This window comes from Acomys russatus, chromosome X (genome assembly GCF_903995435.1).
Source record: "Acomys russatus chromosome X, mAcoRus1.1, whole genome shotgun sequence".
NCBI classification, from domain to species: domain Eukaryota; kingdom Metazoa; phylum Chordata; class Mammalia; order Rodentia; family Muridae; genus Acomys; species Acomys russatus.
In genome coordinates this window covers 122,977,350-123,043,380 of record NC_067169.1, presented here as the reverse complement: position 1 = coordinate 123,043,380, position 66,031 = coordinate 122,977,350, and the positions used below count along the sequence as shown (strand labels likewise).

The window sequence follows — 66,031 nt, the reverse complement described above, 5'->3', positions numbered from 1 at the left end:
AGCTACTGAGGAGTTGCTTACCCTGTCTGGGCGAAGTTTGGATGTCAACTCTGCCTGCATCCAAACTTGCCCATTTTTAGGCAGAATTCTGTCTGTGGCAGAAAAGAGGACGTTTTGCCCAGTGGCTGCCACATTTGAAGCCATCTCCATAAGGAGGATCTTTGATGCTCATCATCCTCTTTGAGGTAGGCTGGGTGTTGCCGGGAGTTAACCTGTCTTATTGTCAAAGAATCCTTAAAACAGTAAAAACATCATTAAATGCCATATTCTGTAAGTATCTGAGATTTTTGAAGACCTTATCCAACTATTTTGCTTTATCTATCTATAGATTCGTATCTATCAGTTAAACCTAGGATGTATATTCTTCTGATAAAAATAGACTAGTAATTGACGTGACCATGATTTGATCAACTAGCAATTAGCTTGTATAACTTACTTATACTAAACAACCTGCAATAGCACTTTCAAAATATTGGAAGTAAACCTTGTATTAGAAATAAGTTGTATGGGTGCAAAATTCTATACCAGTGTGTATTGGATATAAACATGTTTTTGTTTTGACTCCAAGTGTGGGATGGGGAACAGACTTGTGAGAGATCAGGTGATGTTTATCCATTAGAAGATGATCCATCTCACAAGGGGGCTTGGGTTTTGCCAGCTGAAAGACATCTTAGTACAGACTCTGAGAGGAGATTATATATATGAGCCCACAACAGGCGACTGGGGCTTTTTGGGTCTTGGTATTGTTTGGCTGTTCATTGCTCCACTTTGAGACCCTCCTAGAGAGAACTGCTCCAGAGAACACTTCAGGGCCCTGGGCTCCGGCTGCTGTTCCAGGTTCCCACAATGCTGGTCTGCTGAAATCCTTCTGACTATGCCAGAAGAATCCCTCCCAGGAACTGAGTCCAACAAGGTCTACTTCCCCTGTTCCCATTAACCTCTTTTCTCTCCTATCTAGGGTAGGTGGGTTGGAAGGGAGGTGTAAACATTAAAGAACCCCAAATAAAGTAGGATTGAAAAAGGCCAAAGCCTACACCAGTGAATTGAAAATAACCTTGTGCGTAACAATTAAGGCATTAAGTTGAGGAGTAGATCTACTAATCTACTTTTTGTCCTATCATCCGTCCCTATATATTTCTATATTCCCCCTTCTCTCTTTTCCTTTCTTTCTCCAAACCTAAGAATGAAAGATAAAGGAAAAGAGAGACATCCCTGAGTCCAACCTTGTTTTCTCTCTAAATAGGACCAATTATAACTTATAACCAATTCCCAATGAAAATAAACATCTATAGCCCAAGACCTACCCAACTCCACTTAAGGGAAATGGGGTGTTGTTCTCTTAAGGCTTCTTCCGGCTGGTTTGTGATGAATAATACCTTTGTAGGGGCCCAAATAAAATTGGGGAAAATGGTTAAACAAACGAGGAATAGCATTTGTGGTCCAGTTTCTAAATGTTCAGAAATTCCAGGCTTAGAGTCCTGTGTGGGCCAGGCATGGTGGTGCACACCTGTAATCCCAGCACTCGGGAGGCAGAGATTGGCGGATTGCTGCAAGTTTGAGACCAGCCTGGTCTACAGAGTGAGTCCAGGACAACCAAGGCTACACAGAGAAACCCTGTCTCAAAAAACAACAAATGAACAAACAAACAAAAAGAGTCCTGTGTGGGCCAGTCTGAAATGCTGGACCAATTGGGATTGGAAGCTTTCTTTGAAGGTGTCCTGGGAGCTGTTCTGTTCTGATGAGGAACAGCAACTGAAACACTTGGTGCTGGACCATGAAGGATGCAGGATGTCAGCATCCAGTACGCTGAGAGGAATGAACCCTGTCAGGTCTCATCCAGTGTCAGTGTCCTGTTCTTTTGTTCTGAAAACATACAATTTCTCATAAGCATTTTACAGTTCTAAAATTAGAAATGTATGAGGTGTGTGAGATGCACAGAACCACTAAGGCTGGTTCTTTGCTCTTTGTATGAGCAGAAAAAAAAAAGACATCTGTAAATCTTCATTCATACCATATGAAGAATGGCATCCAATAATTAGTCACAGGGATTCTGTAGCCAACAAGAAGCCTTGTCTATGCATAGACATTCATGTCTCAGCCAGTCTCAGAGCTATTCCCATGTAGTGGGGTTAGCAGTATAAGCTACCTGCTTGTTCTGCAGTTTGAATTTTTCACTCACATCCTGATTGTAGACCTCTCCTTATTGCTTCCCAATCCCCCTCCCTCCCTCCCCTAGTCCTCAGAAAGGGGAGCCCTCCTCCCCTAACACCTGACCTCAGCCTATCAAGTCTCATCTGTACTGCCTGTGTCCTCTTCCTCTGTGGCCTGGCAAGGCTGCCCTGCCATGGGGAAGTGATCAAAGTTGAGGGGCCAGAGTCCATGTCAGAAGTAGTCCCTACTCCCCATATTGTGGGACCCACAAGGAGACTGTGCTGCCTGTCTGCTACATCTGAGCAGAGGGTCTAGGTCCACATCACACATGGTCCTTGGTTAGTGCATCAGTCTCTGTATTGTAGTGTGGTTATCCTGTAGTAAGTGGCTAATATCCACTTATGAGTGAGTACATACTATGTGTGTCTTTCTGGGTCTGGGTTACCTCATTCAAGATGACCTTTTCTAGTTCCATCCATTTGCCTACACATTTCAAGAATTCCTTGTTTTTAATAGCTGAGTGGTATTCCATAGTGTAAATGTACCACAGTTTCTTTATCCATTCTTTGGTTGAGGGACATCTAGGTTGTTTCCAGGTTCTGGCTATTATGAATAAGGCTGCTATGAACATAGTGGAGCAAATGTCCTTGTTGTATGGTGGAGCATCTTTCCGGTATATGGCCACGAGTGGTATAGCTGGGTCTCGAGGTAGAATTATTTCCAATTTCTTGAGAAAGTACCAGATTTATTTCCAAAGTGGTTGTACAAGTTTGCACTCCCACCAGCAATGGAGGAGTGTTCCCCTTTCTCCACATCCTTGCCAGCATGTGCTGTCACTTGAGGTTTTATTGTTTTGGTTTTTCCAGACAGGGTTTGTCTATGTAACAGTTCTAGCTGTCCTGGACTCACTTTGTAGACCAGGCTGGCTTCTAACTCACAGTGATCCACTTGCCTCTGCCTCCTGAGTGCCAGGATTAAAGGCGTGCACCACCCTGTCCAGCTGTCACTTGAGTTTTTTATCTTAACCATTCTGATAGGTGTAAGATGGAATTTCAGAGTTGTTTTTTGCTTTTTGTTTTTGGTTTTTCGAGACAGGGTTTCTCTGTGTAGCCTTGGCTGTCCTGGACTTGCTTTGTAGACCAGGCTGGCCTCAAACTCACAGCGATTCTCCTGCCTCTGCCTCCCGAGTGCTGAGATTACAGGCGTGCGCCATCATCACCTGGCTTCAGAGTCATTTTGAGTTGCATTTCCCTGATAACTAGGGATGTTGAGCATTTCTTTAAGTGTTTCTCAGCCACTGAGAATTCTCTGTTTAGTTCTGTATCCCATTTTTAATTGGGTTATTTGGTTTGTTGAGTTAACTTCTTGAGTTCTTTATATATTTTGGATATTAGCCCTTTGCCAGATGTAGGGTTGGTGAAGATGTTTTCCCAGTCTGTAGGCTGTCGTTTTGTTCTGTTGACAGTGTCCTTTGCCTTCCAAAGGTCCTGAGTTCAATTCCCAGCAACCATATGGTGGCTCACAGCCATCTGTAATGTGATCTGATGACCTCTTCTGACCTGCAGGCATGCAGACAGGCAGAGCACTGTATACATAATAATAAATAAATAAATAAATCTTTTAAAAAATGTTAGGCTGGGCAGTGGTGGCTCACACCCTTAATCCCAGCACTCAGGAGGCAGAGGCAGGTGGATCTCTGTGAGTTCGAGGCCAGCCTGGTCTACAGAGTGAGTCCAGGACAGCTAGAGCTGTTACACAGAGAAACCCTGTCTCAAAAAACCAACCAACCAAACAAACAAACAAAAAAATGTTAAAGGTCACCTGGTAAGGTAGCACATACCTATAATACCAACACCTGGGAGGTACTGCTCCATGTAACCAGTTACCAGGACAAAAATAACTAAATAAATATTAAATTTCTATTTAACTTGTAACTCTCCATATTACACACACAGACACACACACACACACACACACACACACACACACACACACGAATTTATATAGGTCGAGCTGGTCTAGTCTCGAATTTCTGATCCTCTTGCTTCTATTTCACAATAACTGAGATTATAGGCATAAGATACTATTTCAAGCCCCCCTTTCCCCTCAGTGCTAAGGACTAAACATAAGGCCTCATGCCTAGATAGCAATGACACCATGAGTAGGCCATATCCTTAACACCTCAGGTCTTAAAAATAAACTTTCTTAGATGTACAGAGATAAAGTAGAGATTGAGGGAATGACCAACCAATGCCTGTCCCAACCTGAGACCCATCCCATGGGAGAGAGCCAACCCCTGACACCATTGACGATTATCTGCTATGCCTGCAGACAGGAGCTTAGCATAGCTGTCCTCTGAGAGGCTCCATCCAGCAGCTGACTGAATCAGATGCTGACACTCACAGTTAAGCATTACACTGAGCTCCGGGAGTCCTGTGGAAGAGTGGCGGGTGGGTGGGCGGGCAGATAGGGGTGGGGTGGGGAGGATGACCCAGAGAGGACAAGAATGCTGCAAGAGACCAATTGAGTCAATTAACATAGACCCATGGGGACTTACAGAGACAGAAGCACCAACCAAAGAGCAGGCATGGACTGGACCTAGGCCCCTGCACAGGTGTAGCAGGTGGGCAATTTGACCTTCATGGGGGAACCCTAGTAAGGGGAGCAGGTGCTGTCTATGACATGGACTCTGTTGCCTGCTTTCCTTGATCACTTCACCCTAACAGGGCTGCCTTATTGGAGGCCTCAGTGGACAAGGGGTTCAGTCCTGATGCAACTTGATGTGCTGGGGTGGGTTGGTGTATGTGGGGGCTCTCCTTTTCTGGGGGCAAGGGGAGGGGAGATGGTAGGGGGAAGAGGGGAGGAGGGAGGGATGGTGGGGAGAGATAGTTATGATCAGGATGTAAAGTGAATATATAAATCAAAAACAAATTTAAAGAATTTAAAAAATAAATAAACTTTCTTGGGGCTGGAGAAATGTGTCGGTGGTTAAGAACACTTGCTGCTCTTGAAGAGAGTTTACAACAGGAAGCTCACAACCTCTTTGACTCCAAGCCCTTCTGGGGAGTCTGATGCCTCTGGCCTCCTCAGGAACCAGCATTCATTTGCAGACACACAGACGCAATACAGACACAGACATACACACATTTACACAATTGAGAATAAAATAAAGCTGGAGAGATGGCTCAGCAGCTTAGAGCACTGTCTGTTCTTCCAGAGGTCCTGAGTTCAATTCCCAACAACTGCATGGTGGCTCACAGCCATATATAATGAGATCTGGTGCCCTCTTCTGGTGTGCAGGCATACATGCAGGCAGAACAATGTATACATAATAAATAAATAAATAAACCTTAAAAATCAACATTAGACAACTTATTTTAAAAGAATAATATAAATTTGAGACTGGAGAGATGCCTCAGCAGTAACTGGCTGCTCTTCCAGGGACCTGAGTTCTATTCCTAGCCTCGACATGTTAGCTCATAACCATCTGTAACTCCAGTCCTAGGGGGAATCCAAGGGCACCAGGTGGTACATAGACACATACACAAAATACATACACACATATAATAAAATTTAATAAAATATTGTTTAAAAATACTTCCTTTTCTAGTAGTTTTAGGGCTGCAGCAAAAATGAGAGGAAGGGGCAGAAATTTCCCACTGATCTCTTGAACCCAGTGTGTTATTTCTATGAGCAACTTCTGGCACATTTGTTAGCATCCATGAAGTTAACATTGGTACATCATTACCGCCAAGACTCCATCATTCACCTTAGTGGTCAGTCTTGGTGTAGTAAAGTCTATAAATTTAGATACATGGATAGTCACACATCTACCATTCCAGCACCCTGAAAGTCTTCTGTACTCTATCCATTTCTCCCTTCCAAATTCTTTTTTTTTTTTCAAGACAGGGTCTCTCTGTGTAGCCCTGGCTGTCCCGGACTCACTTTGTAGACCAGGCTAGCCTCAAACTCACAGTGATCTGCCTGCTGGGATTAAAGGGGTGCACCACCATGCCTGGCCTTCCTTCCAAATTCTTCACAAGCACTGCTTTGTTTTTATTTTTTTACTATTACATAGCTTTTTTTCCCCTAGAAGGTCATTTATTTAGAATCACATAGTCCATAGCATTTTCAGATAGCTTTTTAAATGTAGTATTATGCATTGCAGTTCCCTGCACGTATTTTCTTTTTATTTATTTAGGTTTTTAGAGACAGGGTCTCTCTGTGTGGCCTTGGCTGTTCTAGACTCGCTTTGTAGACCAGGCTGGCCTCGAACTCACAGAGATCTGCCTGCCTCCTAAATGCTGGGATTAAAGGTGTGTGCCACCACACTGGGCTCCCTGCATGTGTTTTCATGGATAATTTACTTTTGTACTGGTCCAGTGGGAAAATGAGGGTTCTTGAGAATAGTTAGGCAAAAACTTGGTGGGCTAGGGTCCTGGAAAATCAGTACTTACCAAAGCCATGCGGGTCAGTGGTTTCTAGGTCTGTTGTGGTGGGAACTGGTAGAATGATGTTCATGGGTAAAAGGAAGTTAAGTTTTCAGAAGAAGTTCATTGTAGCATTAGAGGTGAGAAATTGAGACAGGAAGCGAGCAGAGCTTCGGTATGGCAATGGTGGGTCTCCCCTTCCAGATGAGCCACACTGGGCATCTAACAACCTCCAGCTTTAAGGGGATCCAATGCCTCTGGCCTCCTTGGGCATCTGCAGTCACTGCAAGTCATTGTCTAGGGGTTAAAATAAGGCATTTTTTTTTCAGGTTTAGGCATGAGGGATTGCTTTGGTTACTGGTGGGGTTCTGTGGCGGTTTGAATATCAATGGCCCCCGTGGGTTCATATATTGAAATGCTTGGTCATCAGGGAACAGCACTACTTGAGAGGGTTTAGGGGGTGTGGCCTTGTTAGAGAAAGTGTGTCACTGTGGAGGTGGGGCTTTAAGGTCTCAGCTGCTCATGAGGTCTTAAATGTGCAAGCCACACCCAATGTGAAACAAATCCAGCCCTCCCTGCTGCCTGTGGATCCAGAAGTAGAAGATCTCTCAGCTCCTTCTCCAGCACCATGTCTGCCTGCGTGCTGCCGTGCTTCCCGCCATCATGATAATGGACTAAACCTCTGAAACTGTGAGCCAGCTGCAATTAAATGTTTTCCTTTATAAGAGTTACTGCAATCATGGTGTCTCTTTGCAACAATAGAAACCCCAGCTAAGACAGTTGTTTTTGTTTTTGTCAACTTGACACAAACTATAGTTATATGTGAAGGAACCACAATTGAGAAAATGCCTCCAAGCCAGCTGGGTGAGTTGGCACACACCTTTAATCCCAGCACTCGGGAGGCAGAGGCAGGTGGATCACTGTGAGTTGGAGGTCAGCCTGGTCTATAAAGTGAGTCCAGGAAAGCCAGGGCTACACAGAGAAACCTTGTCTCAAAAAACCAATAAATACCAAGAAGAGACTTGATACCCTATGAGCATATACAGGGGGAGGAGGTCCCCCTCAGGAACAGTCATAGGGGAGGGGAATAAGGGGAAAATGGGAGGGAGGGAGGAATGGGAGGAAACAAGGGATGGGATAACCATTGAGATGTAATATGAATAAGTTAGTTAAATAAAATTAAAAATGAAAAAACCCAATAAATAAATAAATAAATCATTGAAAGGAAGGAAGGAAGGAAGAAAGATGGCTCCATAATATTGGGCTGTAGGCAAGCCTGTATGTCCTTTTCTTAATCTGGTGATTGATATGGGAGGGCCCAGCCCACTGTGAGTGGTGTCATCCCTAGGCAGGTGGTCCTGGGGTACATGAGGAAACAGGCTGAACAAATCAGGAGCAGCAAGCCCATAAGTAGCACCATCCATGGCTTCTGCATCAGTTCCTGACTCCAGGTTCCTGCCCTGATATCCTTGAGGATGAAGTACAAACTGTAAGATTAAATAAATCTTTTCTGCCGGGTGTGGAGGCACATGCCTTTAATCCCAGCACTCAGGAGGCAGAGGCAGGCATATCTGTGAGTTCGAGGCTAGCCTGGTCTACAAAGTGAGTCCAGAACAGGCAAGGCTACACAGAGAAACCCTATCTCCAAAAGACAATAAATAAATAAATAAATAAATAAATAAATAAATAAATAAATAAATAGATAAATCTTTTTCTCCCCAAGTTGTTTTTGGTCATGGTGGGGTTTTGTTGTTGTTAGTTTTTGATTGTTTGCTGTTTTATTTCACTTTGTTTTTATTTTTTTCCAAACAGGGTTTCTTTGTGTAGTCCTATCTGTCTTGGAACTCACTATGTAGACCAGGCTGGCCTCAAACTCACAGAGATCCCCCTGCATCTGCCTCCAGAGTGTTGGGACTAAAGGCATGCACCACCACCCCTTGGCTTTGACCCGGCTTGCCAGGATTTGACTAACGCTCGGGAGGAGAATTTTTCTGTATAGGGACAGAACACAAGACAAGAAGAAATGGGGGCAAGTCTGAATTCTGATCAAGCCCCGTTTATTGAAAAATTTCACAGAGTTTTTATAGGCACAGAGGCATAGGTATTTGCATAAGCAAGGGTTGCTATGGATACCTAACTCTGGAATGCTCCAGCAGGTGTCTACTTTTACAGCTGCTATAATTGCAGAAGAGAGAAAGTCCAGAGAGAAAGAGAAGTTGTGAAAGATCTGATTAGTCAGGAAAAAGTTCCCAGAATTGCTGCTCGTGGGCAGCTGGCCTTTAATCTGATCTTACCAGTAGTCTTACTGGAAAAGCTAGTTTATAGCCAGAAAGGAGTAGCTCGGGGGTCTAGAATGACCAGCCCCCACAATAAACCACAACAGGTGTCTAACTGCCGAACCATGACAGGGTCAGCTGGTTTCTGGTAAATGACAGACTGCTGGAGAAATAGGAACCTAGGCTCTGACAAGATGGCTGAACATTGGCCATATAGCCCGTCCCCTACATGGCTTGGTCATGGTGTTTTATTATAGCAATAGGAACCTCAAGTAAGACAGGAGGAACTTCTCAGTCCAGTTGGTCCACCTATGAAGTGCTCATCTTAGCACTTGGGTCTGGAGTGTCAGTTACACTTCATTTATAGCTTCCAGGCAACTGTATAAAAGGGGAGGAAAGATAACAAGACAGACCTCTAGAGCCCCCAAACATGTCTGACATTTCTGGCCTCTGGAAAGGATAGCGCCAAAGACATTTCCAGCCTTGACTGTCCTGGACTCACTTTGTAGACCAGGCTGGCCTTGAGCTCACAGTGATCCGTCTGCCTCTGCCTCCCAAGTGCTGGGATTACAGGCGTGTGCCACCACGCCCGGCCAGTTTATTTATCTGCTCATTCACTAAAGAATATCTTGGTCATTTTGGAAATTTATGAATGAAGCTGTTGTAAAATTTGGGTACAGGGTTGGTTCTGTTTTCCTTTTGTAGGATTGAACTCAGTATATCACACAGTGACCTGCATCTCTAGCATGGCCTAGGTTTCTTGTTATTTTTCTTTTGGTTTGTTTGAGACAGGCTTCACTACAGGGCCCTGGCTGGCTTGAACTTCCTATGTAGATCTGGTGGGTCTCAAATTCACAGAGATCCACCTTCCTCCTCTAGGGGGCCGAGATTCCAAGTGTGTGTCACCATGCTCTGCAGAGTGCAAGTGTGTGTCACCATGCTCTGCAGAGTGCAAGGCTTTCTGTACGCGCTTTTGCTTCCTTTGATTGCTGGGTCCTTGGTTGCGATCTTCACTTTTGTGAGCATGTTTGATAGCATGCTAGAGTCTAGACAGCAGCCCATCTAGAGGCTTGAATACTGCGGAGGCCCATTATGTGCCCTTCAACTGTGGAAGCTCTAAAGATAGAGAACTGACAAAGTTGCTATGGTGATTCTCACTGCAAACCTTATCACCAAAGTAGGGCTGCCGCCAGGACTGTGGTTCTCTTCTGGCATGCCCCCGCCTCCGGGCTGTCATGCATCTCAGGCTGCCTGAAACTTCCTATGTAAAAGAGAATGACTTTCAACCACTGATTCTGTAGCCTCCACCTCCCACAGCCCCATTTTCAAAGACTTTACAAAGGTCCTGGGATATAGTTCAGTGGCAGAATGTTCACGTAACATGTATGAGGTCCTGGATTGGACCCCCAGCACCATACACACACAAAATAAATAAATAATAAGGATGTTATTAAATCTACCCTTTTAACATCTCAATATAAAACAAAAATAAGTTACCAAACTATTAGCCAGGTGTGGTGGTGCATGCCTGCAATCCCAGAACTCAGGCAAGTAGAGACAGGCAGATCTCTGTGAGTTCGAGGCCAGCCTGGTCTACAAAGAGTTACAGCACAGCCAGGGCTACACAGAGAAACTCTGTCTCAAAAAACCAAACCAACAAAATACTTTATCTTCCTTATATCCAATGCTGGTTTCTTGAACCCTGCCTTAGCGGGAAGCAGGAATGAAAATCTTGATTTAATTAATTGTTTGCTTTAATTAATTTGACTATGGTTTGGGTTTGGTGGCCTTTCTCCTAACATTTGTGGGATTAACAGTGGCTGGAAATAGATTGTTATTCAGACAGGTTTAATTGGCTTTCATAAAACTGAATATTCATTTGGAAGACTGATACAAGGGAAAATGGTGGCCAGGCAGTGGTCGCATGAGTCCTAATCCCAGCACTTGGGAGGTAGAGGTAGGTAGATCTCTGTGAGTTCGAGGCCAGCCTGGTCTACAGAGTGAGTCCAGGACAGCCAGGGCTACACAGAGAAGTCCTGTCTTGAAACACACACACACACACACACAAAGAAAAGAAAAGAAAAAGAAATTTTCTTAGTTAAAAACACACGACCTGGGCTCGAGAGATGGCTCAGTGGTTAAGAATACTGGCTGCAGCCGGGCATGGTGGCGCACGCCTTTAATCCCAGCACTTGGGAGGCAGAGGCAGGCAGATCGCTGTGAGTTCGAGGCCAGCCTGGTCTACAAAGTGAGTCCAGGATGGTCAAGGCTACACAGAGAAACCCTGTCTCGAAAAACAAAAACAAAAACAACAACAACAACAACAAAAGAATACTGGCTGCTCTTCCAAAGGACCCGAGTTCAATTCCCAGCACTCACATGGCAGCTTACTGTCTATAACTCCAAAATTGGACACCCTCACACAGACATACATGCAGGCAAAACACCAATGCACATTAAAAAAACAAACAAACAAAAAACCAAACCAAAACAAAACAAAAAAACCCAAACATGCCCTTAATCCCAGCACTCAGAAGGTAGAGGTAGGCAGATCTCTGTGAGTTCAGGACAGCAAGGGTTATGTAGAGAGACTGTTTTAAAAACAGAACAAAACAAAACCCCAACCAACCAAACCCCTAAAATTATAAGACTTAAGAGTTAAGGTATCCCCAAGGTTTGGATTGGGGTAGATGTTGTAGGCGACGATGAAATAAACTCACACAGTAAACCATTAGCAGTCTCAAGCAATAAACATGTCACTGCAGCTAGTAAAGTTAATGTATGAGGAGGGAAAGTGCTTGCAGATTGCTTACTGAGAGGCTGACTTAGCCCTTCACAGGGGTGTGATGTGTTTAAATGTAGCTCTCCCATGGCAGGGGTTGCTCTGTGCAGAATTGAAAACTGAAATTGTCATCATTGCTTTGCTTGGATGTGTTACAGGCTGGTTGCAGAGCTAGGCATCTGCAACTTGTCCAGAAAAGGTAAGAACAACAATGGACATGATGAGATATTGTGTCTTCTATTTTGTAAAAACCCAGGATGGATATTGTTAAAGGCAAATGCAAATTCAAAACAAGAGGCTTAATGATTTTGATTGTAAGGAAGAGAAAGGCTGGCCTCCTTCCTTTCCCTTTCCTTGGTGAATTCCTTTCTCCATCCTTTTCAGTCTATGTAAATCATTTTTAATGGCTAAAGAGGCTCTGGGTAAGTTTCCTACTGAGGGAGAGTTCCTCTCCTTGAGGACCTGGAGCCAGCTCTTTGAAATGTAATCATGGCTTATTCTAGAAGGTGATGACTGGGAGGCAGACCTCCCACTTTCCTTTTCCTGATCCCAAATCACCAAGGGTTCCCAGCATTCTGGCTCCTGCTGCTTACTGGGAGAAAGGGGCCTGCTTACTCTGCCTCCTGTATTTGTGGAGAGGCTTTGGGAAGTGGGGAAGGGAGGGGTCTTCATAGCCACAAACAAAGCAACTTTTTTCTTTTCTTTTTTGTTTTCCGAGACAGGGTTTCTCTGTGTAACAGCCTGGGCTACAGCACACACTCTGTCCCAGTGAAAACCTCGTAAGTTAGGAAGGCACAGCCTTTTCAGGGAAGTGCTGGGAACCAAACTCAGGGTCTCAAACAATGCTCTCCCACTGGTGTTCATTTTTGCCAAAGATAATGGGTGGGGGGCTGGATGTTGAGAACCAAATAGGAAGATGCTGATAGGTGACAATTAACAGTTCAAGCAAGAGGTGGTGCATGCCAGCATAGCGGGGGTATCATTTTTGTTTGTTTTTCCAGTCAAGGTTTCTCTGTGTAGCCCTGGCTGCCAAGAACTAACGCTATAGATGAGGCTGGCCTCAAACTCACAGAGATCCACCTGCTGAATTAATCCTGAGTTCTGGGATTAAAGGACTGTGTCTGGTGCACAAGGGTATCTTTAGTTTATATTCTTGGTAGGTTCTTGAGAAAACCAATAGTCAAAGCAAATCTATAGGAAAAGACCAATGCTGGAGGTATTGCCACACCTGAATTCAAACTGTACTACACAGACAGACAGACAGACAGACAGACACCATCTGATACTGATAGAGTCTAGGGTTCTTGATCAGGTTCATTTTCACTGCCAGTCAAAGAACTAAAAGGCAACTGTTACCCTGGGGCGGTGGTGCACACCTTTAATCCCAGCACTCAGGCAGGCGGATCTCTGTGAGTTTGAGGCCAATCTGGTCTACAAAGTGAGTACAGGACAGCCAAGGCTACACAGAAACCCTGTCTCGAAAAACCAAATAAATAGATAGATGATAAATAGATAGGTAAACGAAGCCCCTGACAGTTTTGTTATTGTTCTGATTTGTTTTTTGGTTGAGACAGAGTCTCACTTATAGCTCAGACTAGCCTCAAAAATTGTATTAATCCTCCTGCCTCAGCCTCCCATGTGCTAGGGAGAAACTCTTACACATAGCCCAGTTTGTTTGCAACAGGGTCTCATGGAGTCTAAGCTGACCTTGAATTCACCATCTTAAACATCTAGTAGGAGACCATAAGCAAGGAGTTACGTAATAAAGGCAAAGAGAGATAAACTGGATCTGTAATGGGGATATAAACACTACTCAGAAAAAGCAGCCGCTGCCACAGTGTTCATTGAAAAATGATGACAGATCCCAGCCCTATTCAGCCACACCTGCAGTGGTTTTAACTGACAACCACAGTCTCAGTACAGGAACAAAAAAGCATTTTCCAGCCTGTCTGTCTCGGATGATATTGTTAAGAATAAAAATCTCTTGATCTTGAACTGGAGAGATGGCCCAGCAGTTAAGAGCACTGACTGCTCTTCCAGAGGACCCGAGTCCAATTCCCAGCAACTACACGGCGCCTCGCAACTGTAGTTCCACAGGCTCCAGTGCCCTCTTCTGGTGTTGCAGGCAAAACACTCACATACATGAAGTAAGTAAATAAATAAACAAATCCAAAACTAAAGCAAAACAAAAAATCCCTCAAAACTCCTGGGTTTGCCCTGTATGGTGGTGCACACATGTAATCTCAGCACTTGGGAGGCAGAGGCAGGCAGATCTCTGAGTTCTAGGCCAGCCTGGTCTATAGTGAGTTCTGGGACAGCCAAGACTACACAGAGAAACCCTGTCTCCAAAAAACAAACTAAAAACCCAAACTAAGCCAAAAAAAAAAAAAAAAAAAAAAAAAGATAATAACAAACGCAAGAGATTTGTGAACATGAAGCAGTTTAAAGTGTGCGTGCGTGCATGTGTGTGTGTGTGTGTGTGTGTGTATTTTATGAGTCTGGATTTTTAAAAAAATTTTATTTTATTCAGATTGCAACTCAATTGTTATCTCCTCACTTGTATCTTCTCATTCCCCCCTCCTTCTTTTATCCTATTCCCCTCCCCTAGGTCTGTGACAGAAGGCGACCTCCCTTCTCCCCCCCCCCCCCCCAACACACGATAAGATCAGACTATCAGGCCTCTTCCTGGTGGCCTGCTTCTCTTCCTGTGTCACCAGATCTCCCCACCAAGAGAAAGTGATCTAATAGGGGGCACCAGAGATCATGTCAGAGTCAGTCCCTGCTCTCCACACAACTGTGGAGAATGTGGTGTCCATTGACTAGATCTGAGTAGGGGTTCTAGGTTTACTGCATGCATTGTCCTTGAGTGGTACAGTAGTTTGAGCAGACACACCTGGGTACAGATCCTCCAGCCTTAATGGTCTTTTTGTAGGTTTCTAGGACCCTCTGGATCCTTCTATTTCCCCATTCTCCCTTACCTCTCTCACCTAGGAAGTCCCAGTATCTATCCCAATCTCTGGCGAGTCTGGATGTATTGCCTTCTTGTTTGTTTGTATGCCTTGCATATACCTGGTGTCCATGGTAGTCAGAGGAGGGTGTCAGATGCCCTGGAACTGGACTTCTAGATGCTTGTGAACCAGCTTGTCTGTACTGGAAGTTGAGGTCAGGCCTTCCACTAGAGTAACATGTGCTTTTAATTAACTAATCAATCAAGTAATTAAAAACAGGGTCTCTTGGGGCTGGAGAGATGGCTCAGAGGTTAAGAGCACTGTCTGCTCTTCCAGAGGTCCTGAGTTCAATTTCCAGTGACAACATGGTGGCTCACAACCATCTATAATGTGATCTGATGTCCTCTTCTGGCATGTGGGCAGAGCAATGTATACATAATAATACATACATATTTTAAAAAATAAAAACAGGGTCTCTCTACATAGCTATAGCTTTCCTGGAACTTACTCTGTAGACCAGACTGACCTTAAACTCAAGAGATCCACCTGCGAGCCGGGCGTGGTGGCGCACACCTCTAATCCCAGCACTCAGGAGGCAGAGGCAGGTGGATCGCTGTGAGTTCGAGGCCAGCCTGGTCTACAAAGTGAGTCCAGGATGGCCAAGGCTACACAGAGAAACCCTGTCTCGAAAAACCAAAAACCAAAAAAAAAAAAAAAAAAAAAAAAAAGAGATCCACCTGCCTCTGCCTCCCCAGTGCTGGGATTAAAGGTGTGTGCTGCCACCATCTGGCAAGAGAGTGGTTTTTTAAATCCCTTTACAGGCCAGGAGGTGGTGGCACATGCCTGTAATCCCAGCACTCAGGGTTAGGAAGAGACAGGCAGATCACTGTGAGTTTGAGGCCAGCCTGGTCTACAGAGTGAGTCCAAGGCTAACACAGAGAAACTCTGTCTTGAAAAACCAAAACAAAACAAAGCAAAAACAAAATAAAATCCCCTTACATGAGAAATTCAGGACTTGCCTCCTTCCCACCTTCCCCATCTCATTGATTTAGGACACAAAACTTTATCTAATGACTATTCTGGGCTTGAGACTGCCCCCTTTTCTGACCACAGGCTCAGTCTTATGCTGCCTGCAACTTCCCAACTGTCAGAATTCTGAAAACAGCAGGTGCCAGCCCACAACTAGGGGGAGGGGAGAGTCCTAGGGCCTCCTTCTCATCTGTAACTCTGAAAAACTCTAAAAGCACCTCATACTGAAAACAGACCACAACAATTTGTTTCTTGCAGTAATGAACTCTGGAGAAAGATTTCTTTTTCTTTATTTTTTGTTGTTGTTTGGATTGGGGGGCTTGTTTGTTTGTTTGTTTGTTTGTTTGAGACTGGATTTCTCTGTGTAACAGCCCTGGTTGTCCTGGAATTCACTCTGTAGACCAGGCTGGCCTCAAACTCAGAGATCCACTTGCCTCTGCCTCCTGAGTGCTGGGATTAAAGATGTGCGTCACAATGCCCACCTTAAAAAAATTTTTTTTTTCTTGTTTTCATTTTTGATACAGGGTTCCTCTACATAGCCGTGGCTGTCCTGGACTCACTCTGTAGGTCACGCTGGCCTGCAACTCAGAGATCTGTCTGCTTCTGCGTCCTGACTGCTGGCATTAAAGGCATCCACCACCATGCCTGGCTTGCAACTTCTTTTTCAAATAAAAAGGAAGCAAGCTTTGAGCAGACAAATACTAATGGTTAACAAATAATGTGACTCTAAAAAGACCAGAAAAACAAATCTTGTGTTCTTTCCATTGAGGGAACAAGGTATGCTCACATAGAAGAGCTCTGGGCTGGTGAGCCTGCGTGTGTGTGCGTGTGTGTAACATTTATTTATTTTTATGTGTATGGTTTTGTCTGCACAGATGTGTGTGTATGTACTATGTGTGCGCCTGATGCCTTTGGAGGCCAGGAGAGGAAGTTGGATCCTCTAGAAGTGGAGTCACAGGTTATTGTCAGCTATCATGTGGGTGCTTGGAACCAAACTCGGTCATCTGCAAGAACAAGCGCTCTTAACCACTGAACCTTCTCTCCAGCCTTGTATGTTATGTACTTTTGAGACAGGGTCGCACTGTGCAGTCTTGGTGGGTTTGGAATTTGCTATGTACTCAGGCTGGCCTTGAACTTGTAGAGATCCCTCCAACGCTGCCTTCTGAGTGCTAGGATTATAGTTGGATTTCATCATATCCAAAACATTTATTTTTTCTGAGACAGGGTCTCACTATGTAGTTTTGGCTGTCTTGTAACTTGTTTTGTAGATCAGGCTGGCCTCAAGGGTGCCATAGCTGTTAGGGTTTTCTTACTGCAAGAATAAATTATCTCTAATCTTAGCAAGAAAACAGATTTATCTGGTACAGTGCTGTACCAACCAAATTGGTTGGTGTCTGGTTATGCAACACTCAGGGATGACCAATTTTGAGTGTGGCCCAGAGTAAGAATGGGCCTCGAGGATGGTCCAGACTGGAATAACAGCTGCTGGCTGAGTAGAATAGGAAGACCTGGCCAACTTAAGGGGCCCAATGGTGTCTATCCATGTTATTAAGTTGGCTGTGTGAAGCCACTGGGCAGACAGAACTGTGTGGTGGCAGTAGCCATGGTGGCAGGGCTAGGGTCCATGTCCTCTCCCCAAGGCTGATCTAAACACAGTACCTCCTGTCCACAGACACTGGTATTGAGCTCTCAATAAGGGTATTCCTCAGGAAGATCTGCCGGTTATCTCCTAACAGGCTGCAGAGCAGTCCTTGTCTCAAGTTCTGCTTTCTGGGAGAAACACTTCATAAGCACTCACACCTTTTTTTCTAGATTTCAGGCTATTCCTATTTCTGTCTTGTGAAGCAGGGGGATGGGAAGGAAGGCCATTGAAGCAGCTTCCCCCAATACTGCTAATTAAACATCCTTCTGCTGCTGCGAATTCCCTCACTCGCAGCCTGGAGATGAAGCACCAGACAAATTTTACCAAGGGATCTTCTGCAGGCAAGCGGCCAGACACTGAGCAGCTCTCCCAGGCGGCCCCTGGGAGTCTAGCTTTCAATCGGTCGTTGTTTTCTAGGCAAACGCCCTCATTCTTCCTGGCTTATCCAAAGAGGGACAGGCTGTGGGAGGGAAGAGGTAGAAATGGAGAGGCTAAAAGAGAAGTGTGAGGAGAGAAGGTTGGTCAGAACCGAGAAACAGGTAGATAGCAGTTCCAGGGCAAGCAAGGCGGGTGCCCACGAGGGCCCCAAAGAATGAGGCTTCCCGGTTGTTCTCCTCACACCTCTTATGGCACTCCACGCTTTTCGTTAAACAAAGGTATCCATTTCAAAGACAGCAAGGGAATGGCAGGGAACCGGTCATTAAAGAGAGACAGAGGGAAGAGTAAAGCCATTGTGGCCGGTACATTCAGAACCTGGCAAAGGGGTGGGATAAGCCTCTCCTTACCAAGACCCCCAACTCTCTCCAGGAGTTCAGGGAGGCCCCTTCTTCAAACAGGACTAGACACGTCCGCTAAACACCTCGCCATTGGACATAGCCATCAACTGGTGCCAGAGGCTCCCCTGCTCGCTGCCACCCAGGCCAAGCCCCGCCCTCATGTTCCCGCGCCGACTCCCGCGGCCCCCTGCCGCTCCCGCCCGCACCCAGCCTCTGCTTCTCCCGCGCGCGTGCGCCCCGTCCCCGCACACCTCCCCCCCGCTGCCACTGCGGGCGCGCGCGCGTTCCCGGCGTCCCAGGCAGGAGCTGGAGACCAGCGGCCGGCTGCCCGCCAGGCTCTGAGAGGGCGCCACGAGGCCGAGAAGCGGGACCCTGCGAGGCCACCGCTGGTGCTGGCCTGGCCGCCCCTCTGTCGGCCGGCCGGGCCACGGCGCCAAGCCCGGAGGCTGGGCTCCCGGGGCTGAAGGCCATGGGCGGGAGCCGGAGACGGCAGCGGCAACGGCAGCGGCAGCGGCCGGCCCCGCGGGCGGGGAGGCGTGTGGCCCACGGCCCCTGACGGCCCCAGCGGCCAGGCGCGCTCCCGCGCCTCCTTGGGGGGCCGTAGCCAGGCAACGCCCGGCGCTCCCGCCCATCCCCCGCCGCCCTTTTTTCCCTGGCTGGGTGCGAGGGAGCATGCCTGTGTCTGGCCTTGGCCAGCAAAGAGTTAAGTCGAGGGGCGTGGAGCTGCCTTCCTCTTGGGGGCGTGCCCCCCTCCCCCGCTAGGCGGCTCAGCCCCCCGCGGTAGGGTATGGCCCCGGGCCTGGGCCCGGGACCTGTGGTCCCACGCACCGGCCAGTGAAAAACGCCTTCCTCTTCCCGCTCTCCTCTTTCCCTCGCCGACCACCACCATGGGATGTAATATGTGCGTGGTCCAGAAACCGGAGGAGCAGTACAAAGTGATGCTTCAGGTAGGGCGCCTGAGCTACTGGGTCGAGGGGCGCAGCCCGGCCAAGGAAAACCGTAAACCCCAAGGGAAGGGCCAGGTGGAGTCGGAAAGACAGGTGTGGAAGGGCGGGACGGCTCGAAGAGGAAAAGGTAGGGGGCCAATATCACCCTCAGATTATGGGTTGCTGGATGCTGGCGCCCTGTGGGAACCATCCAGGGATGGAAGGAAAGGGTGTTCGAGGCATGTCACCTGATACTCGGAGTACATAAGGACCACGAACCATGTGTCCAGATCAGCGGGTGGGAAGTTAGAATTCTGTCCCGGGACTGCGAGGTGCTCAAAGGCCCGCTCCGGATGGAGGTTGCATAGTAGTGGCCTGAGTTCCCGGCACTTGGTTCTCTGGTCGGACCCCGAACCAAAGAAGCTGTGGAGTGCCCTTGGGGCAGAGGGTGAATCCCGGTCATGGCAAGCTAGACTCAAAACGTTCACAACCGAGCTGGATTTGGGTACCCATTCTCACATCCACACTCTGATCTGACCCAGTCATGACTGTCGACTCCAGTGCCTCGGGCATCTTTGGTGACACCGGGATCAGTGGTCCCCACCACGCACTTTGCCTGTTTGCGTCCACTTTGGCCTGCTGGGCCTTTGGGACAAGGAGGGCATTGAGAGCAGCGCATGCAGAACGGGAGAAGACACCCTGCTGCATGCTCGCACCTTGAGCCAGCCCCTCAGCCACGAGTGGGGTTTCCTTGCCTGTGCGTGGCGTGACTACGTGAGTGCGTGCCTGTGCCCCGTCTGTGTGTGCGCGGAGGCTCGCCAGCCCTGCGCGTGTGTACTTTTTGTGTGCACCCTGCGAATTGTTTAGTGAAATGTGTCCCGGATGATATGCACTGTGACGCACTAGAGCTAAAAGAGATCAGAGAGAGTAGGGACCAAGAGCCGAAGTGGGCGCAGACAAGTGTGTTTAGTGACTTGTGCCTCAGCTATTGAGTGTTGTTTAGAACCAAGGAACAAGTGCGCACAGGTATTGGCTTGGGGAGAACCTGTAGGCTCTTGGATAATAGAAGAAACTCCTTTCTAGGAACGTGGGTGGAGTAGCAGGGGAGATGGTGTCAATTACAGTAGTGGGGTGGTATTGAGGTGGCTTCGGGAGTCCAGCCTTCTTCTCTATTAGCAATAATAGGAGGTAATGGGCAAGAGAGGGTGGGCATGGAGTGCCAAGTTGGGGGAGGTCTTGTCCGAGCCTGCTGGCATTTCTGGTTTCCTTTACTTGATTCTATGTGGCCCTCAGCCAAACCTGCCCTGTTGTTTCTCCTCTCTTGTTCCCACTCTTTGGAGCCTTCACCCGTCCGTTACCACTTCTAGTGGAATAAGAATCTGGAACTACCTAGCTTGGAACTGATAAAAGGAGTTCAGCAGACCTCATTGGATTTCAGAACCAAGGCTGCCTCCACTGAGGTGACCCTAGGTGGGAGAGTCCCTGCTGGACTTATTACTTAAAGAACTTACAGACTTACTTAAAGACCTCTTGCAGAAAGAACGTGCCCTCAGCTAGGTGGTTGGCTAGAAGAGAGGCCACTACAGAGCAACCTTCATCTTCTGTGTTCAGCTCCCATGAGGTGCTGCGTCTTCTTCTTTTTCTTCTTCTTCTTCTCCTCCTCCCCCTCCTTCTCCCCCTCCTTCTCCCCCTCCTTCCTTCTCCTTCCTCCTCCTCCTTTTCCAAGACGGGTTTCTTTGTGTAACAGCTCTGGCTGTCTGTCTTTTTGTAGACCAGGATGGCCTCGAACTCACAGTGATCCGCTTGCCTCTGCTGGGGTTAAAGACATGCACCACCACACCTGGCCAGGATGCTGCTTTAAAGTTTGAACACAAACTTTTATTTTGGGATTCTCCTTGGCACAATTAGTGACCAGATGGGTTTTAAAGGCAGAGCTATCCTTTCAAATTAAGTAAAAACAAAAAGAATGACTATAGAAACAATATATGGAAATCAGTGAGCGCTATTAGGTAGTTCAGGTGAGAATTTTATGCAAGAGGGAAGTTCAAGGCCTCAAGGAGTTTCCTAGCAGAGCAGAAGGCAGCTTTCGTCCCGAAAAACCCCGGCAGTTCTCAGTATCCCTTTTCTGCCTCCTGAGATCCTTAAACATGTGTGTTTCCCCCATATTGAGTGCCCTTCTTCCTGTCTCAAAGGGACTTCGTCCATGTTGACTCATGGCCTCCACAACTTGTCAGTACAGGCTTTCTCACCATGACACACTGGAACTTAAAGGAAAATTATAGCTTTATTGACATAAAATTCACAGGCTATACAATGTACCTTTTCAAAGAGTACCATTCAGTGCTTTTGGCTATTGTAGATAATACTACAATGAATACTGGTATACAAATGTCTGAATCCCTGCTTTCAATTCTTTTGAGTAATATCTAAAAATGGAGTTGCTGGTAATTTAAAGTAAAAGTGTACAGGGGTTCCAATTTCTCCACATGCTTGTCAACACTTTTAATTTCCTGGTGATAAAGTGGCATCTTTTGGGTTTTTTGTTTGCTCAGATATAGTGTTAGGGATAGAAGCCTGCTACATGCCAGGCAAGAGCTCTGCCATGGAGCCATATCCCCTTGCTCTCACTGTGGATTTGCTCATTTGCGTATCTGGTGGCTAAGTGCTGCCTAGCACCTTTTTTTGTGCTTATTGTCAATTTACATATCTGATTTGCAGAAGGGTCTGTCTTTTTTTTTTAAGAATTTATTTATTTATTACATATACAGTATTCTGCCGGCATGTACATCTTCAGACCAGAAGAGGGCACCAGATCTCACTATAGATGGTTGTGAGGTACCATGTGGTTGCTGGGAAGTGAACTCAGGACCTTTAGAAGAACAGCCAGTGCTCTTAACCTCTGAGCCATCTCTCCAGCCCCAGAAGGGTCTGTCTTAATGCTTTTATTATGATGGAACATTCTAGGAAGTCTTGAACTTAAGAAGCAGCTGGTCTTTCAACTTTATCTCTTTTTAAGATTGTTTGGTTCTATTGAGTCCCTTGTTTCCATGAGGAGTTTGGGATCATCTTATTTTCTGAAAATAAACTGGGATTTGATGGGGTGGCATTGAGTCCATAGCTCAGATTGTAGAGTACTGCCTGCTTATTTGGGCCAAGGCTTTATTTCAAATATTTCCTTTGTTAAATATATGTTAGTATTTTATTATTATTTTTAATTGTATATGAGTGTTCTGCCTGTATGAATGTATATACATTAGGTGGCCTGGTGTCCTAAAAGGCCTCAGAGGCTGTCAGAATCCCTGGGACTATAGGGACTCCTGGAACTGGCATTATACATATTTGTGAGCCATGTGGGTGCTAAGAACTGAAATTGGGTCCTCTGCAAGAGCAACCAATGCCCTTAACTGAAGAGCCATCTTTCCAGCCCAAGTCTTTTATTCTTTTTTATGCTATTGTAAGTGGATTTTAAAGGCAGCCTACCGGTATCCCTGGCTAGTCTAGAACTTATTATGTAACAGGCTGAGCTTGAACTCATAACAGTTCTGCTTCACCTTCTCAAGTCCATGAGCCAGTATGCCAGGCTTGGAATTGTTTTCTAAATTTCATTTTTATCTTTCTCATTGCCAAGACATAAAAATACTTGTTTTTTTTTTTTAAAGATGTATTTATTTATTATGTGTCAGTATTCTGCCTGCACACCAGAAGAGGGCACCAGGTCTCATTATAGATGGCTGTGAGCCACCATGTGGTTGCTGGGAATTGAACTCATGACCTTTGGAAGAGTAGTCAGTGCTCTTAACCTCTGAGCCATCTCTCCAGCCCTCTACTTGTTATTTTTTTAAGTGGCAGAGGTGGAGCCTACTATCTTTCACAAGGTACACTAGTCCTCCACCACTGAGCTAACAACCGCAGTCTCTCCCAATGATTTACCCTGTCTAGTGGAGTTTTAGGAATCGATATACTGTGATTATGTCCTTGGCAAATAGAAACAAACTTACTTATTCCCGATCTTCGTTCATTTTTCTACCAGTAAGGAGGAGGGTAGCGGGTTTTTAAAAGTAAGACTTTATTTTATGTGTGTGGGTGTTTTGCCTGAATGTCTGCATCATTCCCATTCCTGGCATTCCCCGGGCCATCTATCAGATTCCCTGGAACTAGCGTTATAGACAACTGTGAGTCACAGTGTGGGTGCTGAGACTCAAATATGGGTCCTATGTAAGAGCAGCAAGTGCTTTAAACTGCTGAGCTATTTCTCCAGCCCCTACTCTTACTTATTATTATTATTACACAGGGTCGTACCCTGGAGTAGAGGCCTCAACCTCTTGATATTCCTGCGTCAGAATGTTGGAGTCCGTAGGTGTGTACCACACACTGGGCTTAGCAGATTGAGGAAGCTCCCTCCCATCCCTGCTTTGGCAAAAATGTCTATAATGAGAGATTATAATTTTGTCAAATGCTTTTTCTGTTGATACCAAGATGTAATTTTGTAATCTGTTTGACTGATAAGATCTGTTACAGGCCCTTTACTGTAGTGTGCCAGAACTTCATGCCCATGTCTATTACTTTAGTTGTGTCCTTTCAGCACACTTAAGCAGGTTGAATGGGGTACAGGAGTGAGTATGCTTATGAAATACAAGACTTGCTTCTGACAAAAAGGGAAATCACTGGAGGGGATTAATGGAAAAGGGGCCACTGAATTTTAACAGGGTCAATCTGCTTTGTACTACTGTCCCAAGATTTTCTCTTTTATCATTTTTACACATATTTTTGTACTTACATGTGTGGGGATCAGAGAACAGCTTTTAGGAATTGGATTTTTTATCATATAGGTTCCTGAGATAGAAGGCAGATCCAGATCATCTCTTAGGCCCTCCCACCCTTCCCTCCCCTCCTCATGCAGCCTGGGATGGCCTTGAGCTCTGGATTTCCCCCTGACTTTCTTTCTTTTTTCTTTTTCTTTCTTTCTTTTTTTTTTGTTTTTTTGTTTTTGGTTTTTTTTTTTTTGTTTTTCGAGACAGGGTTTCTCTGTGTAGCCTCAGCTGTCCTGGACTCACTTTGTAGACCAGGCTGGCCTCGAACTCACAGCGATCTGCCTGCCTCTGCCTCCCGAGTGCTGTGATTAAAGGCGTGCGCCACCACGCCCGGCTTTCTTTCTTTTTAAGATAGGCCAACCTGTAACACAGGCTTGCCTCAGATGTGTATGTGAGACTCATGCATCAGTGTCAAAGAGCCAATTATTATAGCCTATATGGTTTTGGGGGCTAAACCTAGGGTCTTGTACATGCTAGGCAAATGCTCTCTACCACTGTCCTACATCCTTAACTTTTTGCCTGTTTATTCTGAAGACTATCAAATCTGTTGAAATAAATTGTGACACAAACAGGGCAGGGCAACTGGGGCAGTAGGGCCATCCAGACCCTTAGTTACGACACAAATTACCAGTGTGTCTGTTGCGGTGATTTTGCAGGTATGTAGACATAATATACAAAACTTGTTTTATGCCAGGTGTGTTTGGCACACGCCTTTAACCCCAGCACTCAGGGAGGCGGATGGCAGTGAGTTTGAGGAGCCTGGTCTACATACAAATTGAGTCCAGGACAGCCAAGGCTACACAGAGAAACTGTCTTAAAAACAATAACAAACAAACAGAAAGAAAGAAAAAGAAAAAAAGGAAAGAAAGATGAAAACCAACCTATTTCCCTTTACATACCAAATACAGACATCCCTCACTCAGTAAACTTCAAAACTCAGAACTTCATGTTTACACATGTACACCCCAGCTCCTTGAGTTATGGGGTATCTCCATGGTCTGTTTCTTAACTTTTCCTCCATCAGGTTGATGAGGTAGGTAGCAGGTGAGAGCAGTTGTGCCTGCAACCCTTCCCTGCATGGCTGTGTGCCCTAATTTCCCCACTTGCTATGTATGAGTGAATGAGCACTTGTTGCTGCAGCCCATTCAGGTGATCCCTAAGACATAGAATAGGGCCTGCTCAACATCTAGCGACAGAAGACCGTCTTACCTACCTTATTCTGAGAGTTTCTCTAATGTGAAAGAAAACGGAGCAGCATGAGTTAGGAGAAGGACAGGGATGACAGCAGAGGCCTAATTTGTCATCTCGCACAGAAGGAACAGGTTAAGAAGTTGCAGGACCAAATACCTTCCTTCGCATAATGCATTCTGTCTCATCTTCACTCTGTTTGGAGCAGATAACATCACTCTGCTTATGGCTAGCTATGGACCTTGCCTTTGCTCTGCCAGGCCAACAGGAGGTGGTGGGAGCTTTGGCTCTCGGCCACTAATATTTATTGGGCACAGGAAAACTGAACAAATACCCAAAGGACATGGTTTCGGGAAGTTGGCTATTGACCTAATAGGGCATTCCTTTTTCCTGTCGGCTTCTCTGGCAAGACTACAGAATTGTGGAGGGGCAACTAGCCTCTGGCACGGCAGTGGGGGAGGGGCAGGGGATGGGGGGGCGATCTCTGCCAACTCTGAGCCAGCATTACTCACACCGCTGCTTTGGAGAAGGCAGCTGCTGGAGGCTGGTCTGGTTTTTAAAGGAGTTTTTGTGATGGAGTCTTGTAATTCCCTTTCTCTCAATGCATGGCCCCTCCTTTACGCGAGGAGGAGCTTGTTCAGATGTAAATCCAGATTAAGAGACCTAGTGGGTGGGATGAGCGAGGTTGTTTGTTTCCGGAGTTTGCATTTCTTTCTCACAAGCTCGGAGCAAGGTTGCTTTCCTGATGAGGTGAGGGATTTCACATAGGAATTTGGGAGAAGGTCAATGAAAGAAGCCTCAAGTTATGTCAGTATCAGTGGGGAAGTCGAATGCTTTTACACATAAATGGTAAAGACCTCACCACAGACCTATTAATTTACAAAACCAAGACCAGCAGAGGGCATTGCCTAAATCAGGCCTTAAGAGGCACAGTCTGGGGCTGGAGAGATGGCTCAGAGGTTAAGAGCACTGACTGCTCTTCCAGAGGTCCTGAGTTCAATTCCCAGCAACCACATGGTGGCTCACAGCCATCTATAATGAGGTCTGATGCCCTCTTCTGGCCTGCATGCAGAGCACTGTATACATAATAATAAATAAATAAATCTTTAAAAAAAGAATCAACTTTATATATATAAAAAAAGGAGGCACAGTCTGTTCTCCTCTCCCATGTGCAGTTGACCCCTTCTTCACCACCCACATTCCGTTGGAACATAAAGGCAACCCTGAAACTACCCAGTTCCCTAGCTACTCAAAAAGGTCCCCCAGGGGCTGGAGAGATGGCTCAGAGGTTAAGAGCACTGTCTGCTCTCCCAGAGGACCTGAGTTCAATTCCCAGCAACCACATGGTGGTTCACAGACATCTGTAATGAGATCTGGTGCCCTCTTTAGGTGAGCAGGCCCATATGCAGGCAGAGCACTCACTATATACATAATAAATACATCTTTAAAAAAAAAAAAAGGGTCTCTTGCAGATGCAATTCCCCCTTTTCTGCCTTCCACCCCTGGAGAGATGGATAGAAAGAATGAGTACAGAGAGATTGGGAGTGGTGAACAGCCATACCCTTCCACAGATTGGCAGATGTGGGGGGAATGTGTGCTGTGTTCATGCTAGAAATTGAGGCGTTTCATAGCCACCAATGGAATAATTCACTTACACAAGAGTCAGCCCCCTGTTCCTGTGAATAAGAGAAAGTGCACTTTATGCCAAGCATAGTGGTACACACGTGTAGCCCCAAGATTGCAGAGGCAGAGGCTTCATGAGATGACTCTTGTCACAAACAAAGGGCACCTTATAAGGGAGCGGCCCGCAGCCACTACCTTGACTATGTGCTGAAGGTGGAGCGGATCTGTTGTCAAATACAGGTAAGGTGAGTGGAGTGATAGTTTGGGGGTTGCAACTGCTTCTGCAAACATGGGAGTAAGTGAGAGCAGGTATACGTTCTGGAAAGATCTAGATAAAGGAAACATGCAGGTATTTATCTTCTTGGAAGTTGACAATTTTTGAAACCCAGAGTTAGGAAAACATACATAGGAACTTCTGTTGGGGATAACCCAGAACGTTGAGGACCTGATGTGTTCCTTTGTTGTTTGTTTGTTTTTGTTTTTTTTCTCACTTTGTTGATCTGCTCACTTCGACATCCCAGTAACATCAGTGTGGGCTTGGGAAGCTACACCCAGGCTATTTCCTGTATACTCCAGAGAGCAGAACTGAGAACCAGCAGGTCGGTGGGAACTGGAGGCTAACTTCCGGTTTTCTTTTCTTCCCCAGCCTCAGACTCCTCATCTGAAAAGTGGGGTAAGCCACCTGTTTGTGCCACCTGGGTTCCTTAGAAATGATGTAGTTTCACCGGCTACCCCCTTTTTTTTTCCATGAGTGCAAAGGACCGTTTCTCAAGCCAAATAGGAAGTCTCAGGCCTTGCAGGATACCCCAAGGTAGGGCTCTTTTCTTTTGGCTCCACCTCTACCTTACATTTCTGAAGACCCAGGAAAGCAGGAAAGCTTCCCAGCCCAGAGCGCAGCGAGGTCAGGCTGAATAACACACAACACAAGAGATGGCGTCCTGTGGGGCCGCACTCACCGGCACCAGGAAGGCAGGTGAAGGGAAGGTGCTGGGGACCTCCGTGTGCCTGCCTGCTCTTCCCCCGCCGCCGCTGCCAGGATCTCTTTGTCTGCAGCTTCGGAACCAGAAGGCGGGGCGAGTGCTCCGCCTCCCCCACCCCTCCGGCTTTTCTGCTGCTGCTGCTGCTGCTGCTGCCTAGCCCTTCCCCGTCTCCGGCTTTAGGAATTTTTTTTTTCCTTAAGTAATCCTCATCAGCATTTGCCCCATCACACAAAGTGGCCCCCAAACCTACAAAACCAAAACCAACTAAAGGGAGCAGGTGCCCTGAGTTTCCCTCATCCATCTTCAAAAGCTTCCAAAGAAGGCTATGCCTATTCAGACTGAGCTTTATGGTCTGTCTCGCCCTGTCAATTTCTTCATCTATCTTGCGCCCCTCCCAAGTCTGGTTTCTTGCCCTTGATTTTCTCTCTTGATGACTTTGGAGCTCTATTCTCTTTTCAAGCACTCAATGTAAAAGTGCCCCAAAGGCCTCTACTCCCTTGTCTATTTCATGGCTGCCTCCTGATCTCAAATCAAGAACCATTTGCAATTAATTAAATTCAGTAATAGGTGTAGTGACGCCGGCCTTTAATCCCAACACTGAGTTTTTGGCCAGCCTGGTCTACATAGTCAGTTCCAGGACAGCCAGAGACCCTGTCTAAAAACAAAAAAACAAAAACAAACAACCCAGCAACAATGCTTACAGGATACTCCAGTTAGGGGCTCTTGTTTTCTAAGTAGGTGTAATGGGGCGCTGGAGTCGTTTGTGGGTGTCAGGACCTTCAAGCTGCAACGAAGGAAACCCAGCTCCATGTGGTGCCCCTTCCTGTAATCTCAGGATTTAAATGGCACAAGAGGAACCAGAATTTAAAAATATCTGCTATGGAGGGAGTATGTGTTAAATAAGATTCTGGGGAAGGGGGGGGAGGAGATCCTGTCTGAAAACAAGAAACAAGCATTTCCATTTTCAGTTAAGCCTAGGCCTGGAGTTGTCCCTCAGCCTTCCTTTTGTAAGGACATCCCTGGTCTCTGTGGATATTTGCAAAGCTTTCACTTTTATTGTGGTAAAATACACATAATGTAAAATGTGCTATTAGTGACTTTTCATCTATTCACAGTGTTCATTCCAGAGAAAACTGAGAGCCATTAAACTGCCACTCCCCACTTCCCTTCCTTCAGCTCCTGGCAACCATTACACTGTTCTCTGTCCCCATGGATTTGCCTGACAGAGATGCTCCATCTAAATGGAATGCCATACGACATGTGCCTTTTGTGTTTAATATAAACCATTTGTAAAGTCCATCCATATTTGGATACATCTCAGCAGTTCATCTTTCCATCCTGTATAATCCACTTTGCATGGATCACAACATATTTATCTGTGGGTCTTATGTACTCAGGGGACCCCAGCTGACTTGGAGTCACATGTGCCCCCTCCCATCACCTTCCAGTTGTACTATTTGTTTTTGTTGTTTTGTAAGATTTATTTATTTATTATTACATACAGTGCTCTTCCTGCATGTGTGCCTGCAGGCCAGAAGAGGGCACCAGATCTCATTGTAGATGGTTGCTGGGAATTGAACTCAGGATCTCTGGAAGACCACTCAGTGCTCCTAACCTCTGAGCCACCTCTCCAGCCCCACTTTTTTTTTTTTTTTTTTGGTTTTTCGAGACAGGGTTTCTCTGTGTAGCCTTGAGCCATCCTGGACTCACTTTGTAGACCAGGCTGGCCTCGAACTCACAGCGATCCGCCTGCCTCTGCCTCCCGAGTGCTGGGATTAAAGGCGTGTGCCACCATGCCTGGCTTCTTTTGGTTTTTAAAGACAGGGTTTCTGTGTGGCTGTCTTGCAACTCTGTAGACCTCAAACTTAGAGATCTACCTGCCTCTGCCTCCCAAGTGCTGGGGTTAATTATAATCCCACCACTGCCTTGCTCAATTATACTCTTGAGCATGGAGTCGCACTGTGTTCCAAGCCCTCTACCTCCACAGAGGAGCAGCTGCCACTACTCTGTCTTTTCAAGTTTTTTTTTTCTTTCTTTCTTTTTTTTTTTAGTCTAGGGTGGGAGTAGAACTCTTCTGCATCTTCCAGGGATGTTTCCAGGAAACACCAGTGCCCAGTTTGAGGTCCTCACTTATCCTCCATTCACAAAGCAGGCACCCACCCATAATTTCAGCATTGGGAAGATGGAGACAGGAGGACAAGGAGTTCAAGTGTTCAAGGCTAGCCTCTACTACCAAGACCCTGTCTTAAAAAAAGAAAGTTTCAGGTAATTTGAACCTGAAATAAAATAATAGTACTGGGTTATGCAGATAACTGTAGCATTATATATAGATGCACTAAACATTTCTTGGTTGTATATTTAATTAGGTCAATTTTTTTTCATTTTTAAAAAATTTATTTTTCATATATACACAGTGTTTTTGCATGCATGCACACCAGATGAGGGTACCAGATCTCATTACAGATGGTTGTGAGCCACCATGTGGTTGCTAGGAATTGAACTCAGGACCTTTGGAAGAGCAGCCAGTGCCCTTAACCTCTGAGCCATCTCTCCAGCTCCCCCTCTTTTTTTTTTTCATTTTTTGAGACAGGGTCTCACTATACTTCTGGCTGGCCTGGAACTCAGGCTGTCTTTGAATTTACAGAGATCTGCCTGCCTCTGCCTTCCAAATGCTTAAACTAAATGTATGTACCACTATGTTCATCTTGGTTGTATATTTAATAAGTGGGTAATTTTGTCTTAGGTGTATTCTACCATAATAACACTGTTATAAATATCCTTGCAATTAAATTTGAAAATGTCTTTTCTCATACTCTGAGATAGAATTCTGTTGCCTGTGTGTTTGGAGGGGAAACTGAGGTAGGCTGGAATGAGGAGTGCCCAGTGCTATGATAGCTGGGGATGGCCACTGTGCTGAGACCCTATCCCAGCCAAAGGTTCCAAATTTAGCAACAAATTAGGAAATGAGCAGACCTGGATGCTGAAGAGGAAACAAATCCAGGGAATGGTGTCCTGGGGTAGCAATTGCTGGGGACTTAGGGTTAAGTACAAATTTTTTTTCTTGAGACAGGGTCTCTCTGTGTAGCTTTGGCTGTCCTGGACTCATTTTGTAGACCAGGCTGGCCTCGAACTCACAGTGATCTGCCTGCCTCTGCCTCCTGAGTGTTGGGATTCCAGGCACACCTGGCTTAAATACAGATCTTGAGATGTTCTATATCCTCTGTGTGGTGCTTTGAGTGCTTCTATTGTTTCAAAAAGCACAAGAGCAATGGTTCTAGTGCAGGATGAAGGACCAGCTGGTGTGAACAACCCTGAAACTTGTAGTTGACTGCAAACACTCTGCATAGACAATGGCCAGCACAGACTAAGGCCAGCACAGGCCTTGCGGGGATGCCAGTTGTACTGGCAACTGCAGCGGGTTAGAGGTATAAGAAGGCTTGGGAGACTAAAGTAGTCTTCTGGATTGTTACAAAGTAGGCAAGTTGTACTTGATAAAGGAACAATTTTATTTGTTTTCTGACAATAGTCTCCTTAGTAAGTGCCACTTTTCTAATACTCGAAACAAAGTAAATTCCTTTAAGATTGCTCCAAAGGAGATACAGGCATTCATTTGATGAAGGACGTACTTTTTCACCCCCCTCCCCCCAGTAATGGAGATGCTGTTAGGCAGTTGATCTGTTACTAAGCTACATTCCCAGCCCTGGAACTTTCTGCTGTTGGCTTATTCATTCATTTATTTATTTATTTATTTTGAGATAGAATCTCATGTATTTCAGGTTGCCATCAAACTCTCTACACAGGAGTGTGTGTGTGTGTGTCTGTGTGTGTGTGTGTGTGTGTAACTCCACTGCCAGGGCTCTGTAGACCAGGTTGGCCTCAAACTCACAGAGATCTACACACCTCTGCCTCACCAGTGGGGCACCAATATGTTGTGGTTAATTTAGAAGTATGGCCTAATGTTTATTAGCCCTATAATTATTATTATGGCAGTATTTTCTTTCTTTTCTTTTCTGGTTTTTTTTTTGGTTTTTTGAGACAGGGTTTCTCTGTGTACCCTTGGCTGTCCTGGACTCGCTTTGTAGACCAGGCTGGCCTCGAACTCACAGCAATCCGCCTGCCTCTGCCTCCAGAGTGCTGGGATTAACAGTGTGCTCCACCTGGCCTAGCAATGGCAGTATTTTCTAACCCACTAGCAATCAATAAAGACACAGGCACCTGTTATATTTTAAAACAGCCTTAGTTAACCTAGGGCAGGGCAGATATTAATCCCCTAAACTACCTCCCATATTGCGCCAGGTGTCCCATACCCTGCCCCAATCCCATGCCATCTGCTATTAATAATTTCTATCAAGCTACCTCCTATCCATAATCCTAAATAATTGTTAATTTTCATCATCTAGGTCAAATCCTTCATCCATGCCAGCCATGTGTTTCTTCTCCACCTAACCCATGGCATGGCCTTCCTTCCTCTCCTCCCTTCTCATCTCCTCTTCCCCTCTTCCAGTCTTTCTGCTTCCTTTCCCAAGAACCCCTCTGTGTGACCAGCCTGGGGACCTCAGCCACGCCTATCCCATTTGCCCTGCTTGGGTGTGTTGGCTTTTTATTGGCCAAATACAAATAAGTTCTTAGGCGAAGTTACAAACATTTTGGGGTATGTAAGTCTGCTAATTGGGCAGCAACTCTGTGTAGCCCTGGCTATTCTGTAAACTAGGCTGGCCTCAAAGTCACAGAGATCTGCCTGCCTCTGCCTCCCTGGGTGCTAGGATTATAGGCCATAACCCCAGCTCCTGCTTTTTTTTTTTTTTTTTTTTTGGTTTTTCGAGACAAGGTTTCTCTGTGTAGCCTTGGTTGTCCTGGGCTTACTTTGTAGTCCAGGCTGGCCTCGAACTCACAGCGATCCGCCTGCTTCTGCTTCCCAAGTGCTGGGATTAAAGGCGTGCGCCACCACGCCCGGCATTGCTTCCGCCCTCCCCCCCCAAATGAAGGTGTTTGTGGCAGATCTGAAAGCACCCGTGCACTACCCTTGCTCTTCCCCTCACCTCTCTCCCAGAGGGATTCTGTGCAGTGATTTTCATGCAGAGTTTCTTCTATTGCTGATGCCTTTAAGAAGTAGGTGTGAGTGCTCACTTTGGCAGCACATATCCTAAAATTGGAGCGATACAGAGACCAGCATAGTCCCTGCGCAAGGATGACACGCAGATTCGGGAAGCTTTCCATATTTTTAAGATACAAGTGAGAGGATAACAATTGGGATGTAATCTGAATAAATTATTTATAAAAGAAAAAATAGAAACAAACAAAAAAGATGTGGATGTGAATCAGATGGTGGTGTGTACCTGTAATCGTAGCACTTTTTAAGATTTGCGAGGCCAGCCTAAGTAATTTAGTGAGATTATGTCTTGACTCCCCAGCAAAAGGAAACACATCCTCTTCCAGAAATGCACAGCTCCTGCCTGTGGACTTCTACTGATCAGTAATTTGTTTGTCTGCTGTGGCCTGGATATAAATTCTCTTAGTTCACAACACACATGCTCTTGTCTGGAATGTGCTTTTAGTTGGTGCATACATGCTCTGAATGGTTTGCTGTTCCCTGTTCCAAGGATCCTAATAGACACCCTTCTCATCTAGCGCTGGACTGGTTTGGGCCAACTTTCCCCAAATAGCCTTGCTGCTGTTCTGCCAGTTTTCATCTTTGGAGTGTCCTTTTTCTACACCTCATATGCACTGTTCTCTCACTGCCAAGGCAGGGTGTTTGCCTTGCCCCAGTTACATTTCTGGTCTATTTTGTTTTGTTTGTTGGAGCTTGTATTTGGTGATAGCAAGCGTTATGTGATTACAGGGGGCATCCTGAGTCTTATAGATTAGTTCTAGACTTTGAACTGTCTTAGTTCAGGTTTTTATTGTTGTGAAGAGACACCACAACCATAGCAACTTTTTTTTTTTTTTAAAGATTTATTTTGTACAGTGTCCTGCCTGCATGTACACCCGCCTGTCAGAAGAGGGCATCAGATCTCATTATAGATGGCTGACCATGTGGTTGCTGGGAATTGAACTCAGGACTTTTGGAAGAGCAGCCAGTGCTCTTAACCACTGAGCCATCTCTCCAGGCCCCACAGCAACTCTTATAAAGGAAAACATCTCATTGGGGCTGGCTTACAGTTTAGAGGGTTAGTCCATTGTGATCATTGTGGGGAACATGGTGATGTGCAGGCATTTGTGGTGATAGAGTATAGCTAAGATCCGCAGGAGCAGCAGGAGACCACCACGCTAGTCCTAGCTTGAGCATGTAAGACCTACGTCAAAGTCGGCCTCCACAGTGACACTCTTCCTCCAACAAGACCACGCCTCCTAATAGTGTCACTCCCTATAGGCCAAGCGTTCAAACACAGCAATCTATTCTTCCTTCCTTCCTTCCTTCCTTCCTTCCTTCCTTCCTCCTTCTTCTCTTCAAACAGGCCTTTTCCGTGTAGCCCTGCAGCCTGTGGTGCTCGAGGGGAGGCTGGTGGAAGCCAGACTGCATTTCCATGCCATTGTTGCTCAGCTCTGAGCCTTGTGCATGCTGAGCTACACCCCTAGGCCAGAACACTTTTCACAGAATAGCGCTCTGAAGGGTAGAGGTGCCCATAACTGTTGGGGACAGGCAAGATAAGAGCTGTCACATGCCTGGCCCCGCACTGCTTTGCACAGTGCCTCATGTATTTCTATCTTACTAGGAGCTGGAAGGAGTTCTTGTCACGGTTTCTCTCTGTCCTGTGTACCTTCACTAGTTATTGAGAACCCTAAGACCTGAAGAGGAAGAGGGAGAGGAGTCCAAGGGGTATGGCCACCAGTTGGGCCAAGAGAGCCCTCTGGCCTGTCAGAGGCAGTCTTACTGATGGTTCCTTTTCTGAGGTGCTAAGACTGTGTTCCCCGCCCCCACCTGCCTGCCCTGCAAGCTCTTCCCAGTGCCTGGGCCTGGTTTCCATAGTAACGCTGCTGCTGGGTAACTTAATGATTCCAGGGAGAAAGGCATTCCTGCAGTTCTGTGTCACCTGAACATCCCACCCTATGCTAGTGCCCTGGGATTTTTCAGGGTAACTCCTTCCACACAGAAATCCACAGATCATCTTGGACATCTTCTGCTTCTTTGTTTCCACTTAAGAGTAGTGATGAGCTAGCAGATGTTACAAAACAAAAGTAAGTAGCGAGCTGGAACACCGGCTGCTTTTTATGGTGTTAAACGCTCGTTCTACTCTAGCCCGTTTCAAGCCACTAATATGAGCCACCACGGAGCAGAGTGAAGAAATGTGCAAAGCACATACTATCAAATGTTTACTTACAGACACACAGAATGGAAATAATGCCAAGCACACAGACTACAGCAAAGTGTAGTAAAGCAATTAGAGAGCCAGAAGGCTCAGCCTTTATTGCCTTTGTCTGCATTTATTTATTTATTTATTTATTGAGACAGGGTGTCTCTGTGTAGCCCTGGCTGTCCTGGATTCTTTTTGTAGACCAAGCTGGCCTCAAACTCACAGTGATTTACCTGTCTTTGCCTTCCCAGTGCTGGGATTATAGGTGTGCACCACCATGTCTAGCTTAATGTCTGTGGTTTTTTTGGTTTTGTTTGTTTGTTTGTTTTGGACAGGGTTTTTCTGTGTGGCGTTGGCTGTTCTGGACTCCCTCTGTAGACCAGGTTGGCCTCAAACTCAGGTCAATCTACCTGCCTCTGCCTCCGAGTGCTGGGATTAAAGGTGTGTGCTGGCACCGCCCGGCCCTTCATGTCTGTTTTTAACAGCTGCTCCAGCCCCTGCTGTGAGGACCATTCCTCGCATCATTTTCAGAGGCCTTTCCTGATACACACCTTGCCTGGTGTCCTATGCATAGCTGCTTCCTTAGCCTGCCTGGCTTACTGGCCTCTATATGAGTCAGAACTGATCTGTAATTCCCCCCAAAGAGGGAACTAACCTTGAAGTCCTGATCCCTCTGTTCCTGAGTGCTGAGTGTGTTTCCACATCCAGCTCCATCTAATTTTTAAAAAAATACTTTCCTAGAAAATGCCTTTCTGCTGGGTGTGGTAGCACACACCTGTAATCCCAGCACTCAGGAGGCAGAGAGGTAGACGGGTCTCTGTGAGTTCGAGACCAGCCTGGTCTACATAGGGAGTCCAGGACAGTCAAGGCTACACAGAGAAACCCTGTCTCAAAAAAAATGTCTCTCCTGAGAGAAGGCAGTTTGCTTGAACATGTTTCAATAACTCTACTTCAAGAAAGACTTAATCTAGTGTGTATAATTCATCACAGTAGATTACACAGACACACAAAAGATACCCCAATTCACCTTTGCTAGATTCTTTATAGCAAAAAACTGGAAATGGCCTTCTTGCTATGCAGTAGAGTTTGAAGGATCTACTCCTACCTTATAATACACACAGAAAAAACTGAAAATATGCCCAGAGGGCCACAGCATTACATATACGTCTGAAATCACCAGCAGTTTTGGTTTTCTATAGTTTTAAAATATTTCACAATGGTCTGGTGTTTCTCTTATATTTAGACAAAATGCAATTTTTTTTTGTTTTGTTTTTGAGGGCTTTGGTTTTTTTGAGACAGGGCCTCGTGTATCCCAGGTTGACATCAAACTCTTGAGGTACAGGCAGGCGGATCTCTGTGAGTTCACGGCCAGCCTGGTCAACATATTGAGTCCCAAGACACCCAGGGCTACATAAAGACTCTGTCTCAAAAACAGAAACAAACAAACAAAAAAACTTTTTAAAAAGGAAGTTCATGGGAGAAAGGAGACAGAGGAAACAAACTGTTTTCTCTAAGGACATGATGCAATAGCATAGGGGTGTATGGGCTACATGGACTCAGAGAGACAGGGAGGTGCTGCGGCTGTGGGTACATGATACAGGGTCTTTACAGATACTCAAGACTACGCTTTCTTGAGCTGCATGGAGCCACAGCCATAGCTAGGGTGTCCTCTCTAATCCCTTCCAAGTGCTCTCCCCCTTCTTCTATCCCTAAGAAAACTAACCTTCTCATCTGTTTTTTTTTCTTTCTTTCTTTCTTTCCTCCCTCCTCCTTTTCTGTCTGACAGCGTCTCTTGTAACCCATGCTGGTTTGTAATGTAGCTAAGGATGACTTCGAACTCCTGATCCTTCTGCTTCTGCCTCCTATTTCTAGGGTCTTGTATTAAAAGCACAAGCCACTATACCCAGCTCTTATTTTTGGGGGGTAGGGCAGGATTTAGAGTTTTGCTATGTATGTCAGGCTGGCTTCAAATTCACAGTGATCCTCCCCAGCTTCCAAGTGTCATCTCTATTTTTGGCCCATCACTCTCTTTGCAGCTCCTCAAGGATGCTGCCTACCTCCCTTCAAGGTGGGGGTAATCTCTGGCTCCATGTTCATCCCAGTGGACGCCAATGGGTATGCTCTTGCTCAATCCAGAAAAGGTTTTTCAGTAACTGCCATCTCCAGAAACTGCTTCCTGCTTCTTTTGCTGGCCTTTGACAGGTGCCCTGTTTGCTTGTTATGCCCCTTTGCTTTTCCTTCCTTTCCTCCCTCTCTGTCTCTCTCTGTGTCTCTGTCTCTGTGTCTCTGTCTTTGTGTCTCTGTCTCTCTGTCTCTGTCTCTCTCTTTCTCTCCTTCCTTCTTTGTCCTATATCCAAGGAAGACCTGAATAGTAAAGCTCCATGTGCCCCGTAACTTAGCAGATTCTGGCTAGACTGAGATCAGCCTTCTGCCAAGGGCTGCTTGCTCGACACTCAGCTGAGGCTGCCTACCTGCTTGCCCACCCAGGGTCCTTGCCTACTCAGGATCTCAGCCTGCCCACCACTCCACTCTTCCTTCCCAGGCGTGCATCTGCTTTAGGCACCCTCCCTTGCTCCTCATTCTGGACTCAATTTGTTTACCTGAGCCTCAGTTTCCTCATCTGCTCAACAAAGGCAATGCCTGTGTCTCCCTTAAAGTTGCTAGGGTTTTGAATTTGGTGGGGGGAGTCACTTTAAGGGGCTCTGCAAGTGCCCAAGAAATTGTACTGGCCTTGTGAGATCCACCATTTGGCACCTCTTTTGGGACACTTGTAATTCCAAACCTTTTTGTGTGTGTCAGGAGGCCGGCTGTCTTCAGCAAGTCAGCTGTCATCAGAAGGGACAGCCCATCCCTTGTACATTTTGCTGTTTTCTCCATTGCCCCTTCCCTGTGTTTGTGGTTTTGCTGAACTCGGCCATCCTCTGGCCCTTGTGTTAGGTGGCACAAATTGACACTAAGTCTGGCTAGTTTGTCTCAGTAATCATCAAGGGACTCTAGGATCTTTTAGATGGCCTCAGTGCTGCCAGAAGAGAGGCGAACTCTGAAGGGAGGGAGGATCAGAGAGCTTTGGATGGCTCCTGGTGGAGGAAGGATGTTTAGAGCTGATGGCAGAACTTTCAGACCCTGTACAGATACTCAGTCACCTGGCTTTAAGGAACTTAAAGACAAACATCTGGATTGGAGGCTGACAAATGAGGTCTGCCTGGGAAGAAGGGCACCAGGGGTCGCCAGGACTATGGGTGGAGAGCCACGATCTTTGGTTGAACAGGTCTGGGTGCTGGTTAGCAGCTCAGGGTCCTGCTGGCCTTCACCTCCAGAGGGGAGCAGTCAGCTCTTGAGGGTTCTCACAGAGGCATATCTCTGCCACAGGTGAACGGGAAGGAACTCTCCAAGCTGTCTCAGGAGCAAACCCTAGAGGCCCTGCGTGCCTCCAAGGAGCCCCTGGTGATCCAGGTGCTGAGACGCAGCCCCCGTCTGCGGGGGGACAGCTCCTGCCATGACCTTCAGCTGGTGGACAGTGGCACTCAGACCGACATCACCTTCGAGCATATCATGGCGCTAGGCAAGCTGCGCCCGCCCACCCCACCCATGGGCATCTTGGAGCCGTACGTCCTCTCTGAGCTGTGAGTTGCCCTCAGGAGGGCCTGGGCCCTGCCTCCAGAGAGGACATGCCACCGGGGGCAGCTGTCCCCATGCGACCCACAGGCGGCTTGCTGCAGCTCTAGCCATGGTGGGGGAGACCCAACGCAGCTGCCACTCTTGGGCAGGAAGCAGGCTCTTTGACCTCTAGAGCTGACCATGGCACGCGGGCTCAGAAACCTCCACGCCTCTGGCCTCAGGCTTGGCACCAGCTCGTGGAAAGGCGGAGGGGAAGCCTACATGCCCGGGACTTGGCTGCTCCTCCATCCTCTTTCCTCTTCTGCTGCTCATCGTCTCTGCCTCCTCACAAGCATCTCTCCTTGAATCTTCTTGCATCCCTTATCTGTCCCATTCTTCTACCTGCTTTGAATTTCCTCCATCTCTTCGGCTTCTTTCTTTGGCCCTCTCAGAAGAAGGGCCTTTCATCCTGGCCTGGTGGCCCATGACCATGTGAGCAGCACTGACTCATCCTGCTAATCCCACGGTGGCCTGCAGGGAGGTGTCCTGGGAATCCTTTTGTTCGAAGAAGTAGTTAGGCTGTAGAATAGTAAGAAGCCAGCCTTAACTTTGGGGCAAGGCGGGTGACTCCTCCCTGGAGGCAGAAGAGTGCTGCTTTTCAGAAGGCCTGGGTAACTCCTGAGGGTTCTGCATGACGGGGTACAGTGTCAGGCAGCATGAGCAGTGACGTCAGCCCCTGGTCTGGGAGCTGGGATGGGGAGAGTTAGCTGTGCCTGCCTAAGTCCTTAGGATGGACCCCTGTGAGCTCTTTTTTGAGGAGCATTCCCAATCCTTCCGCAGCATTTGTGTAGATCAGAGAGAATATTTCTAGAGGCAGAAACTTGGCTACCTTCTAGAGAGTACATCTAGACCAGAATTTCTTGGCTTACTATGCTGGGACTGGCCAGCTTGGAGCTGGGGCTAAGGTGCCAAAGAAGCAGATGTCCCATCTGACCCCCCTTCTCCTGGGCAGCCCCCCCATCAGCCATGAGTATTATGACCCAGCGGAGTTCATGGAGGGCGGCCCGCAGGAGGCAGAGCGAATGGACGAGCTGGAGTACGAGGTGAGCCTAGTGGCTGCCCTGGTCGGCCTGGCTGGCTGGAATCTCCAGCCAGCAGGAGCCTGTGTAGGCCCACTTTCTGCAGCTCTGCCCAGGCTTGGCTCCTGCTGCCCCCTGGTGGCTGGGCCTCATGACCCTTCCCAGTAGAGAGCAGCCTGAGTCAGGGAGGGTGTGGGTGAGGTGGTGTGTTCCTTCTGTCTGTGCTGGTGACTCTGTGTCCCACGCATGTCTGTGTCCTGTGTGTCCTGTACATCTTGTGTTTTGGGCGTTTCCTGGTAGGGAAACCACTGAACACTCGCACCATTTAGGATGGTAAGAGACGGGAGCCCTCAAAGGCAGGGGCTGCATACTTGGTTCAGGTAACTGAAACAGAAGGCAAGGGGATGCAGGGGTGAGGGTCTGGACCAAGGCTGCAACGAAGTCTGCAGGCATCCCTGCTCCTACACTTTTCTTTACATCTCTACTTCCTCCCCTACTCCTGTGGCAGGAGGTGGAGCTATGTAAAAACAGCCACCAAGACAAGCTGGGCCTGCTGCTGTGCTACCGCACAGATGAGGAGGAGGACCTGGGCATCTACGTTGGAGAGGTATGGAGATGTGCTGTGGCAGGCTATGGCACACAGAGCCCAGCGCTGCTCTTCCCACAAAACCTGTCCACGACTTAGGGCTGCTCGGAGATTTTAATTACCCCTTAAGTGTCACAGTAGGCTGTGGGTGTCAAGGCCAAGGTGGCCATGGCTTCAGTCCAGGGAGACCGTCCTGCTGTGCCCAATGTCACAGATGTCCACCTCCCCCCTTTTTGCCCCATTCCCTTTCCTTTGGCAGATGTCTATGTACCCTGCAGCCCTCCACTAGCACTATCCTCCTAACCCTACCCACCCCACAGCCCAGAGCGTCCCACACTTGACAAAGTTTCCTTACGAAGAAACATCCAAGCACATGCCAGTGCCGAGTCCTCCCCACCACCACCACCACCCACAAAAGAAAAGGAAAAACCTCTGAGCTAGGTGGAGTAAGTAGCTCATGCCTCTGCACTCCCAGCACTTGGTAGGGTAAGGAACTGACGGTCATCCTTGGCTACCTAGTGAGTTCAAGGTTAGCCTGAGTTGCAGGAGACTCTGTGTCAAAAACAAGGCAAGTCTGGTATGGCGACTCAGAAGCATTTAGAAGGCAAAGGCAGGTAGATTTCTGTGAGCTTGAGGTTAGTTAGAGGTATGTATTGACACTTTTAAAAGGGGGTGTACGTGTGTGGGTGTGGGTGTTCTGGAAGGATGATTTTTACTGCTCTTCCAGAGGACCTGAGTTCAATTCCCAGAACCCACATAAGATGTCTCACAACCACCTTCAGCTCCAGGGGATCCAACTTGTGCTCCGGGACTCCACCAGCACCTACACTCTCCTGTGCATATACATGTAAAAACAAACCCAGCAAAAATAAAATAAGTCTTCAATAAAGTTGGGGTATAGCTCAGTGGTAAAATGCTTCCCTAGCATACGCAAGGCTTATTCAGCTCCTTAGCACTGGTCACTCTGCTTTATCCCAAGCTGAGGGAGCAAAGTGCCTGGGACACTGTCCCACCCCTCCCTGCTGCTCACTCTGAGGTGAAGTGGGAAAGTAAGCAAGCCTGACATCTTCCTTGGGAGCATCCCAAGCTGAGGCTAAGCCCAACACATGCACACACGCTGAGAAGGACACCATAGGTGCCCAAGTCCCCAAGATGCATGTGTCCTGCAGGTAAATCCCAACAGCATTGCAGCCAAAGACGGCCGGATCCGTGAGGGAGACAGAATCATCCAGGTGAGCACTCAAAGTCAGGCTGCCATGCCTGCCCTGCGGCAGCCCTGACCTCTCCTCAACCCATTCCTAGATCTTTTCTGCTGAGAACCTGGCCTTCTACCCTGGAACCTACCGTGTTTGGAACCCGGCCACATCTCATCTCTGTTCTGCTCAACTGGCCTGAGTGGCCCCCATGTACCCCTGTCAGCACCTCCCTTCCCTGTTCTCCCTCCACTACTACTCCCCCATTCTCTGAGCACACACGTGCTCTGGCACATGCCCTTTCCCGTGATGCACTCTGCATATTATCTATGCCTTCCCAGAGGTCAGGAGCCTGTCCCTAGCACAGCCAGAGGCTCCCACTAGCACTCCTGTTGATTGTCTTCTGGATCTCTACAGATTAATGGAATGGATGTCCAGAACCGAGAGGAGGCGGTGGCCATCCTGAGCCAGGAGGAGAACACCAACATCTCCCTGCTGGTGGCCCGGCCCGAGAGCCAGGTGTGTCTGTTCATCTGACAGGGTGACACGGGGCCCCTTGTAGGCTTTCTGTTTTGAAAGCTGGTGGTCTGTTTGACTTCTCTGAGAGGATAGGGCCTAGGGCAAAGTGGAGGGACATTGGGGAGGGTTTTAAAGTGTTGCCTAGCTCATGTCTGTCTCTGCAGCTAGCAAAGCGGTGGAAAGACAGTGACAGAGATGACTTCCTAGATGACTTTGGGTCTGAGAATGAGGGAGATTCCCGTACCCGGAAGCTGAAGTTGCCCCCTGTCCAGCAGGTGAGGAAGGAGGAAAGCCTGCTAAATGGGGAGGGAAAGGGGGAGGGAGAAGAAAGGGACTGTAGCTATTCATGCTCTCCCAGCCTGGGCCAGAGAGGACTAAGCCATGAACTTCTTTCTAGTCCTCTTGCAGCACACTTGTCTGTGGGAACCTAACTGTGTTTGTCCATTTCTGTCCCAGGCTGGAAATGATGAGAAGGGAGCTCCTGATGGGGGCCCAGGCTTGAGCAACAGCCAGGAGCTGGACAGCGGGGTGGGCCGGACTGATGAGAGTACCCGCAACGAAGAGAGCTCTGAACATGACCTGCTGGGGGATGAGCCCCTCAGCACCACCAACACCCCTGGAAGCCTGCGCAAGTTCGGCCTACAAGGGGATGCTCTGCAGAGCAGGGACTTCCACTTCAGCATGGACTCTCTTCTAGCGGAAGGGGCGGGGCTAGGAGGGGCTGACCTGCCTGGGCTCACAGATGAGGAGTATGAACGCTACCGGGAGTTGCTGGAGATCAAGTGCCACCTGGAAAATGGCAACCAGCTGGGCATCTTCTTCTCCCGGGCCTCCAGTGGCAACAGTGCCCTAGATGTCAACCGCAATGAGAGCTTAGGCCATGAGATGGCCATGCTGGAGGAGGAGCTTCGGCACCTAGAGTTTAAGTGCCGCAACATCTTGCGGGCACAGAAGATGCAGCAGTTGCGGGAGCGCTGTATGAAGGCCTGGCTGCTGGAGGAGGAGAGCCTCTATGACCTGGCAGCCAGTGAGCCCAAAAAGCATGAGTTGTCTGATATCTCTGAACTGCCAGAGAAATCAGACAAGGACAGCACCAGCGCCTACAACACTGGGGAGAGCTGCCGCAGCACTCCACTGTTCGTGGAGCCTCTGCCCGAAAGCCCCCTGAAGAGATCTGCTGCTGGCAACTCCAATTTGAACCGGACCCCTTCTGGCCCTCCTGTCACCACCCATCCCAAGGGGGCTCCTTCACCAGGTAGCCCTGCTAAGTTCCGATCACTTTCTCGGGATCCCGAGGTGGGCCGGAGACAGCACACAGAGGAGCGTGTCCGCCGCAGCACCAAGCCAGGTGCTACTCTGGAGCGAGTGGGCCCTGAAGGCAGCCCTTACCTCTCCAGGCGCCATCGCGGCCAGGAGAGTGAGCACTATCACAGCTGTGTGCAGTTGGCCCCACCACGCACCCTGGAGGATCTGAGCCACGGCTCTTTGAGCTTGGCTAGTGGTCCTCGGGTGGGTGGGGTAGTGGCTGCAGCTGGTGAAGCACCCCGCATGGAGTGGAAGGTGAAGGTGCGAAGTGATGGGACCCGCTATGTGGCCAAGCGGCCGGTGCGAGATCGACTGCTGAAGGCCAGGGCCCTGAAGATCCGAGAGGAACGCAGCGGTATGACCACTGATGATGATGCAGTAAGCGAAATGAAGATGGGCCGCTACTGGAGCAAGGAAGAAAGGAAGCAACACTTGATCCGAGCACGGGAGCAACGGAAGCGGCGTGAATTCATGATGCAGAGCCGTCTGGAGTGTCTAAGGGAGCAGCAGAATGGTGACAGCAAGCCTGAGCTCAATATCATTGCGCTGAGCCACCGAAAGACCATGAAGAAGCGAAACAAGAAGATCCTGGACAACTGGATTACCATCCAGGAGATGTTGGCCCACGGTGCCCGCTCAGCTGATGGAAAAAGGATCTACAACCCTCTGCTCTCTGTCACCACTGTTTGAGCTGCCCCAGCAGGAGCCCAGCCCAGGCCTAGAGAGCCTGACCCTCACCCTCCCTTAGAATCTAGTGTGTGTCTATGTGTGTGCTTGCACGCTGTGCTCATGCACACTATCTGTATATGTATGTGTGCACAGGACTTTGGTAATAGAAAGCCCCAAGAAGGGACACTTCTCTTCCACTTACTTCCTTCTCCCCAATAAAGTATGCCAACAGCCTGCATAGAGGACATACCCATAAAGGGCACCTTTTTGTCTGTGCATGTGTGCACACACATGGTGTTCTTGCTATGTTCTTGGAGACAGTGAAGGCAGTGTAGAGAGAAGTGAGGTGGACTATCCTAAGCACAAGAGAATGTCCAGCTTCATGCTGAGCACAGCCTCTCCCCACTTCTAGGAGCCGCAGTTATTTGTAGACAAAGGCAATTTTGTGGTTTTTCTCCTTTTCTGTGCTTGCCAATAGTTGTTTTCTGTTTTGTGGACCTGCTCTGGGGGCTGGCAGCTCCTTTAGGCAGCCTAACAAAGGTGGACCCCACTGAGTGCTGGCGGGGAAGGAGGTTGGGGGGAGGAAAAGAGGGAGGGTTGGGGGAGGGAAAGGAAAGGGAAGGGAAGAATAGAGAGCAGCTGTCCTGGTAGCCTCTCCTGAGGGGTGGCAGGGAGGCTCTGCCTTGGCTTGCAAGGCTTATCCATGGGGCCCACCTCTCTCCCCAGTGACTGAAGGAGAGTGACATCACAGGGATTGTGGGCAGTGTCCATCCAAAGGAATTCGCTGGCTCCTGGCCTATGCCATCTGGAGCAGAGCCACTCTTCTCAGTGGCCTGAGCAAGGAGGGCCAAACCCATTGAGCAAGAGGGAAGACCTCACCTAGCCTAGAGATGATCTGGTTGGAGTTGGGAGGTCTGGACCCAGTAAAAGGAAGGTAGGCTGAGTGAGATGCCTAGAACCTCTTAGGGGTGATGCAACTTTCAAATGGGCCACTTGTTTGGTGCCTCTCAGGCTCGATGAAGCATATTGGAGGCTACAGGATGCCCTTGCTCCCCACCTACATCCCAAGAATAAAGCAAGCTGTCTTTTTAACTCTATTGATGTGGACTCTTATTTTGTTGTTGCCATGCTGTCTGTGCTGGAAGATGTCAGCTTATTCGTTCCTCAAGGCCCAGATGGGAATAAGAAATCCAAGGGCCCATTCCCAGAAGCTGGGAACACTGGGTCCCAGCCTCATCTCCCTGCCCTACTCTTCAGCTCTGGGTGGGAATACACAAAGCAGTTCTGCTGGTGACTAGAAGAGGCTTATAGGGAGTGCTGGAAATGGGGGGGGGGGGCTAGGTACTGGCTCCAGATTATTTTAGGGGCCTTTCCAGTTTACTGCCCCATAACCAATGGAGACCAAGGTCAATTATTCCTTGAGCATTCCTGTTCTCTGGCAGTGGGTTCTCAGTACCATGATGGGCGCTGATACTGGTCTGAAGGTTATGCTTCCTTTGCTGGTGACACCAGGCGGGCTGGCAGTACTGGGTGACTGCAACACCAAGTTCACATTTGGCTGCCATTGCCATGTGCCCGGGTGGTAAAGCCAGAACCAGAAAGAGCAACTGGCTGACCAATAGTTGTTGCCACTGCCTGACTACACAGACTACTGAAGGAACACAGAGTCACTTGTCATTTGGAACTTAGCAGCCAGTGGGGGAAGCTATTGCTCCCACTTCTGGCCTTTCCTGAGCCTGCTGCTCATCTACAGTCAGATATTCTCAGGACCACTTCCTTGTGCGTCCTAAGAACTAGGGATGGCAGAACCCCCTGGCTTGGGTGAACCTGAGTCATAAACTGTGTTTATGCTCTAGGACACCTCCCAGTGTTCCAGCCAACACCCAACCCACCCAGAGGTTAAGGAGCCCCCACCACTTAAGTGGCTGGTGTCCAACCTGGGCAAAGAGATGACACTGAACATGTAAGTACAAGCAGGGCTTCCTACCTCTTGTCTTTCAGGCCCTACATTACTCATAACCTAGTAAGCAGAGGCCTCACTAGGGAACAGGGTGCTTCTGGAGGCGTAAGAGGCTGCTCTTCAAACATCCAGCAGCAGGCCAGGAACAAAACATGGGTGGATAGGGTGTGGTGGTCCAAAGGACTGTTCCCCTATGCCCAGGGCAGCTGAAACATAGCGGGACAAGGCCCCACTGATTCCCAACCACGGGGGCAGTAAAGGAGCCTTCTAGCCCAGAGCAGTCCTAGTGTCAGGGCCCTGCTGCCCATGGGAGCATTTCCTGACAAGAAGCCAGAGAGAGAGACCCAGCTCTGCCCCGAGACTGTTATGGTATTTCCTGGTTTTTTCTTCCTTCCTTTCCTTTTTAAAGATAGGGATCCTCCCTGGACTCCAGGCTATCCTTGAAGTCAGAGATCCGCCTGCCTCTGCCTCCAAAGTGCTGGGATTAAAGGCGTACGCCACCACTGTCCAATCAAGGTCGTCTTTTTTTTTTTTTTAATGAGTCCACATACTAGAAAAGAGGAAACCAATGCACAAGCCATGCTGGTCATCAGGACAAGGACAGAAACAGAGGCACTGGGTGCAGTTCTCCACTCAGGATCTCTGCTGTCCAGGCAGACAGAGGCAGCTGGGTTCCCAGCTCTCTCCATAGACACAGGAGTCCTGTGTCTTAAATGTACTCATGGCAAATAGCGACTGTTTATTGAGAGAAGTAATGGAGGGCCGAGGATGCTGCCCTCAGGCCTGGATGTGACTTTTTGCACTGAAGGCTAGGTAGTAGATCACTATGCCAATTACTGCAGCCAGCACCTCCGTGGAGACCCAAGGCCCATTCCAGGTACCCTGAAAGAAAAAGACCAAAAGACAGCTCAGGGGAGTAACAGGAGAGTGGACCAGTCACTCTCAATCACTTGTTCTCAGATACACAGATCAATGACAGCCCAGAAGTTGGGCTGCAGAGGATGAGAGCTTTTTCTTAGACAACCCAAAAAGATAAGGTGTGCCCTGTGTTCTCTGCTTCCGATACAAGGGCACTTACCCGATGGTCGACACTGACTGTGAACAGGGGTGGAATGATGGAAACGTCCTCATTATTTCTCTGAGCCTGTAAGGGAGGTGCTGCAGTTAAGAAGTGCTGGTGGACTGCCCAGATAAGGGAGACATGAGCAAGAGACAAATACGGAGGCAGGGGTAGGAGCTCAGGAGGGCACCCATTCAGCCCGTGTAAGCTAGGCCCCTGGCACACTCACTGATGGTGTGGAAGGGGAATGCGGAGTGATCAGCTTAAAGAGGGCTTCAGAAATGGGGCATGACCTCCCTCCTTGGGGCCTTGGAGGAGTTCCAGATGATACTCGCCTTCCTTAGGAGGCTGTAGGACTCTTCATCAAAGAATCTGACCTCATAGGTGCCTGCGTGGGCGCTCTTGTGCTCCAGGCTCCAGGACACCTGGTTGGGTGTTTGGCAAAGGGTGGGCATAGCAGACACATGATGTATTTTTCTGCCAGTACTGGTGCACACAGCACCACTACGAGCAGTGCTTTGAGTCTTTGGTCTCTAACCCTGCTTTGAGCCATTTCCCCAACACTGGGATGCAGTATTCCTTACCTGGTATCGGCCCACATCCTGGCCCCGGGTTACAGGAAACTGTTTTCCACTAACGTCGGCATAAAGAGCCATGTTCTGGATGGGGTGGGGGTGGGAGGATGATAAAAGCAAGAGTCACATTTTCCTCCCTTCTCTGCGCATACACAGAACTTCCATTGTGCTGCCCAAAGCAGTACCATGACTGGGAAAGGAGAGTAGGCCAGCTGAGGGGCTATATTGTGTTGGAAAGGGTTGCCATAGAAGACCCAAAGAATAGGCTTGCCACAGCCCAGAACCATCCTAGGCTATGCCCATGGCTACTGTCACTGTCTTTCTTCATTTATCTCTTTATAGAGGTGGATAGAACTCGATCTCGCCTATGAGCAGCTTAACCTAAGCCACAGCAAGGCTGTTAGCTGTACACAGGGGTGGGATGATAAAAAAAAAAAACGGCCTTGTTACTTCTTGGGGCTTGAGGGGGAAGTATCAAATGAGGTATTTAGCCCTGCCAGTATTGTCCCCCCCCCCCCCCCCCCGCAAAAGTTCCAATTTCTTTCTTTAGAGTTTTGGAAGAGGAGGTCAGGGGTTGAGGCTGGGGTTTCTCAGTTTTAAACTTACAAAACATCCATACAGACACACACTCAAGCAAACTGCAAGCAGAAAGGAGGAAGGGCCTGGGGCCTGACACTAGTTCTCTCTCCCATCGCAGACATTCATCCAGGAAGCAGTGGGGTGTCTGCCCACATGACTGCATGGAGGCAAAGCATACCAAGCAGGTCAGGAAAATGCTCTTGAAGGACTTGCTAGCATCTGGCCTCTCCTGCACCCTGTGAATTGGAATCCTTATTCTCCCTGTTGATAGGATCCTCAGGTCACTGTCAACTGCCAGTGAAGAGCACTGCCACCCTCATCTCTTCCCCTGCACCCTCTCTGCTGAGTCCCTGCTGTCTCACCTGGACCCTGTTCTTGCAGGTCAGTGAGATCTCCACGATGAATACGGTCTCTGTAGAAATGACGGCATCTGAGGTTGTATAGTAAGAAGGGGTGATCTGGGGCTCCAGGCAGGCCTCTGCTGTGGGGAGGAGGCAAAGCCAATGTGTGTGTTCCCGACAAAAGGCAAAAGGGTTTCCCCGGGCTGTCTCTCAGGCTTGGTGAGCTGAAGCCACACAAATCCTTCTGTTCTTGAAAGAAGGTGGGGTCTGAGAGATGGGCCCTAGTACTAAGTCAGAAGTGTAGTGGAAGGGGTCAGGCTGTGGGACAGGCCACGGTGAGGTAGGGAAAGCTCTGCAGGTGAGCCTTGATGCAGCAACATGGGAGGAACAGGAGTGTTTGAGGAGTGTAGGGGGCTGATCTAAATCAGTTATCTGAATCTATGAAAGGGAGGCTATGGCCGGGCGTAGTGACGCACACCTTTAAGCCCAGCACTCGGGAGGCAGAGGCAGGAGGGTCGCTGTGAGTTCATGGACAGCCTGGTCTACAGAGTGAGTCCAGGACAGCCAAGGCTACACAGAGAAACCCTGTCTCGGAAAAAGAAAGAAAGAAAGAAAGAAAGAAAGAAAGAAAGAAAGAAAGAAAGAAAGGCCACAAAGCAGCTCACCTGCTCTTGAAGCAATCCACAAGCCAAGTAGGTGGAGACAGCCTCAATTCAGAGACATGTATTGCTACAATAGCTTACTGAAAGCATTCTGCAGGCACTAAGTAGGGTGCTGGCAACACAGAAGCTTTCAACAGTCTCTAGACCCAGCCAGCTGATACAATGTAACACTGGTCCTACTGTTTCCTGAGAGAAGTAAACTCTGGACTGAAACACCCAACTTGTCCCTGTAAACTAAGCCCCTCTGAGGAAAAGTGGCCATAGGAAAATAAGGCTGGTAAGTCACAGGGTATGAAGTAAGCCATAAGTGGGAATGCTCTCATCCAACAGCTCTCCAAATGGAATGTCTTGGAAGAATGACCAATTAAGCTGGAAAACACTCTGTAGCGGTATGACTGGCATGAGGAAGACGCCTGGGGAATGGTCTCAGAGGCCAGATCCCACCAACCCTTCTGTGACCTGCTATGCTGCTCCTTCTTCCTTTGTACACTCCGGAGCCTCTAATAGATTTTACAGGTTTGTCTTTTTAAGACACTGCTAGCAACACACTGGAGGAATGTGGAGGGGTGAGTGGGAGGCATGGAGGGAGGCTACCTGTATGTACAGAAATTAAATATTGCTTAGTCCAGGCTCTCAGGTCTGGAGCAGTAACAACTTCCACAACACACATCTGGACTCCAGATTGCGCTCAACCCCACCAGGTGTTACCGATGGCTCGTAAAATACCAATGGGTCTGTGCACAGTTCAATTCGGCTATGAACGCTGAGTGGATATTCCGGGGCCTCATGGAAACTCGAGGCTCTGGGAACTAAAAGCCCTTGCTCACTTCTTTGGCTTCCTAGGTAACTCGCCTTGTGCGGGCACTTACTGTGCTCTTCTGCTTGGATCGTCCTTGCACCCTCTCTTATCTTTCTCTCGGGGAAGCCTGGCCTACTCAGCACAGGTTGCTCTGTGCCAGCACTGCTCTTGTGCGACTACCTTCCGACACAGGAACCAAGGACATATGACCTTCCCGGCTGGAGCTGGTGATCGGAGCATGGTGCGCTTTGGGGGCTCTCCCAAAAGCAGACAGGGAAGTTCCTTCCAGCAGCCTGGCTGCCGGGTAAACGTGTGTGTGGTGCTTCGGTCACCACGCCACGCCACCCACTGGGGGGGGGGGTGGGAGATCCCGCCAGTAGCGACGAGCCCCGGAAAGGGCCAGACCCCCACCTCGCGCACACCCTTCCTCCCCCAGCACCACCACCTGCCAAGGGGCAGAGGCTCGCCGGAAACAAGCGCCGGCCAGGCCGCTACCTGAGCAGCAAGATAGGCCGAACAGCAGAAGTAGTGCCAGGGCGCCGAAAGATGCCATCGCCGCCATCGCCTCTTCTCTGCCGAGGGGAAAAGAGAGCAAGCCGCCCTGAACATGCGGAGCAGACGAGGAAGCGCGACGCGTAAGCGGCCTCAGCACCCAATCGTGCGCCGGCGGGCTGGGCCGGGCATGGTGACGTCGCTGGTGGCACTGACGTGTCGGCTTCCCTAGCCAGGGTTCCAACCGGTCGCACTTCCCTCCTTCTCGGCACCACCCCGCCTCCACCACTACCACCACCACCACCAAGATGGCGACAACAGTGCTCCAGGCACCGGAAGGGGGCGTAGGAACCGGTGCAACCGTGCGCGTGCGTAATGCTACCCCGGATTTCTCGCCTTGGCCAAGTGTCGCGAGAAGGGACTCAACGTTTTGACCTGTAGAGGTCCTCACTTTCCGTCATGGCGCTGAAGGTGGCGATAGCTGCTGGCGGTGCTGCAAAGGCAGTGTTCAAGCCAGCTCTCCTCTGCCGTCCTTGGGAGGTGAGTGGTGAATGGGCGGCGGGACAACTGCAGCCCCTACAAGGGTACTTGACACCCTAATGGAACCCGGAGTAGGGTAGCAGCTCTTTGGGCAACCTGGAATTCGATTGGCTGTGCGGGCCTTAGGAGGGGAGGGGAGAGGGCTGCACTCTGGGGTTCATTGGTCGCCTCTGCTGTCAGTGAGGAGGTTGGCCGAAGTTGACTCCAGTCTGGCTCATCTAAGGGGGGGAGGGGGGTCTGTGACTGGTGACAGGAGCTCCTCCGGAAGGGCTGGGAAGGTGGACCAAGGTGTCTCGGAGTCCCTTCCGTAGTGTCCTTGGGGAAACCCTTTTCAAGAGGTCACATGTACTGGTCCACCTTGCCCGTACTGCCTAGGCTGGTTGTGTCTGGTTCCTGGGCTCAGTTCCTTGGTTTCCCGTCTCTGCCTCCCATGTGCTGGAATTAATTAAAGGCATGAGCCACCACCACCTGGCTACCAATGACTCTAGATCCTTCTTACATCTCCAGATCTCCTGCCTCCCAATTGCCTTGACATTTGATTCTAGCCTAAAGGCCGACAAACAAGTCTAAGCTCCTGTAATGAGAGTGAACCAGGCCTGGGTCTCTCTTTGGAGTCTTGGTTAGCTGTTCTAGCTCCTGGTTAGTCCTACTTAGCACCAGCGAGCCAACCACTAGCTCTGGGGAATAAGAGCTATGACCTCCAGGCCTTGCTCTCCCACTGACCCAGAATATGGCATTAGGCCAGTTCTCTTCTCTCTCTGGGTTCCAGTGAAGAGAGAGGACTTCATGTTCTCAGAGCATTTGCTGACTCTGACCTTCCTGAATGCCTTGGTTTTTGCCTCAACCTCTTCTAGTTACTACCTTGTCTCTCTCCTCTGTTATCTAGGGAGAGGGGGCTCATATGCTCTATGAAATTCTCTTTAAAATAGGGACGTGTGCTTCAGCCAGATGGCTCAGTGGGTAAAGGCTCCTGCCTCCAAGCTTGGATACCAAGTTTGATCCTTGGAATTCTTGGGAAGTGCAAGGAGAAAAGGGACCCCACAAAATTATCTTCTGATTGCCACACGTGTGATATGGCTTCTTCCACATTACTCATGAAAGAGCGCAGCATATAGAGGATTACCAGAGGCTCCCGATGGCTCCAGCAGCTAGGCTTCTGTAGACTCTTATTGGAGACCTTTCCTCCTGACTGTTTTCCTAAATTGTTGGGTGACAGTGAATGATTGGTGGCCAGGCAGGACCTTGCCCTGAGATTGATTGTCCTGCAGGTTGCTTTCCCCTGGGAAATCTTGCTGCCATTATTGGCAGTTGATCCAACATAAACATCACAAAGAAAGAAACCTTAGGAAGCCTTGGACTGTGGGAACCCATCAGCAAGAGATTGTCCCACGCTGGACGGTTGTCTTTCTGCAGACTAGCAAAGGATGGTGACTGAGCCAAAGGCTTGTGCACCCCTCAACCTGCCTCATACTGGGCTTGTTTGATTGGGCTCATGAAGAAGAGCTTTGTAACCCCCTAAAAGAAACCACCTACAGTTGGGCATGGTGGTGCACACCTGTAATCCCAGCACTTGGGAGGCAGAGGCAGGCAGATCGCTGTTAGTTCAAGGCCAACCTGGACTACAAAGTGAGTCCAGGACAGCCAAGGCTACACAGAGAAACCCTGTCTCGAAAAACCAAAGGAAAAGAAGAAAAAGAGGAGGAGGAGGAGGAGGAAGAGGAAGAAGAAGAAGAAGAAGAAGAAGAGGCTACCCCAAGAAAAAGAGGAGGAGAGGAGGAGGAGGAGGAAGAAGGAGGAGGAGGAGGAGGAGGAGGAGGAGGAGGAGGAGGAGAAGAAGAAGAAGAAGAAGAAGAAGAAGAAGAAGAAGAAGAAGAAGAAGAAGAAGCAGAAGCAGCAGCTACCCTCATCTGACCCTCATCTGAATAGAGCAAGATCAGTGTTTGGGGTATTTTCTGAGGCTGAAACAATTCCCACTGTAGCACCTGGCATGGGAGGCAGATGTGGGACAGGTTCAGCCCTGGCAATGATGGTGCCACCCATGAGCAGGGCCGCACAGATTTTGAGCCACACCTGGTGGATTATTACCACAGCTGAAGTTGAGAATGAATTAACTGCTGGGAGCTATAGGGATCATCCTTATATCTCCCAAGCACACTAGTTTGAAGTCTGACTGAGAGGCTGGTAGAGTGAGGGGTGGTGTTCTTAGCTCAGCTCTGTCCTGCTGGGGTTTGTGAGCAGCTTAGATGCGTCCGCTTGGTTAAGTTTTCCAGGAGTCAAATGAAATTGGTGCCTCCATTCCATGGATTGACTCTCTCCCCTCCCCCTTTCATTTTTTGAAAGAGTTTCATGTAGCTCAGGCTGGCCTTGAGGTCAGCGTGTATATGAGGATGACCTTGAATTTCTGATCCTCCTGCCTCTACCTGTGCTGTCGTGCGTGGCTTGTGTTCCGTGGATTTTTGATGTAGACCCAAAGCCATTTCAAAAGTAGCAGTTGGTGGATTTGGACTCAGATAACCCTGGTCTCCAACTCTTTCTTCGTTTTCTGGTGTGTTTATATACTTAGAAAGTATTCCTTTTGTCCCAGTTCTGGGCCAGTCACTGTGGTTGGTCTTGGAGTGGCAGTGGAGGGTGAGACAAACATGTGCTGTGTTCTCAGAGGCCAGGAAGAGAGCAAGGAGGTGATAGTCAGGTGAGTGATGTCTCTTAGAGGGATAGTGGATAGAATGTAAGGAGAACTTAACAGCCTAGGAGGAAGGGAAAGCTATGCTACCTCCTAAAAGAAGACGAGTCTGATATTGATAAGTAATAGAAAGCACACAAGTATGCCTGAGGCTGCATGTGTAGTCAAGGGACCCTTAGGGCTCTGGTCCTGGTGGTCACCCTTCCTAGCTCTTCTTCGCTTGGGCAATTGAATGGTATTCCTGCATTGCTAGTGTCTGGGTAACTGAGCCTATTGTAATTGTGGGCCAGGGGAACCTAGAGGGGATTGGTCGGACTGCCTTCTGATGTTCTGGAAAGAAAGCGTGGAATTTTAGAAATTGGCAGTGGCGTCTCTCTTATTGGATTGAACACTCTTGTACTGTATGATGGGTAAGTGGCAGAGAATCCTCAAGTTACAAGGAAGAGCTTGGCTGTACCATGCCACTGCCTCCTCAGCTATCCCAAGTGAGTGCTACATAGCAGGGATGGGAGGAAAGCTGTCCTGTGGAGCTGAGGTCATGGCCTCTCCCCTTCAGGACAGTGGGTCACTTCCTAGCACCTAGTCCACTTGATCCAGACAGCTTTTTCTCTGAAGCATGGCCAAACATAGCTGCTTCCCACTCATGTGACTGGGGACATTTATCATCCACCCAGGCTATACCACAAAGTAGCTTACAGTCCCTTGTGACAGGCATCCTAGAGATTGGTATCTGTTATCAATCTTCTAGAAATGGCTTTGTTTTTCTAGACATTTGATTTTTATTTCTGTTCTGAAGGACCATTCCCTAGGGGTGACAGTGCTTATCCCAGGGCAGTAGGGTGCTATTTTCCTCCTTCCCTCTCCATTTCCATTTCCTATAGTGGCCATGTACTAGCTTTGTAATAAGGAAAGGCAAGGAAAGACATGATGAAGTTAGCGCTCAGGGTTGGTGGCTTGTTGAGATTTCCCATGTGCAATATGTCAAGTTTGCCAGTCTTCTCCTTACACAAATAGCAGCACTCAGCCAAAAAGAGAATCAAAAGCCAACACGAAAGTGGGATGGGGACATACAGTTGTGGTTTTGTTTTAGAGACAAGGCCTCACTTTTTCACTCTGGTTGACCTGGAACTCACTATGGAGACCACACTGGCCTTGAGCTCTGCATCCTGGAGTCTGGGATGAAAGCTACTGTGCCTGGCTGGGACATCATTTTTCTTGTGCTGATTCACAAGGGGAATGAAGTGTTGGGACAACTCTGACTGGTGCTCATGTGGGACAGTTGTTGAGAATGTCCTAGACACATGGTGAATTGTTGTTCCACTATGCCATGAGCTAGGGCAGCTCTTGCCAACTTGACTTTTGGGACTGGACACCTAACATTGGCATCTGGGTTCTCTTTGACAGGTTCTGGGTGCCCATGAGGCCCCCCGAAGGAGCATTTCCTCAGTAAGTACCTGCCTTAGATGTGTGTTTGCATATGCACACATGCATGTGGGGGAGAGCTATGCTCATGTATTTCCATGTACGTGTGTGTGTGTGTGTGTGTGTGTGTGTGTGTGTGTGTGTGTGTGTGTGTGTGTTCGCGCACATGCCCATGCACATATATGCATAATGTGTACATATGAGACTGTGTACTGTGCCTTTGTGTCTTTGCTCCCTGATTCTCTGTCCTTGTCTCCAAGGCCTAGTCTCCAGAGGTTATTCACCTGCCTTTCTCTGAGTTGTGTTAGACAGTGTCCCCAGGGGAAAGACCCAGTTCCCTGGTCACAGCCTTGTTCCTCGAACCTTTGCTGACCCATGTCTTCTTCCTTTCTGTCCTCCCTCTAGCAACAAACAATTGTGAGTATTCTCTGCATTAGATTTGAGGGCTCTTAGTGGCTTTGGGGTTAAACCAAGTCCAGGTTGCCTTGAGGGGGAGGGAGTGGCTGCTGATCAGGACCCCCAGGACAGTAACCCTGCCTTGGCTGACCTGTGGGATTGGTGCTGGTGGGAAGAAGGGAACTGGCTCAAGCCAGGGTGCACATTAGGGTACCCAAGGGCTCACTTTCACTCTCTCTCTTGCAGCCTCCATCTGCTAAGTATGGTGGGCGGCACACAGTGACTATGATCCCAGGGGATGGCATCGGCCCTGAGCTCATGTTGCATGTTAAGTCTGTGTTCAGGTATGGAGGGCTTGGAGCTTGCCTTCTTTCCCAGAGTGGCCCACCTGGAAGCCACTAAGAACTTTGTGCCAAGGAATACAATGAACTCAGAATCCTTTCATCTGGCACTGTGCCCAAGTACACAGTGGGCTTATGGCACAGAAGTCTGCCTATAAGCCCAGACCTTGCATTCAGTGTTTCTTCTCCTGCTAGGTTGACCTGGGCATAAGGAAGGTGGCCTCAGTACTGCTAACAATGCATTGTAGAGGTCAAGTGTGACCCTTTTGTTTGGCGTGGGTGTGTCTAGTTCCTCCTTAGCTGGAGTCAGGTCAAGGTGGGAGGCAGCAGGGAAACTCCAGTGTAGGCTTGGGGTGTGTGTAGAAGGCCTAAGCCAGCCTCGTTAGCTTGACTCTACTGCAGGCATGCGTGTGTGCCAGTGGACTTTGAAGAGGTGCATGTGAGCTCCAATGCTGATGAGGAGGACATCCGCAATGCCATCATGGCCATCCGCCGGAACCGTGTGGCCCTCAAGGGTGAGCTTACAGGCCAGCTTGGGGTGCTATACATGATTCCTGACTTTTGTGGGTCCCCATGGCTCCAATTTTAAGGATTTTTCTGGTTTATTGATAACTCTTTGTTCTCGGCATCTGGGTAGAGGCTTTTGTGGGCCTGTTGCTAGCATGGCTCTGTTGTCTCAGTGGCCTATATGAGCTTGCTCAGTGGCTTCGTCTCAACTCTTCTTCACTGAGGCATGGCTCTGAAGGAATCTGCTTTAACCTGCAGTGTTTCTTCAAAAGATCAGACATGTGGTTTGGCCCTCTGCCTGCTGCCTTGGCAGTATTCATACATAAGGATTCTAGCAACCTTTCCTGGGTTCTACCTTGGTAGGGTGCACATCTTTAAACACCAATCATTCTGTGAACTCCAGCCCATACACTGCTCCGTGGGAGGGATGTGTTGGCATTAAATGACCCTTACACAAGCCACACGGTGCCATGAACACTCTGGGTGAAGTCAGCCTGGGCAGGGAACAGCTTGGGAATGGGAGTAGGTGGTACTGGGGGGCTGCCAAGCAAGGCCTTTCTGTGTGGTCCTGTCTAATCACCTTCTAGCAGATGCTACCTTACTGGCCTCACTAGGCATCCGTTTTCCTTCTTGTGGATGTCTGAGCCATGGTGGCCTAGTTGGGGCCTTTTCCAGGTAGCCTCTATCTACCTCTGAGCAAGGCATGGGTATCATCTCAGTTTGGAGCCTGGCAGTAACCCTGACCAAGGTCACCTTGTTGGCCCCAGCATTGCTAGCCAGTTTATTCATAAACAAGAACGTTCACTCTGTGGAGCTAGAAGGAACCTGGGCAGTGAGTGACAGGGTGTCCCCATGGAGTTCATAATGGCATCTCCATCGTAGAGTTTGAAGAGTATTTTGCATCTCAAAATGATCTTCTCCAGTTGGATTCGCCTTTGGTGAACATTGCCTGGGCCAGGGAGAGGATGTGGCAATGCAGCTGAGCCCAGAGGATTCCTCTCTAGCCTGCCTATCTTGTTCGTTTTGTCCTGCAGGCAACATTGAAACAAATCATAACCTGCCACCATCCCACAAATCCCGGAACAACATCCTTCGGTGAGCACTGTGTGCATAGGCTGGTGGCTCAGTGAAGGCCAGGGTGGGCTGTTCTGGCAATCAGGCATTCGTGACCCTGCTTAGTTGCTAGTTGGGCCTTGTTTGACTTTTTCCCTGTCACCCTCATAGTACCAGCCTTGACCTCTATGCCAACGTCATCCACTGTAAGAGCTTGCCAGGAGTGGTGACCCGGCACAAGGACATAGACATCCTCATTGTGCGGGAAAACACAGAAGGCGAGTACAGCAGCCTGGAGCATGAGGTAGGCAAAGCTATTTGACTTCCTTGGGTAGGTGGTGATGATTCTGGCCAGGGTCAGAGTTGAGGAGAGAACTTGAGGAACAAGGAAAAGATGCGGTCACTCAAAGGGCTGGAAAAGCCAGGTACATCCTGTGGCTCTCCCATCAAGGCCTTTGTTGTCCCCTGGCCTCTTGTCAGAGTGTAGGAGGAGTGGTGGAGAGCTTGAAGATTATCACCAAGGCCAAGTCCCTGCGCATTGCGGAGTACGCCTTCAAGCTGGCCCAGGAGAGTGGGCGTAAGAAGGTGACGGCTGTACACAAGGCCAACATCATGTATGTCTCCTCTATATTCTCGTGCCTACTTTGAGCAGCTCCAAAGCAGCTAGGACTTGGGGCTGTGTCCTGTTGTCCCGGAGGCTCTGTCTCGCTGTAGCGCATCCGTAGTGGGGCTGTGTCCTGTTGTCCCGGAGGCTCTGTCTCGCTGTAGCGCATCCGTAGTGGGGCTGTGTCCTGTTGTCCCGGAGGCTCTGTCTCGCTGTAGCGCATCCGTAGTGGGGCTGTGTCCTGTTGTCCCGGAGGCTCTGTCTCGCTGTAGTGCATCCGTAGTGGAGGTGAGATAGATGGGTTATACTTGTGTTTCCTTACAGAGGATAGGTTACAAGTTAGTCATCAGGGTTCCCCGATTCTCCAGATGACTGTAGTGAGAAGCCAAGCTGGTGCTTTGTATCCCCTGTCACCTAGGAAACTTGGCGATGGCCTCTTCCTCCAATGCTGCAGGGAAGTGGCAGCCCGCTACCCACAGATCACCTTTGATAGCATGATTGTGGACAATACAACAATGCAGGTAAGTAGCCCAGCGGGCTCCATAGCCTTCTGCCCCACCTTGGTTCTCATGGCTTGTATAACTCAGCTCGCTTCTTTTCCCACAGCTGGTATCCCGACCTCAGCAATTTGATGTCATGGTGATGCCTAATCTCTATGGTAACATTGTCAACAACGTCTGTGCAGGGCTAGTTGGAGGTCCGGGCCTTGTGGCTGGGGCCAACTATGGCCATGTGTATGCGGTGTTTGAGACAGTGAGTAGCCAGCTACAACTCTGTTGTCTTTTTCTCTTATGGTGGCCTTGTGTCATAGTTGGTATCCCACAGTGTTGTGCAGCCATTGGTACTGCTTAAGACTAAAGGTTTCTAAAGGAAACCTAGACTCATGAGCATCCCCATTCCCTCTCCCGAGGCCAAATAGACCTTCATTTGCTCTAGCTGGGATGTACCTCTATTGGATGTGGCATTCTTACATTTTCCCACCCACTTCCTTCTTCTTCCCCTTTCCAGGCTACAAGGAACACAGGCAAAAGTATTGCCAATAAGAACATTGCTAACCCCACTGCCACACTGCTAGCAAGTTGCATGATGCTGGACCACCTCAAGTAAGTGGCTTCCTAATGCCTGCTCATGGGTCCTCTGACCAGCCTCTAGGCCCTGGGGACCAAAAGCTTGTTCTCTTCATTGTCTAGGCTCCACTCCTATGCCACCTCCATTCGCAAAGCTGTCTTAGCATCCATGGACAATGAAAATGTAAGGCTCCTCATGTCCCCTCCTTGTCCCACCTCCAGTCTCCCCTTCTGTAGCCGTGTTATACTGATCTAACTAACCGGATAGGCTTCGGGCAGTGACCAGCACTAGGTGGCCTGTAAGGGAAGGCTGATATCAGATAGGGGTAAGGTCTCCTGGTGCCAGTTCCTTGCCCTTCCAACTATAGGAAACAGTGGGTATCCCTGGGCCACCAAAAGAGTTGCAGCAGACTTTGTCCCGATGTGTCCAAGCTTCCTGTTTTCCTACAGATGCATACCCCAGACATTGGAGGCCAGGGTACCACGTCCCAAGCCATCCAGGACATCATTCGTCACATCCGCATCGTTAATGGCCGGGCTGTGGAGGCTTAGCTATCCTGCATTTATTTCAGTGTGTCTGTAGGACCCCCTTCTCACTTTAGCACTCCAAGGAGCTTGGTGGACAAGGCTCCAGAATAAAACCACTTCTGCCTCAGAACTTGGCCGTGTGCTTGCCTCACTCCAAGACACTGGTATTCGGTCCCCACTTTATTAAGAAACAAACAGACAGTCTTTCCCATTCAGGACCTTCTAGGAGGATCACAAGTAGACAGGCTGAGATGTGGGCCTTGCCCCAGCATCTCTGTCCTGCCATGGGGGGTGAGCACTATAGCACCTAGCAGAAGGGGAGAGTGGCTCCCACAAGGTGGCAGAAGTTGTTGGCTTTCCTTCCAGGCACAGAGCTAGGGCTAAAACCAGCACGGCTGCTACTGTCCCCAGCTGCAGCAGGGCCTAGGGATTAAGCCAGGGGTGCTGAAGGCAGTCGGCAGCACTGGCCCGCTTCTCAGGGATGTACTCCATCATGGGCAACAGAAACGCACTGAACTGTGTCGCTTGCTCCAGGGGCCACTCGTACTTCTCCATGAGCACCTCATAGAGGCCCCAGTGCTTGAGGTTGTGGATGTGCCGCAGTTCTCCTAGATTGTGAGCAGCATTAGACAGTGGCCCCGGGTAGGCTGGCTCCTAGTGTTCTCTTATCAGAACCAAGGTCCTCTGCTCTCCTAGCCCTTTACTTAATCCTCACCTCTACGGTTGAAGAATTCCCGTGAATAGCGGCCTGAGAGAGCAAAAGCTGGGGGGATGTCTCCCAGAAGCTCCACGATATGAGCAATGTGGTCTGTAGGCAAAGAGAGGGTTGGGAATTGGGATGGGGCAGCTGGAGGTCCTGAAGCCAAGGCCAGTGTCTGCTTCCCTTACCCTCATCACGACTGTAGTCTTCTCCAGAGTGAGGCTCAAACAGATAGTCACCAGTGGCCAGCTCGAAGGCCTGGAAGGAAGGGGAGAAGTGAGGCTGTGGCCGGCGGCTGGTCCTAGGCATGGCGGCAGCTGGACTAGCATACCATGCACGCTGTGCTCCAGATGTCAGCTGGGGGCCCATACTCAGCACCAATCAGCACCTCCACAGCCCTGTACTGGCGAGTCTGAATGTCCTCGGTGAAGTGCTTGTGCTGGAAGAAAGGGAGCCCTTGGGAACAGGAGCCTGCTCCTAGGCCAGCCTGCCCCACAGCCCACTCCTGCTTTTTGTCCAACCACCTCAACTCCATGGAGCTCACTCTGATTCTTTTTGGTTTGGTTTGGTTTTTTGAGACAGGGTTTCTCCGTGTGTATCCCTGGCTCTGGACTCGTGTTTTGTAGACCAGGCTGGCCTCGAACTCAGAGAGATCCTCCTGCCTCTGCCTCCTGAGTGCTGTGATTACAGGCATGAGCCATCTTAGAGTTCCTCAGTTGTCCCAGGAGGGACTATCTAGGTGATCTGAGGATAGCCCCTCCTAGTGGCCCCTGACCATTACCATGGGCACAATTCTGGCCTGGCAGGACTCTGCTGCTTGGACACAGCAAGAACCAGCTCTCAGCTACACTCAAGGAGAGAGGCCTAGGGTAGGGCTCCTTAAGACCAAGCACCCTGTCATCTCAAGGTGCTCAGCATACCACCCAGCAGGCATTGCCAAGGTCTGCGATCTTGATCTTAATCTTGTCTGCATTTTGGGGCTCCAGGGGGTTCACCAGGAGGTTGGAAGCGCCAAATGGTACTGAGGAAAAGACGAAGAAAGACTGCTTTGGCCCTGCTCTTCTTGGTCCTGCCTATCCACTCCCCACTGTTCCCTACACTTACTGCTAGGAGACAGGAGACCTCCAGTCTCACGCTGGTTGGATGAGCCTGAGAGGATGGAGCAGGAAGCCATGGAGAACAGGGACCCTGAGAAACCTGAGGTCTGTGAACTGGGACTAAGGCTGCGGTCACCCCCAGGCACAGGGGAAGAGGAGGCTGGAGAAGGGCCAGCCCTGGTGCCCTCTGGGTGGCAGCCCGAAGAAGAGGTGGAGCCGCTGCCCCGCTCTAGTCTGGAGCTGGAGTCTGGGGAGGAGGGACAGAAGGGTACATGAGAGGAGGCCAGCAGCTCACATGCATGCTTAGTGGCCCAGTGCCCTCTCTGGCCCCTCACCCTCAGCCTGTACCGCGGCCTCCATGGCCTCCAGCCTCTGCAGGTCCCTCAGCCGCTCCTCCAGCAGCCGCTTCTGTTGTTTCCTTTTGCGCCTCATCTTCTTCCTCTTGTTTTTGGACAGCTTACCAGTCTGCCACCAGAGTCAGGGTCACTTCCCAGGTTCCCCTGCCCTACCCTAGGCCCCAGAATTAACTCCCATGGGTCTCAGAATATAGATGCTACTACCTTCTGTCTCAGCCTGAGTTCCAGCCCTTCATCCATTTCTCTGCCCCTCCTCCTACCCCTACTCCCTAAAGCTTTGTGGTTTGGGGAGAGCCTGGTGGGTCCACCCTAAACTGCTCCTAGTCTACCCCCACCCCTAGATGAAGCCACCTGAAGTAGCCATTCGGGGAAGGCATAGTATCTTCCCATTGAGGTTGTAGTGGGCCCAGTGCCACAGGAGGCAGTTTGAAGCATATGGCCCACTCTGCGTAATCACTCTCTTCTCAGGTACCTAACTGTTCAGAGGTGCTACTACATAAGTTCAAAAGGTGGGACAGGTGTGGCTGAGGTGCCAAGCTCTGAGGACATGGCCTCATCTAGCTTGGATAGGAAGAGGAGACAGGGAAAGAGGTGGTGCCACAACTTACCAAGACCTCCTGGGGGGCGGTGCTGACTGGGGGTGGGGTTGAGGAGAGAAAAAAGAATAGTAACTCAGGCAGGGATTGAGGTCCAGAGTCTTGGTGCCAGTCCCCACATGTGCTCTTGGTACCTGTGGAGCGGGAAGGGGGCTGGGCCCCTGACTGCTGCCACTCTGTGGCTTCAGCAGCCAGGCGCCTGATATAGGCATCTCCAACACACAGCAGGATGTTCTCAGGCTTGATGTCCGTGTGGATGATCTTGCACTTAGTATGAAGGTAATCCAGACCATGCAGCACCTGGCAAAAGTTGTAGCTGAACCCCAGCAGCCACACCCAAGCAAGCTGGGCAGCCTGGGGCGGCACCTACCTGCCTAACGATGCTCTTAACACAGGGCACAGGCAGACCCTGGTAGTTGGACTTGATGATCCACTTGAGGAGCTGGTGGCCCAGGACCTCTAGCACCATGCATACGTCTGGACCTGGAGTGAAGGGCAGCCAGTACCACACAGCTAAAAGCATAGGCTTACCTACCCTCCTTCATGGGTGAGCTTCTAGGCTCAAGGAGTGCAGAGGTCAGGGAAGCAGGGCTTTCTCTGAACCATCTTGGTGGCTACCACTGTCCCAGTTTATTATTTATAGTGTTTCTGTCACTGTCGAAGACATGCCAGTTGGGATGGTACCTCTAGTTATTTCTACAGATGCCTCAGGCCAGCCTTACTTTTCTGCCCATGTATTCCAAAAGGCCTGAGAAGTAGCCTTTTATATTTGTGGGTCACTCAGCAACATCCACAAATAATCATTCATTACCTGTGTTCCCCCTACTCAGAAACATAAATGCCCAAAAGAGTGGATTGTTTCATGGGCTATCTCTGCAAGGGCTGCACCAATGGTGCAGACCAGACGTTCTAAGGCCCTTTGACTGCCATTATCGCTCACTCTGCAAAGGATACGGACTCCATTAACTCCTGAGATCCTGAAGTCATCAATGAGCTGAACAATGGTCTCTCTTTTGGGGTCACTAGGGTCACTGTCCCGGACCTGGAACAAACGGCAGTGAGCCACAGATGACTCCAACCTCCTCAGCAGCTGATCTGTTCAGCTCCCCTGAAGCACTTCTGGCCCCCTTTCCCAGTCCAGCTGGGGCCCACTTGAAGAGAGGCAGCTGCCTCTTTCAGGCCTCTGCCCTCTGGGCCCTCTTACTTGGCAGAGCCAGCTGGAGCTTGTTCCTCTGGGAGCCCCGCCCCACTCTGCAGGCCTAACGCAGTTGCAAGAGCTGGGAAGAGTAGGGGAGGTGCCTCACACATTTCAGGAGCTTGATCTCATCCACGGCTGTCTCTGTGTAATGCCCTGCGCTCTTCACTACTTTCAGGGCCACGAACCGCTTGCGCCTGTAATATGGAGACCCTCATAGGCTCCCTGCCCTTGCCAGAGTCAACATGGTCACAGTGCTGGTCTCAACCAAACCCACAGGCAGATCCCAGCCACTCACTGAATATCCCAGCAGAGCCAGACAGTAGAGAAGTGGCCCCAGCCTAGCTTGCGTACCACATGGTACCGCCCATTGAACAAATCGCCGATCTTCACTGGGTAGTAACCACCTGCAGAAGGAAGCCGGTAGATCAGAGTAGGCTCTCTCTCTCCTTTAGCCCTCAAGATAGACCAGTCCTGCTGGACATCTGTCCCATGTGGGCCTAGTCTCTGGGCACCTTCTTCCTTGTAAGCTGTCCTGAACCCTGCAGTGCCAATCTGGCTGGCCACACGCAGCCAAGGCCAGGCCTTACCCTTGCAATAGTCCTTGGGGTCTTCCTGCTCCTCATCGTCGGAGCCCAGGAGTCCCTTTAGCAACCGAGGTGCTGGTGTGGCTGGAGCTAATTCAGAGCCTGAGGACTCGGGCCCACAGGAAGTCTGAGAGCTGTGGGTAAAGAGGTGGGACTCAGGCAGTGAGCTCACAAGGTGCAAGGGACCCCAGTCTCCCCAGCCTGGTCATACCTGCTGCTGCTGCTGCCACCACAGTCCACAGCACCACTACCACTGGCACTGGCACTCATCCTGGTGTCGCAGCCCAAGCTCTGGGGCACTGGACCGCTGTTCCTGTGGGGCCCAACTGTGGCCAGTGCATTTATAGCTTCTGTTGCTGATCTCACCCGCCTTTATAAATAGCCTCCCAGCTGCTCAGCTCTGGACAAGGTATGTGGCACAGGGAGGGGGGAGTATACTGATGGCAGCCCTGGAGAGCCCAGCCCCTAGACGCCCCTCCCCTTTCACCCACACTCTACAGACAGGGCCACCATGCTGGGGTTATGGTAGTGACTCAGTCCCTAGGCTGATTCCCCATAGTCCAGGACCAGCCAAGGAAGACATCTACATGGAGATGGAGCGGCCTGCAGCTCCTGCACCCTACAGCTGTGGGAAGAGCCTTATGAAACAATGTAATTGCCATGGTGACCAGGTCCTTAGGCAGAGCTCTGCAGGGCACTTGATTTATTCTTGAACTTCCCACTTAACCTATGTAAGTATTCTTTTGGAGGTGATCCCCACCAATCCCATCTGAACCCCATTCTCTACTCATTCTCAGTCCTGGTTCCACAGTAACTCACAGATCTCCTCCCCATACAGGTGGGAGCCCAGATCTCCCCTACATGTGGCTGAACACCAAGGCAAGAGTCTAAGGCAACTCATTTCCCTAATCGGAGGCAGCAGGCCCCTCAGATCACCACTGACTTGTGTAGTCATCCCTGGCTCCAGAGCTGGCCATCCCTGATTTACTGTCTCCACCAACCTTGCAGGTTCCCGATGTGGGCCAGCTCTGTCATGTTCACCGGGAAAACAAAAACAACCACAGTTGCTCCCCATAAGCTAGACAGTAACCAAGGGACCCTGTGTATCCTGAGGTACCAGGAAGTGTTGAGTCTGCAGAAGCAGGCAGAGCAGTACAAGGCGCACTGGAGACTGCTACAGAATGCTAAGGCCTGGGAAAACAACTGAGAACCTCATCTGGAGTCTATGCATGCCGCTAGGGAGTTCCAGATAAGCGGATAAGTACTTTTGCTCTTTAGAAAGCCCATTCTGCTGGGTGTGGTGGCCTTTAATCCCAGCACTCTGTGAGGCAGAGGCAGGTGGATCTCTGTGAGTTCAAGGCCAACCTGGTCTACAAAGTGAGTGCAGGACAGCCAAGGCTACACAGTGAAGCCCTGTCTCGAAAAACAAAACAAAACGCCCACTCTGGAACTTGGGAAGGTCTATTTAGTTGGTAGTGACATAAACCAGTTGTGATGGAACGTGCCTGTAATCTCAGTACTCAGGAGGATCAAAAGTTCAAGGTTATCTCCAGCTACATAGCAAGTTTGAGGCTAGACTGAGATCCATGAGATCCTATCTTTAAAAACCAAAATGAACCTGGGCAGTGGTGGCACACACCTTTAATCCCAGAACTGGGGAAGCAGAGGAAGGTGGGTCTTGGTGACTTTGAGGCCAGCCTGGTCTAAAAAGCAGGTCCAGGACAGCCAGGGCTACATGGAGAAGCCCTGTCTCAAAAAAATAAAAACAACAAAAACAAAAATGGGCAGGAGAGATGGCTCAGTGGTTTAGAATTCTGGCTGGTATTGTCCAAGTTCAATTCCCAGCACCCGCATAATAGGGTACAGCATGTCTACAACTCCAGTTCCCAGATGATCTGTCACCCTCTTCTGGCCTTCCTGGAAACCAGGCACACAAAGGGCATACAGACATACATGTGGGCAAAACATCCATATACATAAAATTTTAAAAAACAAACAGACAAGAATGAGAGTGTAAAAGAGAACCGACTCTAATTACTTTTAGATGAGAATAAAGGTCAAAAGTGAAGCTAGGGGGCGGGAGAGATGGCTC

The 66,031-nt window shown here is 49.1% G+C and overlaps 4 protein-coding genes and 1 non-coding gene across 13 annotated transcripts; 3 read left to right on the top strand and 2 right to left on the bottom strand.

The window, feature by feature from the left end:
• Positions 1-18,583: 18,583 nt before the first annotated feature.
• Positions 18,584-44,899, top strand: Pdzd4 (PDZ domain containing 4). 5 transcript variants are annotated; one of them, XM_051141481.1, is made up of 8 exons: positions 18,585-18,981; positions 38,224-38,477; positions 39,464-39,554; positions 40,039-40,137; positions 41,286-41,348; positions 41,727-41,828; positions 41,993-42,103; positions 42,285-44,899. In XM_051141481.1, the coding sequence occupies exons 1-8, from the start codon at positions 18,922-18,924 to the stop codon at positions 43,821-43,823; spliced, it is 2,319 nt and encodes a 772-aa protein (XP_050997438.1). In that variant the 5' UTR covers positions 18,585-18,921; the 3' UTR covers positions 43,824-44,899. The 5 variants fall into 5 exon arrangements, with proteins under 5 accessions (XP_050997439.1, XP_050997438.1, XP_050997441.1 ...); XM_051141482.1 differs by lacking the exon at positions 41,286-41,348 and having other exon boundaries at positions 18,584-18,981; XM_051141483.1 differs by lacking the exon at positions 18,585-18,981 and having other exon boundaries at positions 38,474-38,943.
• Positions 32,682-32,785, top strand: LOC127185974 (U6 spliceosomal RNA). Its single transcript, XR_007830239.1, has one exon. It is a non-coding gene; the product is annotated as a U6 spliceosomal RNA (small nuclear RNA).
• A 1,352-nt stretch (positions 44,900-46,251) lies between the features above and the next one.
• Positions 46,252-50,549, bottom strand: Ssr4 (signal sequence receptor subunit 4). 5 transcript variants are annotated; one of them, XM_051142523.1, is made up of 7 exons: positions 50,274-50,549; positions 48,339-48,457; positions 48,155-48,237; positions 47,407-47,481; positions 47,158-47,247; positions 46,841-46,906; positions 46,255-46,644 (listed from the first exon to the last, which is right to left on the bottom strand). In XM_051142523.1, exons 4-7 carry the CDS (start codon positions 47,476-47,478, stop codon positions 46,540-46,542), a joined length of 333 nt encoding a protein of 110 aa, XP_050998480.1. In that variant the 5' UTR covers positions 47,479-47,481; positions 48,155-48,237; positions 48,339-48,457; positions 50,274-50,549; the 3' UTR covers positions 46,255-46,539. The 5 variants fall into 5 exon arrangements, with proteins under 5 accessions (XP_050998483.1, XP_050998480.1, XP_050998481.1 ...); XM_051142524.1 differs by having other exon boundaries at positions 48,339-48,454; XM_051142526.1 differs by lacking the exon at positions 48,155-48,237 and having other exon boundaries at positions 46,252-46,644; positions 46,841-46,920; positions 50,274-50,482.
• A 97-nt stretch (positions 50,550-50,646) lies between these two features.
• Positions 50,647-59,555, top strand: Idh3g (isocitrate dehydrogenase (NAD(+)) 3 non-catalytic subunit gamma). Its single transcript, XM_051142521.1, has 12 exons — positions 50,647-50,810; positions 54,895-54,936; positions 55,555-55,652; positions 56,052-56,164; positions 57,191-57,251; positions 57,381-57,513; positions 57,690-57,823; positions 58,232-58,334; positions 58,420-58,566; positions 58,822-58,916; positions 59,004-59,064; positions 59,331-59,555. Exons 1-12 carry the CDS (start codon positions 50,730-50,732, stop codon positions 59,430-59,432), a joined length of 1,170 nt encoding a protein of 389 aa, XP_050998478.1. The 5' UTR covers positions 50,647-50,729; the 3' UTR covers positions 59,433-59,555.
• Positions 59,556-59,784: 229 nt separating this feature from the next.
• Positions 59,785-64,358, bottom strand: Srpk3 (SRSF protein kinase 3). Its single transcript, XM_051142528.1, has 15 exons — positions 64,151-64,358; positions 63,943-64,073; positions 63,651-63,759; positions 63,462-63,549; positions 63,112-63,199; positions 62,528-62,634; positions 62,292-62,457; positions 62,170-62,195; positions 61,541-61,670; positions 61,213-61,452; positions 61,029-61,129; positions 60,440-60,547; positions 60,297-60,366; positions 60,124-60,216; positions 59,785-60,016 (listed from the first exon to the last, which is right to left on the bottom strand). The coding sequence occupies exons 1-15, from the start codon at positions 64,207-64,209 to the stop codon at positions 59,832-59,834; spliced, it is 1,701 nt and encodes a 566-aa protein (XP_050998485.1). The 5' UTR covers positions 64,210-64,358; the 3' UTR covers positions 59,785-59,831.
• Positions 64,359-66,031: the final 1,673 nt, after the last annotated feature.

Coding starts and splice junctions, on each gene's coding strand:
- Idh3g (XM_051142521.1), top strand. CDS start 50,730: ATGGCGCTGAAGGTGGCGATAGCTGCTGGCGGTGCTGCAAAGGCAGTG. Junction 50,811..54,894: donor TCCTCTGCCGTCCTTGGGAG/GTGAGTGGTGAA, acceptor TCTCTTTGACAG/GTTCTGGGTGCCCATGAGGC. Junction 56,165..57,190: donor GAACCGTGTGGCCCTCAAGG/GTGAGCTTACAG, acceptor TTTGTCCTGCAG/GCAACATTGAAACAAATCAT.
- Ssr4 (XM_051142525.1), bottom strand. CDS start 50,340: ATGGCGGCGATGGCATCTTTCGGCGCCCTGGCACTACTTCTGCTGTTC. Junction 47,482..48,338: donor CCTGCAAGAACAGGGTCCAG/GTGAGACAGCAG, acceptor CACCCCATCCAG/AACATGGCTCTTTATGCCGA. Junction 46,645..46,840: donor CAGTCAGTGTCGACCATCGG/GTAAGTGCCCTT, acceptor TTTTTCTTTCAG/GGTACCTGGAATGGGCCTTG.
- Pdzd4 (XM_051141481.1), top strand. CDS start 18,922: ATGGGATGTAATATGTGCGTGGTCCAGAAACCGGAGGAGCAGTACAAA. Junction 39,555..40,038: donor TGGACGAGCTGGAGTACGAG/GTGAGCCTAGTG, acceptor CTCCTGTGGCAG/GAGGTGGAGCTATGTAAAAA. Junction 42,104..42,284: donor AGTTGCCCCCTGTCCAGCAG/GTGAGGAAGGAG, acceptor TTTCTGTCCCAG/GCTGGAAATGATGAGAAGGG.
- Srpk3 (XM_051142528.1), bottom strand. CDS start 64,209: ATGAGTGCCAGTGCCAGTGGTAGTGGTGCTGTGGACTGTGGTGGCAGC. Junction 63,550..63,650: donor TGGCTCTGCTGGGATATTCA/GTGAGTGGCTGG, acceptor TCCATATTACAG/GCGCAAGCGGTTCGTGGCCC. Junction 63,200..63,461: donor AGATCAAGCTCCTGAAATGT/GTGAGGCACCTC, acceptor CGTTTGTTCCAG/GTCCGGGACAGTGACCCTAG.